Source organism: Taudactylus pleione, unplaced genomic scaffold (genome assembly GCF_031769625.1).
Source record: "Taudactylus pleione unplaced genomic scaffold, aTauple2 ptg000066l, whole genome shotgun sequence".
Classification (NCBI taxonomy): Eukaryota; Metazoa; Chordata; class Amphibia; order Anura; family Myobatrachidae; genus Taudactylus; species Taudactylus pleione.
The window spans coordinates 22,819,265-22,891,353 of record NW_028284468.1 but is presented as its reverse complement, the minus strand read 5'-3'; positions in this window follow the sequence as shown (position 1 = coordinate 22,891,353).

Below are 72,089 nucleotides of genomic sequence, written 5' to 3'. Positions count from 1 at the left end.
TTCCGTCTCCCTCTGGTGAGAATGTGATTCTTGTATGTGTCCAGATCTTTGTTCTCTCTCTTCCTTCTCCTCCTCCGGCCTATGGCTTGGTAACTAACTGAGGTGCCTTGGCCTGGGGGCGGGGTATAGGAGGGGGACCTAGTGCATCCTGGGAGGCTGAAAGCTTAACTCTTTGGTGCCCTGCGACTGACGTCACACCTATACCCCAAGGTATCCTGTGGAACCCTATGGACTTCGTAGAAATAGAGATAACAAGGGTAAGTTCTTACCATATCTCATATTTTCATCTTCAATTCCCTGTTTAGCCACTGCATATACATGAGTATATAGCACCAAAAACCAAACCACTTAACAATATTTGGTTTTTGGATATATATACTGATGTATATGCATTGACAAAATTTGTGAACTAGCTACAAATACAAATCAATGAATGATTCAATGCAGAGCCAAACTGATATATTCAAACAGGGACTTGACTCCTTCTTTCTTTTTTTCATGTTACTTGCGGGATGGGTACGGGATACCGGCGCTCGGGATCCTGGTGGTCAAAATCCAGATACGACAGGGTAAAGGCCCCCTTACACGGGGCCTGATTCACCAAGGATCGCAATTCTGCTTATACGCACTCAATATCAGCAGTGCTATGTAAATGTTTGCTTTCGCATTGCGATTGCAGCCTAACATAAGGACGCCCATTTCCCCTTTTTCAAATCTGTATACTTGGGCAACATAGTGAAACAATTAGTAACATCGGTTAACATCGGACCCATATGCACAGTTAAGGCAGGTCAGACCTCACTTAGGAATTGCTTACTTCAGCACACACTATGAGCCCTGTGTATGGTATTGCAGTGGCTAATTTATGCACGCCCCTGCAACTCTGTCCCAACACACTGACATGCCTGCGTTTGCCTGATCACCCCCCATCACCATCCACAAATGGCACTTCCTGTCAATCACTCTGCATTGGGTCTGCATACACACTATGCTCTCATTCCCGATCGCAGTGGCTAGTTCGTGCACTGCGATGCATACGCATGCGCAGAATGAGAAAAACATCCGACTGTGTGCATCTTAGCACTTGTGATCCTTGCTGAATCAGGGCCACGGTGTGATTTTTTTACACGATTTGGCCGCTTTCGATCAATTGGAACGACCATGCGTGCACCATGAACGATGCAATGGACAATGGTCGATAGTATTGCATACTGCAGTCATTTACGACCCATCTATATAATTTGGTCGTTTGTACAATTGTTCCTTGTGTGGGCACAATATCGTGTGACCAGTGAGAGTTCAGGAATTCAATGGAGATTGCAAACGAGAATGGATCATTTACAAATCGCACCATGTATGGGGGCCTTTAGGATACTGATACCTGTCCATTGGTATCCTAACCCTCTCCCTAAACCAAACCTTAACCCTCTCTCCCTGGTGCCTAAACCTAACCTCCCCCCTAGTACCTAAACCTAACCTCTCTCTCCCTGGTGGGTAAACCTAATTCTCCCTCCTTATTGTCTAACCCTAACCCTCCCCCTAGTGCCTAAACCTAACCCTCCCCTGCTACTTACCTTTAGGATGCCGATGGTCGGGATGCTGGCGCTTGGATTCTGACAAGTTTTGAGATTCCGGTGTCAGTATTCTGATCACCAGCATCCCTTTTGTTGGGACACTGAACGTATCCTGTGCCTAGCGTAGTTGTTATTCTAACAATATAAATGACCTACTAGCATTATACGGATTTTCAGGTGTAATATAAGAATGGGATTCCACTATAAATTGTACATATGCAGGCTGGTGTGGCATTTTTATTTTAATCTTGTCTTCAATTGTTGTTTCAATACCCTTGTCACACCCACCACATATTTTCGCCGGGTTAGGTACAGGAAGCCAGCAGTCAGGATCCCATCGGTCAGAATCCCGATGCCGGCATCCCAACAGGGTTAACATACCAACACTTGTTGGTCGGTATGCTTACATTACCCTCCCTAGTGCCTGAACCTAATCTCCCCCCCCCCCGCACCCTATACTTAACCGTCCCCCCTTAGTGCCTAACCATCCCTGCAACCCTGCTACTTATCTTCGGTATCCTGGTGGTCAGGATGCCAGCACCGGGATTCTGACCGGCATCAGGAGTCCGGCGCCGGGATGCCGAATGTATCCCATTTTCGCCTTTACACTTTGTCTAGTAATTTAATTTTTGTATTTTAATTATCTATGAATATACTGGACTCCTTATCCACAGGCTTAATTTACATTCAGTCCAGATATTTCATTATGCCTATATTTGTTATATATATGTTCATTGAGGTTAGCCCAAACATAAAATTAATTGTTTTTAGCAATACTACGTTTAGGCTCCCATTTATTAATGATTGCAAGTTGCATTGCGATCTGTGCATGTTAGTACCGCCCTTGATTGCATTGCAAAATGTGATTATAGTGCCTGTACGTATCATCCGGCACATGCAGGGACAGGGGCTCTGAAAGAAGCCTGTCCCTGCGATGTGCCTGGACAGCTGCCAGGGATGCTGTGCATGCGCAGTCCCACTGACTGCACATGCATGGCTGCCAGTGCTGGGGAGAGATCCGGAGGAACCCACTGCCGGCTGATTACTACTGTGTAATATACTATGAATGGGGGGCCCTAATGTGTGGCATACTATGAATTGGGGGCCCTACTGTTTGTCTTACTATGAATTGGGGGCCCTGCTTTGTGCCATGTTTTGAATCGGGAGCCCTGCTGTGTAGTAAAGGCCTGTTTGGGGAGGGGGTGGGTAGTGATATCACTGCAGGCTCCGGCATCAGGCCTGCTGTCACTCTGTGAATCCCGGCTCAGTGTCGCACTCTGCAGCCCCCCTCACATGAGTGCAGTCATGTCTACTGGCTGGGTGAGGAGGAGGAGTGTGAGTGCGGCTCCTTCCCACATGTCGCTGAGCAGGTAATACAGCAGTAAATGTGAGATTAATTTTGTATATTATTATTTTCCATCCAAATGTTTGTTTCCTGTGTCCTCCTTGTATATCTTTAGTATGAGAGGTCACACTGGGCACACATTACACTGTGGTTTGGGTGTTTATGATTCATGATTATACTCATTCAACCATCAGTTGTCTCCTTTTATCTTGTATGGGTGATGGAAACGGGGGGTGGGAGTGCCATGAGGCCATGCCCCTCACAGGGAGGCACACCCCTTTTCTGGTGGGCGTGTAGATGTGCCATCCATCTGTGATCACTAATTCCCTTACTAAATCCTAAATTGAACAAAAAGCAAGACAACAAAATGTGTAGTTATGGCTCTGCTTTGGTGCACAGATGTGTCCTCTGCATACAGCACACCTGCCCTAATAAATGCCTACAGTGAACACTATCTAATCCTCTACAAATGCTAAGCTAGGGCTTGGTCAATTGGGTAATGCCTTACCTTATCTTTGTGTATGACCTCCACCAATGAAGTCCCAGCTTTAACTAACAGAACCAACCAAATACCAAATATCTGACTATGGCACATGTTTAATCCGCTGCAGGAATAGCTCTGTAGTGTGCGTATATTATAATACAGAGTATGATGTATAACTTGTATGATGTTCTAATATTAATTATATTTGTAAGAGCATAGATTAGGAAGTGGGAAGAGTCATGAATAGTAAGGGCAGGAGACGATGCCAGGAGCCACATGCTGATGAGAGGTGGGCCTGTGTGCTTTAAATGCCAGGGCCTATATTAAGGCCCAGTCAGGCTCTGAAAAGTAGCAATCTTTTCTTTTATTAAGGACAATTCCTTGCTAGATTGCTTGATGACTAAAAGAATAAGGTGATATAAGCACTTATTTGCAGCATTTGCAGAAATTTGGATTCCTTCTGACAATAGTTGGGCAGTTGTGAACTCTGAATCCTCTGCAATGTTAGGAGCAACTAATAAGACTGACAATTTAATGAGGCAAAGTACATGTGTGATTATTGACTGAATATTTATTGGACAAAATAAATAGTATATCATAAATCAACGATAACAACAGGAAATATGAGCTCTAAATAGGGGCTTTACATTCCTAAACTGGGTTCACGTAGGAGAAACTTTACACAAGTGTCTTAAACAGGTACAAAAGAAGTACTATTGTGTCATAAATAATATATGTGTGTATATATACTAGGTGTGTGCACCGGCAACTTTTTGTGTTTTGGTTTTGGATCTGGATCTTTCTTCGTGTTTTGGATCTGGATTGGTTTTGCCAAAACCACCCTTCCATGTTTTGGGTTCTGGGTTTTGTATTTTGGATCTGTATTTTTTTTTTTAAAAAAGCATAAAAACAGCTAAAATCACAGAATGTGTTGTTTTTTCTGCTCCTATGCTATTATTAACCTCAATAACCTTAATTTCCACTCATTTCCAGTCTATTCTGAACACCTCACAATAGTGTTTTTATGTAAAAAAGGTTGCACCGAGGTAGCTGGAGGACTATGCTAAGTGACACGAGTGGGCGGCACAAACACGTGGCCCATCTAGGAGTGACACTGCAATGGCATTACTTATGACACAGGTGCACGCTTGGCGCTGCTCCATTGTTGATGCACGTGCAGCCACAGTGCACACAATTCACAAACACAGAAAATAATTCCTCCACCATTCTGTCAGTGGTGACAGTATCATATGCAGTGACAGTAGACATGTCAGAAATTGTTGGCACGTTCTTCAGTCCAGACCAGATGTCCAAACCGGCCCTTGACTTATGACACAGGCGCACGCTTGGTGCTGCTGCTGTGTTGCTGCACGTGCGGCTACAGCGCATACATTTCACACACAAACACAGAAAAAAAATTGTTTATTTTTTGTGGAGTGCACTTTGGGGGTTACACCACCCTTTAACAGACTTATGGGACACAGGCGCAAGCCTGGCGCTGCTCCTTTGTTGATGCACGTGCAGCCACAGTGCACACAATTCACAAACACAGAAAATATTTTTTTATTTTGTTTGGAGTGCACTTTGGGGGTTACACCACCCTTTAACAGACGAGCCAGCCGGCCCTTTACTTATGACACAGGTGCACGCTTGGCGCTACTTTGTTGATGCACGTGCGGCCACAGTGCACACAATTCACAAACACAGAAAATATTTTTTTATTTTGTTTGGAGTGCACTTTGGGGGTTACAGCACCCTTTACCGGTCAAGCCAGCCGGCCATTTATGACACAGGCGCACGCTTGGCGCTACTTTGTTGATAACCATGCTGCCACAGTGCACACAATTTACAAATACAGAAAATAATTTTTTATTTTGTTTGGAGTGCACTTTGGGGGTTACAGCACCCTTTAACGGATGAGCCAGCCGGCCCTTTATTTATGACACAGGTGCACGCTTGGCGCTACTTTGTTGATGCATGTGTGTCTACTGCGCACACAATTCACAAACACAGAAAAATATTTTTTTTTTTTGCCCTTGGCGGGAGCACCGCTAATGGACAGAGCACCCCCTGGACAACACTACAGCACCCCTTTAGGGCTTGGACACTGCACAGGACTTTGGAGTGAACACAGCCTCTATGGACAAGTGACTGCATAACACAGCCCAGCCAGCCCCTATGGACTTTGGAGGAGTGGACACAGCCCCTATGGACAACAGCAGCACAGAACAACATAGCCAGCCCCTATGGACTTTGGAGGAGTGGACACAGCCTCTATGGAAAACAGCAGCACAGCACAACACAGCCAGCCCCTATGGACTTTGGAGGAGTGGACACAGCCCCTATGGACAACAGCAGCGCAGCACAACACTACACTGCACTACACTACAAAGTCCAGCCAGCCCTAACTCCCACCCTCCCTGTTCACTGCCCACAGCTGAGTGAGAAAATGGCGCCGACGCGGGTACCTTATATAGTATCCAAAACCCGCAAGACCCGGAAGGCGGGATGATGACGTTTTGCCTCGATTTCAGATCCGAGTCAGGCGGGAAAAGTCAAGCCTGACTCGGCTCGGTCTCGGATCGGGGGGGTTCGGATTTCAGAAATCCGAACCCGCTCACCCCTAATATATACACTACCATTCTAATGTTTTAACGAAAAGCAGTCTTTTTTTTTTCAATGAAGATAACATTAAATTAATCAGAAATATACTTTATACATTGTTAATGTGGTAAATGACTATACTAGCTGCAAACATCTGGTTTTTAAAGGAATATCTAAATAGGTGTATAGAGGCCCATTTCCAGCAACCATCACTCCAGTGTTCTAATGGTACATTGTGTTTGCTAAGCGTAAAATGGATGATTAGATAACCCTAGAAAACCCTTGTGCAATTACGTTATCACAGCTGAAAATGGGTCTGCTCATTAGAGAAGCTATAAAACTGGCCTTCCTTTGAACTAGTTGAGTATCTGGAGCATCACATTTGTGGGATCGATTATACTCTCCAAATGGCCAGAAAAAGAGAACTTTCATGTGAAACTCAACAGTCTATTCTTGTTCTTAGAAATTAAGGCTATTCCATGCGATAAATTGCAAAGAAATTGAACATTTCCTACAAGGGTGTTTACTACTCCCTTTCAGAGAACAGCACAAACAGGCTCTTTCCAGAGTAGAAAGAGAAGTAGGAGGACCCAGTGCACAACTGTGCAAGAAGACAAGTACATTAGAGTCTCTAGTTTGAGAAATAGACACCTCACAAGTCCTCAACTGGCAGCTTCAATATATGGTACCCGCAAAATGCCACTGTCAACGTCTACAGTGAAGAAGCGACTCCGGGATGCTGGCCTTCCAGGCAGATTGGCAAAGAAAAAGCCATATCTGAGACTGCCCAATAAAAGGAAAAGATTAATATGGGCAAAAGAACACAGACATTGGACAGAGGAAGATTTGAAAAAAGTTTTATGGACAAACAAATTGCAGTTTTAGGTGTTTGAATCACACAGAAGAACATTTGTGAGACACAGAGCAAGTGAAAAGATGCTGGAAGAGTGCCTGATGCCATCTGTCAAGCATGGTGGAGGTAATGTGATGGCCTGAGGCTGTTTTGGTGCTGGTGTGAGTTTTGTACAAGGTAAAAGGGATTTTGAATAAGGAAGGCTATCACTCTATTTTGAAATGCCCTGTGGACAGCGCTTGATTGCAGCCAATTTCCTCCTCCAACAGGACAATGACCAAAAGCACACCTCCAAATTATGCAAGAACTCTTTAGGGAAGAAGCAGGCAGCTGGTATTCTGTCTGTAATGTCACCAGATCTCAACCCCATTGAGATGTTGTGGGAGCAGCTTAACCGTATGGTACGCAAGAAAAGCCCATCAAGCCAATCCAACTTGTGGGATGTGCTTCCAGAATCGTGGGGTGAAATTTCTTCAGATTACCTCAACAAATTAACAGCTAGAATGCCAAAGGTCTGCCATTCTGTAATTGCTGCAAAAGTAGCATTCTTTGACAAAATATTTTTTTAAATAAAAATCATTATTTCTAAACTTACCAATGTCTTGACTACATGTTCTATTCATTTTGCAACTCATTTGATAAATAAAAGTCAGTTGTCACGTAAAACACGAAATTGTCTGGGTGACCCGAAACTTTTGAACGGTAGTGTGTATGTATGTATATATATATATATATATATATATATATATATATATATATATATATATAATATATATATATACTGTATATATTTTTATATATATATATATATATATATATATATATATATAAAACAAACGTCCAAACTGGCCCGGCACTCCAACCACCAAAGTGTATTGCTCCGGGGCCCTCCAGGGCAAATGACCCAAAATGTATAAATCCAAAAACGGAGGCACTCAGTGAGACTGAACTCAGCATTGATAAAAATCCTCTGCATTATTCGCTCAGTGGTTTTCTCTACCCCTAGATGACCTGCCATTATACGACCATGGGCCAGATCCAACACTGTTCTTCTGTAGGCTTTGGGAACTATTAGTTGTTCCACAACATCTTCCCCCTTCTTAGTCACCTGATATAACCAATCCTGACACATTGCCATGTGGGGATAGGACAAGGACTATCAGGGTCTATGGGTTTACCATCAACTACTTTTACATTCTCCCTGGCTTTTACCAAAGTAGGGTCATTCAACTGCTCCACGGCAAAGACCTCTCTTCTGACTTCTAAATCAGGCAGATGATCCACTGGCCCAACAACACTTCCCACCTCAATGGGAGGCACATCAGTTGGCGGGCCACCGTCACGCTCCACATTCTCTAGTTCGCCAACCATAGTAGGAAAAGGGAATAACTCTGACTCAGAAGAAACTCCCTCCTCCACTATATCGACAACCTTCTCAAGTGGACCGGGGTTGTTAACTTCTGGAACAAAACGGCTTTCCCACAATTTCCAGAAGTGAGCAAAGTCTCTCCCCAATATTGCATCGTACATCAGACCAGGCACCAAACCCACAGAAACTATAGCAGAGCCACATGGTGTCTCGATGTTCACCTCGGCAGTAACATAATATTGATTATCCCCATGTATGCAGGTCACATCAACAGTTTTCCCCTTATGCCTCAAGGGGTTCACTAGCTCAGCTTTTATAAGTGTCCCCAAGCTACCAGAGTCTAAGAGTGCCTCTACTCGGTTGCCATCTACAGTGAGTACACACATGTGCTTATCAGTCTCAGCCCGCCAGTCAGCCGTACAGGCTGTCTGTGCAAAGAAAGACCCCCTGCGGTAGACATGAGCAGTATCACATTGCATAGGTTCAGTTGTAAGTGAACAATTAGCGGAAATATGGCCGAAGTCACCACACTGGAAACACTGAATCATATTAATGTCTAGTCGTTTACGGGGCAAGAACCTTCCTGGCCTGGCAGGCCTGTCTCCAGGTTCTATACCCTCAGTCTTACCAGTGTCTGTGGGAGTTCGCCGGTGCGCCATCGGGGCTTGGTGGGGCATACTCCTCAGCTCCTCAGCCACCACGTACCTCTCCACTAGCTCGACCAACTGGTCCGCGGTCTTAGGGTCTGCATGGCTCACCCACTTGCGCAGAGTTGCGGGTAATGATCGCAGGTACCGGTCCATCACGACCCTTTCCATGATCTGTGGTCCCGTCAGCGTCTCGGGCTGTAGCCATTTTGAGGACAGATGGACGAGGTCATGCATCTGTGAACGTGGAGGCTTGTCCATATGGAACTCCCAGCAGTGGACCCGTTGGGCACGAACAAAGGTGGTGACTCCCAAACGAGTTAGGATCTCCTGTTTTAGTTTTTTATAGTCCTTGGCATCAGCCAGGCATAAGTCAAAATATGCTTTTTGTGGCTCCCCAGACAAAAAAGGTGCCACCAGACTTGCCCACTGCTCCTGGGGCCAACTCTCCCTTTCGGCAGTTCTTTCAAATGCGGCGAGGTAGGCCTCCACATCATCGCCCGAAGTCATCTTTTGGAGGAAGTGACTGGCTCGTACGGAGTGAGTGGTGGTGGGAGGACCAGTATTAACATCTCTGGGCCGGGCGACCAGGTGCTGTACCACCTCTCTTATGGCCTGGCTGTTTTCCGCTAAGGCCTGGTGGTTTTCCGCTAAGGCCTGGCGGTTTTCCTCGATGGCGACCTGTTGTTGCCTGGCGGATTCCTGCTGAAGTTTGTTAGTCTCCTGCTGAGCCCTGGTAGCTTCCTGCTGAGCTGCTGTCGCTTGGTGCAAGGCCTTAATAATTTCCTCCATTTTGTCCTGGGGTGTAGATTGTAAGCTGAACCTTGCCTCTCTGAGCATTGGCTGAAGCCTCCTCTATGGGACTCCAAGGACACAGTGTTATTTCCACACTCACAAATTGGGTGTCTGTCCCTTTAATTTTTAAATGGAAAGTTTTCCTCTTGCTGCAACTTCAGTGTGTGTGGGTGCCCGCATTCTCCACCATATTGTGACACAGTCAGATTAGGGGTTCCCTCTCCTGGGTAGAAGAACTCCTTTCTTACACACACCCACAGCAGCAGGGAAGCAGCACACCAGTCTGGATGCAAGTACAAGCTGGTCGGCGCCAGTCTTTATTGTACAATGTCAGAAACAACATAATGAAAACATAAACATAAATCCTAGCCCTGTCGGGGCACTAACTTCACAGGTAGTTCCCTCACTACCAGAACCTGGCAGGGCCTAATGCCCTTGCCAGCAACAAAAGCACAGCACAACACTTACAGTTAGGTTTTCAAGTGTCTCTGAGCAAACTCCCTGTCTGCTCTCCCAGGTGAGACAATCAGCCCTCAACACACTAGGCTTATATTGGCCACTCTCAGGTGGAAACCCTAACAACCTGTTACCAGGCTGCGAGAACCAAAACCTGGAGTGGCCGTGGGAGGAGCCCTCCCTCTCCTCTCACCCACAACCCCCAGGTCCCAAACCGGCTTTTCAAAAAGCCGAGACTCAAGCATGCTACACTGCAGACTTTCTCCTGGGGATTTTAAACACATAGGACAGGAATCTGGGATAAATGTCCCTGCCACAGACCACTTTACCAGTGATCCTATCACAATATAGAGAGAGAGAGAGAGAGAGAGAGAGGTATCTGTGGTCCAGCACACACCTTATATCTTGTAATTTGCTGGGGTGTTTCTTTAGAGTTTCCACTGAACTGTGGGTAACACAACGATAAAGGATATCACATCTACTCTACGTAGAGATAAAGGCGGCACTCGCCAGACTTTTGAAGTCAAAACATACTTTAAACTTTATTATCTCTGGTGCTGACAGCATGCACACATACACTCTTTCAGCTCCACAGTCTGTTGTATTCTTATGAAGCCTTAACAAAGGTTCCGGAGTGGAACCGAAACGTTGGAAACTATGGATTATGTGCATGCTAATAAAGCTTAAAGTATGTTTTGACTTCAAAAGTCTGGCGAGTGCCTTTATCTCTACGTATAGTAGATGTGATATCCTTTATATATATATATATATATATATATATATATATATATATATAGATGTCATGCCTTCAGCATAGGGTTTGTTATGTTACACTAATTCACATTAGCAGCCCCACCTAGTGGTCAGGACAGCAGCAGTTTAAATCTGATCTATTTTGTCCCCTTAGCATTCCATAGCAGTCTAGCAATGCATTCTGGGCTAAAGGAGCTGTAAGCCGCCATTTTCCTTTTCACATGGTCCCAGACAGTCATCATTACATATGCTCAACCTCGTACAGCATCCGATATTTTACCATCACTTAACATTACTTATCATCTCTCATCACACACGCGCACACACATGCACACTTGTTTATATGCATCGATCTGTGTACATCTACGCAAGTTCCTCTATCGAATAATAAACTCAGTTCTTCAGATCACATTGGACTGGATTATTGGAAGATAGAGTATTGGTTATGCTGGCTGCGCCAAATTTGTCAGACAGTGCGGGGCAGTACAATAGATATATAATGTATATATTATTGCAATAATACAATGGTATGCAGCTAGATGTCACTACATCTTGCTTCTATAGATAGAACAGTCAGTGACACCTATCTGAATACTACAAAGTTGGTTTTATTTTTAGAAGTATAACCAGTAGATTGATTCTGTTATTCCAATAGTTATTAGATTTTCTTTCTATTAATGTCTCCTACTATCAGGGATGCCAAGAGGTGGGAGTGGGTACAACTGGTCTGGTTGGTGAGTCCCGGGCCTCTGCTCTTCCCGCTACCACTGGCCATGCATGTATAGCAGTGCAGTGAGAGAGAGGAGACAACTGCTGCAGTAGGCTGCTCTAACTGCCCGATGTGCTGTTGTGGCTGCTCCACTATACAAGTAGAGATGTGAAGGCTCAGATTAGTTTGGATTTTCCAGCCAAATACTGTTTTTTTCCCGCAAAGTTTCAGGTCTCAGAAAGAGGCAAAATGTCATCTTTTATGGACAAAGATGATGTTTGTCCATGAAATATTACATTTTGTCTCTTTCTGAGACCTGATATTTGGCAAGAAAAAATAGAATTTGGCGGGGAAACCAAAACTAATCCAAGCCTGCACATCTCTATAGCAGTAGTGGGAAGAGCAGTGGGAGGTTGTTATGTAACTCACTCTCTGTGGCTGATAACCACTATGCAGAACTATATTGTCAGATGTATCACCAATAACAGTAGCTTTTCCTGGAACACACTGTCCACTACTGCCTGGACTTGATCACAGTAGACTATAGTTTATATTGTCTAAATGTGAAGATGAGTTTGGGAGACTTGAAGCTATGGTGTCTCAAGCAGGACAAATAGTGCAGACAGGATAAATGGCAGGACAGTTTCAGAAAGCAGGAGAAGGACACTGAACAGATGAAGGCAAGAGTTCTGGAGTCAACTGGGAACTGAGCCCACACATAGAATAGCACAATCCTCAGCAACAGTAATGATAGGAGCTAATCCAAGTAAAAGTGCATTTACAGTATGTGGGTATCAAATTCTGGGATGAGATCATGTGAACAACCACAAGAACATAATGTTAATTAGAGCAGCTATGAACTGGCAGCCCTGAGATCTGTCAGGTGCTGCTTATTTAATGCTAAGCCAGCTGAGTGGAAAACAGTTGCTTAGCAACCTCAGCACACACAATCTCACTAAAGACAGGCAGATCACAGACAGAAGTGTAACAGATGTGTTACAGTAAAGGTGCATACACACTAGACGATATGCTCCCTGAGCGATATCGTCTAGTGTATCCCCGGCAGGCTGTGCTCAATGTCGTTCATGACATTGAGCACAGCCGCTGAACGATATCATTAGCGATATCATTCAGCGCCGGGCTCTCTCACCCATTCCCTGACATGCAGCAACCTGACGAGGTCGTCAGGTTGGCCTGCATGTCAGCCCGATGAACGAGGATGACGAACGACCCGCGGGAACGCGCGTCGTCGTCATCGGTCATCTTTTTTGTGTTAAAAATGGACGATAAAGTGGACGACTGAACGATAACGATATCGTTATCGTTCAGTCGTCCACTTTAATCGCCCAGTGTGTACGCACCATTAGAGATGAGTGGGTCCGGTTCTCTGAGAACATGACCTACCCAAACATACCTGATCCGAGGGGAATTTGAGTCCAACTCCGGGTTTCTCACCTGACTCGGTTCCCAGAATGAGGCAAAACATCATCAATCCCGGTGTTGGATTCTCATGGGTTTTGGATTGCATATAAATCCCTTAACATGTTCATCGCATCATTTTCTTCACTCCGGCTATGCTGTGTGGCTGAGCTGTGGGCTGTGCTGAGTCCTGTGTTGTCTGTCCAGTGGCTGTGTTGTCTGTCCAGGGGCTGTGCTAATTCCATCCAGGGGATGTGCTGTCCATCCAGGGACTGTGCTGTGTCTGTCCAGGGGCTGTGCTCCATCTAAGCACTTCAGTGGCTGCTCCTGTGCTGTGTCTATCTGCTCCTGTGCTGCCGATGCTCCTGTATTGCCGACGCACCTGTTCAGTGTCCATCCGCTCTAGTGCTGCCAATGCACCTGTCTGTGTCCATCTGCTCCAGTGTTGCCAATGCACCTGTCCAATGTCCATCTGCTACAGTGCTGCCAATGCACCTGTCCAGTGTACATCCGCTCCAGTGATATTGAGGCATCTGTCTGGTGACCATCCATTCCAGTGCTGCCGACGCACCTATCCAGTGTCTACCTGCTCCAGTGCTGCCGATGCACCTGTCCGGTGTCCATCTGCTCTGGTGTTGAAAAAATTAAATTTAAAAATTAAATTTAAAAAGTAAGAAAAAAGTAAAAAAAGTAAAAAAAAACATTTTTAAAATGTCAAGAAAAGTTTAAAAAAGTAAAATAAATAATAAGTGAAAAAAAGAAAAGTTAAAAAAAACTATTGTTTTTTTCTGCTGTACCCCAGTGTATCCCTAACATAAGTACTGTGAAGCTGCAGGCCATACCCCAATGTATTCATACAAGTACTATGATGCTGCAGGCCATACCCCAGTGTATCCATACAAGTACAGTGACTCTGCAGGCCATACCACAGTGTATCCATACAAGTACTGTGACTCTGCAGGCCATACCCCAGTGTATCCATACAAGTACCATGACGGATGCTGCAGGTTGTACACCAGTGTATCCATACAAGTACTGTGATGCTGCAGGCCATACCCCAGTGTGTATCCCTAACACACAAGAACTGTGACACTGCAGGCTGTACCCCAGTGTGTATACATAACACAAGTACTGTGATGCCTCAGGCCATATTCTTAGTGTGTATCCATAACACAAGTACTTTGAGGCCTCAGGCCCCTTAGTGTGTATCCATAACACAAGTACTGTGATGCCTCAGGCCATACCATTAGGTTGCATCCATAACACAGGTACTGTGACACCTCAGGCTAGGGGTATATTTACTAAAGTGAGTGTTTTTAGAAATGGAGATGTTGCCCACAGCATCCAATCAGATTCTACTAACTAGCACCTTCTAGAAGATAATAGCTAGAATCTGATTGGTTGCTATAGGCAACATCTCCAATTCTAAAAACTCTTAGTTTAGTAAATATACCCTTTAGTGTGTATCCATAACACAAGTACTGTGACACCTCAGGCTACACCCCAGTTTGTTTCCATTACACAAGTACTGTGACACCTCAGGCTACACCCCAGTTTGTTTCCATTACACAAGTACTGCGACACCACAGGCCATACCCCAGTGTGTATCCTAAAGCTGGCCACACACTAGACCAACTTTAATCCAACCAGCCAACTTGTTTATTGGATGGAATGAAAATATGGTAAGGAATGAAAGCAAATGATAATCAGCAATTTGCTCCCAAACGCCGGAAAATGAACAAAAACTGTTGTTTGAACAAATTGTTTAGATCAAACATTTAACAAACTTGTCTGACGACCATTTTCATCTCTTTTCTGGCATTTAGGAGCAAATTGCTGATCATCATGTACTCCCATTCCTTACCAGATTTTAATTCCAACCAATCAACAAGTTGGCTGGTTGGATGTAAGTTGGTCTAGTGTGTGGCCAGCTTAACACAAGTACCGTGACTCCAAAAGCCGTACCCTTAGTGAATTTTAGTAATTTATTAAACTGCCATACTGTCTGCCACTGCAGTGTCTCACTGTTTCCTAGATATGCCAAGTTAGAAGCTGAACTGCCACATGTGTGTGATGCCCACTGCTGTCACTTAGCTTAGTCAGCCAGCTAGCATGGTGAAACCTTTCAGCCTAAACTGGATGAAATCAATATTGTGAGGTGGGCAAAACTGACTGGAAATGAATGGTAATAAGGATAATAATACTGTAGGGACAAAAACATGCCCAAAGTATGTGATTTCATCTGATTTTATGATTTTTTAGAAAAAAATATAGATCCAAAACCAAAACTCGCAAGGTAGGTTTTGGCAAAAACAAATCCAGATCCAAAACACGAAGGAGATACAGATCCAGAACCAAAACACGGGGGTAGGCGCATAGCTCTAGCTAAAAGTGGGGTCAATTACACCGATCTACACCCCCCCCCCCCTTGAGCCACCATCCTGTGCTGAGCATGCAGTACTTTGGTCATAGTATTTTCCTCTTTTTGTTTGGGATGGAGCATAACCACACCTCCTGGAAGGGCTGTGCCCCTTCCAAGTGCCCAGGCCCATGAGCTCTTTCAACAGCACTTGCCAATTATTGTAATATTTTAGGAGAAAATATATATATTAAGTATATATATTTTTTCCATATATATTAAAGTGGTTAGAAATTGGACAAGTAGGTCTGCAAAAAGTATGTTTGCAGATTAATCTATTTCAAAGTATTTCAAACTTCTTAATGTAGTGCAATTTGGTTTGAGCTTCAATAACAAAAAGCAGATTTGTGCTGCAACTAAAAGAGGTAGAAAAAGGGATTAAATCAAGAGAAATGTAAAGAAGAGTGTGATGGCCTTCCATTTGCAAAAATTCTCTGCAAATTGTGGATATTTTGAAATAATTGAGGATTGCAAATCCAAAGATGACTAAAGAATACAGGTGCCATTTTGTAGAAGCAATTATCAGAACATTAAATCTCCCAAATGCCTATAGTTACGCTTGCCATATCATCCCTTTAATTCAAGACACTCATGCGTTACACAGGTTCTATGGCTGGCTGATTTCAAGTCTACATCTCACCTTGCTTTAATCACCCACAGAACCTTTGTAATTCACATGTGACCCGAATTAAAGGGATGGTATGGCAAACCTACTAAAGTGTATAGTGGTTTGTTGAGAGGAATGATATTTTGTCTAAATAAACTTGTTGAAAAAAAAATTATGCCAGTAGCCCCCCAATTATAGCAAAACATATATTGGACTGCAGAATCAAGACTGGAAATATTTTATAGCACCTACTTGGGCAATTCATTTTAACTTTGCTCTTGGAGGTCTGAAAGGAAACACACTGACTGAGGTGCATTGCAGCTTTAGGGAACAGTTGCAAATAAATTGTCCTTCAGTATACTGTCTAAACAGATACAAGGACCATTAACAGGACCATTGCTTTTCATAAAGTGCATACATGAAGTTGAACATGGCCCACATGCTTGTGTTCATTGAGATAAATAATTAGTGGAGACACAAAGATGCTGTATCTCCTGGTTCAGTTCTGCCAATTCATATTTTTTTTCAGAATGTCTCTGACAAAAGGTTACCAACATAACTTTATTTTTCAATTTGGGTTAGGGTGCAAATTTGAGGTAATGGGTCTCAGATGCAGGCAAAGCAGTCTCTAAGAGGCAGCTGAAACCAAAAAATAGCCATAAAAATACATACTATCATACCATTGTTGTGCCCAGTCTGTAATATAGCCTATACTCCCATGCAAGCGCTGCCCAGGATTTGACCAAAGAGGATGCTTCACTTTAACTTACAGATTTACAGTACAGTTTTGACTCTAGGGCTGTAAATTAAGAATTATTTTGGACTTCTAAACATTATTACTGTTCATTGCAGGAATGTTTTATGATCAAAAATCTAGATTTACTAATATTTGACCATTTATATTCTATGGCAATTTCTATAATGTGCAAGATTAGTTGCCCCATCTATCATAGACTCTGCTGTCAATCAAAAAACAAATCCGCCGGCAATCGGCAACAGATTTGGTGCTTAAAGGATTAAATAATGGGTTATTTACAAAAAAAGTTTGTGGGGTCATCCCTCAAAACTATATTCAGCTATGGACCTCTGAGCCAGGTCTGATACTGGAGAGTTGGGGTAAAAACAGACATGCCCCCCCCCTATTTTCCAGTAACCAGCACTGGGCTTAGCCAGGGGGCTTATATAATAGCAGGGAGACACACAGCATGGGGTCCCCCTGCCATAATGTAAAACCAGCCCCAAACTGGTCAGTTCCTCCTCCCAAGAATCAACCAGCCCTTGGCTGAAAGTCCAGGACCCTTTCCTGCACCCCTGGAGGCAGTGAGTGTAGGAGTAATGGTTTATAGATAGATTTAATACTGTTCTTTACAGTGGCAATTAGAGATGTGCGGTTCGGTTCTCCAAAAATCCGAATCCACATGAATTTTGTGAATCTGGTTAAATCAGAGTCGGGGGTTCTAATTGAGGAGATCCGGGTAAATCCGGGTCACGGTTCTGATCTTTTTGTGGTTCGGAATTCGGATTTTAAATCTGAATTTCGGGTTTTGGATTGCATAAATTACATGATTTTAGTTGTTTTTAAAACTTTATATCTATTTTTTATTTTAAAAATCCAGATCCAAAACGAAAACCAAAACACTTGAGGGTGGTTTGCAAAACCAAATCCAGATCTAAAACCTTGAAGGCAATACAGATCCAAAGCCAAAACACAGGTGTCAGCGCACATCCCTAGTGGTAATACATATCAGTATGCCTGCCCTGGCATGCCAGCACTTGGTGATCCACAATTGCCAGCATGCCTGGACATTAAGGTCCTGCTGGCACATATAGTTCCACTCTAAAGAAACATTACAAAAACCAAAAGCCAAATTGTGTAACACTTTATTGCAAAAGCTCACATTTCATACTTACCTTGTCATTGGATGTGCTCTGCCCCTCAGTCTAGTAGAAGTTCAGGGTCTTAGCATAAATAAATAAGGCAAACACCCATGCCCAAGAGACAGACTATGTACAGTGCTACCAGACATCTGACAGTTCCCATGTGACTCACTGCACTAGACCATTTTGAAGTGATGATTGGTAAGAGTTTGACACTCTCAGCCAATAAGCGGACAGTATCTATACCAGCATCCGCTGATTGGCTGAGAGTGTCCAACTCAATTTGGGCTTGAGTAAATCTCCCATTTGAAAAATCACAGAAAAAAAAACAATCTGACCAAAAACTAATCATAGTAAATGTACCACTAAGAGCCCTATGCTGAATGAATGTACTGTACTCCAGTTTGCAGAGAATTATCTTGCATGTATTCACACTGCAAGCTCTGAAGCTGGATGCATGCTAGTATAGATGATGCAGAATTATATGCATTTCAATTGCATCTACATTTACGACAAAAGAGGCTGGGTTGTAGCATTTATTCTTATTTCAATGAAACTTAATATCCTGCACAGGACTTATGGTGCGTACACACAATATGATTAAAATGGACAATAAGAACGATAACGATATTGATCATATTGTTATCATTCATATCGTGCATTTTTCGGTGCCCAAGGACCTGCGATGTGTGTGCACATATGGACGATAACGATATCGTCCATCGCCCATGCATGCAGGCCTACCTGGTCGATATCGACCAGTTTACTATAAGGACCCATGATCATTGATCGTGGATCATTGGCCATCATTGGTGAGTTCGTAATGTGCTGGATGTTCGATATTGTTCATCCAGCACACACGGCAGATCATACAACGATATTGTTATCATTGACGATCATTCCATGTGTATGCATCATAACCTAGATATCAAACTGTAATGTATTAGTCAACAATAATTCAAAATGAATTACCATATAAAATATGATGGGATTTTATTTTTGTTGGCTTCGTTCTCCGGGGTTATTGTCATTTTTTTTTAGTTTTTTCTGTTCATTTGCGACTTTGCAAAATGAACTATCCTAGTAACCATGCAGGTATTCCTATGCAAGCAAAATTCTGAGAGGATGTATGGACCCAACAGCTGGATGTAAGTGTAAATACACCTGTTTCCAGTAATACCTTTCGAACCTAGTATAGTGTAGGTGCAAGTGCTCACTCTTCATGATGACTTGTAGCCAACCAAGTGAACACAGCAAAATATGTTTTATTTGCCTTAAACTCTGTATCATGCCCTAAAAGATTAAGTCAATATATTGCAATAGGGCTATGCTGAAAAAATAAACAATTACAAAAAGGATTGTATTGCCATGGTTGGAGATATGGAGAAAATCTAGAGGTTATGCATTGTTTATTTATAAATATTAGCATTTTCATATTTTTGAGTGAAAACTGAAAGTAGTTCTAAGTTCCAACTCCACTAGCAAGACTGAACACATAACAAACAAGAACATGTAAAAAATTTAATAATGGCAATTTTTAATCATTCCAGCAAGTCAAACTTTGGCAAAATTCCAAAACACCATATACAGTTAAAGTACTACTGGGGAACTCATGATTGACAGCTCTTCATCCTCTATAAAAAAAAAAGAACTTCATCATCATTCTCATCAAAATAGAAATTTTTTATTGTTAATTGATTTTCTCTTTCCCTTGGAGGCTTTCTCTTTCCCTTGATGATAGTTTCCTGAATTTCATTATTACGTTCATTACCATTGACATGAAGTTATTGTGAGTACTCTGACACATTTCTTCTCTGACATATTTCCTTTTTTTACTACATGAATGAATGAGAGAATGTGTAAGCGTTAGTTCCCATTCAAACATGGAAAATGTGTGTCCATTTCTGCTTGCAAAATGTTGACATTACATAAACTAAACAGCTAATGGTGTTAATGACAATGATTGTGTCAGTCAGTATTTTTGTAATAGTATCTATAGTGTGGTGTTTAGGATATTGGAGTGACAAATGTTAAATAAAATAGGGTTAAGATAAATCAAGTAGTCATTTCTGTATTTCTGTAAAAGTGAAGATGGAAAATCACCTGATAGTATTAAAATAATTATATTTGAATACACATATTTGTTTTTTTTTCAAAGATTTATGTAAATAATACACTATCATGCATTTGTACCTTTTTCTCTTTTACCAATCCCTGTGACCTGATTTACCATCTGGTGTACTAAAAGACAGCATTATTACTTTATTAGTTGTTATTTAAGCAGAAGTATTATTGTATTTGTTTTAAACTTCTTAATCTTTGTTTCAAAAAATACTTGAAAAAAATGTACTTATTGTATACACAAATTAAAAAAAACTTGCTGAACACCATTAACACTTCAATAAGCAAATGCACATTACTGTATTAATCAATTTTCTAACTTGTTAGACAGAATTTGCTAGAATTTGTAGAATTTTAGATCATTAAAAATATCAAGCAAATTTTTTCAGACAGTATGGCATTCGGTATGACTTACCACCGGCTGCATGGCATAACCCTAACCCTAACCTAATTCTACCCCCTAACCCTAACCCTCCTTTAGGATGCCTAACCCTAACCTCCCCCCCTGTGCCTAACCCTAATCCCCCTTCTAAGTGCCTAAACCTAACCGCCCTCCCCGCTGCCTAAATCTTAAGTCCCCAGGGGGGTGCCTAACCCTAACCTCCCCCTGGGCATGCCTAAACCTAACCCCCCTTCCCCTAGCCTTACCCTAACCTCCCGGGGGGGTGCCTAACCCTAAGTCCCCCCCAGGAACCCTAAACCAAACCCTCCCTCCCCCGCTTCAATCGAGATGCTGGGTGCCGGTCTCCCAGCATCAGTAAAATGACAGGCATCTAGATTTAGACGCCTGTCATTTAACCCTCGCTGGGATTAAGCAGTCGGGAAGCCGGCAGTCGGCATTGCGTCCACCGGCTTCCTAAACATATACCAGTCTAACATATTTGCCCATTGTAGGCCTGTTTAGCCATATTTGAGCAAGTTCACATTGTCAAATTGATTCACAAATTTGAATGAACATATTTCAGCTAAAATCTTTTTGATATGATTTTATATTGTGAATAGCAAACCTCCAATGCAAATAGCAAACCTCGAATGGTAATCTTTCAGCTTTTGAAGGTCAGTTTTACAAATATTTTGTTAAAAACTTTTTTATTTGAATAAGTGTACAAATAGTATGACAAATTTATGATTAATTATCATAGCTATTATACTTATTAATTATTGGTAAATAACATAAATTGCTAATTTTCTAGTATTTAAGTCATTTTTCATAAGTGCTCTCACAAACAAAAAGAGATGATTCTATGTAATTTTCTTACAATTGCCTCAGACCATGTGACCCCTTAGACAGGAATTATCTGCTGATACACACAATGTACCCAAATGAAAAGCAATTGATAAATACATGACTTTGGTAGCAAATCCACTAATTAAGCCATCATTATGTGTCAATTGTTATAAGGACACAAATATATCAACTTAATCTAACTAAACTACAGGCAACATGGTATTCCCATAGTCTAATTTCAATATAGCATTCCCATATCTCATGTTGCAGTCTCATAATTCAGTTCCATATCTATATTGCAGCCTCCATTTACCTTATCCCTATCACAATATAGCAACAGTCCCATATCTTGGTTCCATATTAATACAGTATTCCCATGTCCCTATTTCAAACTTAAATATCAGCATTCCCATTTGAATTTCTCAGATTTACCCATAACAAATCACATATTCTTATGTGTCTTGTATCTCTATACTGCTCAGTATTCCCATTTATAGCTCAGTTTTCTCATACACAGCTTAGGCAATACGATTCCCACAGTATTAATCCCAGTATTAATTCCAATATATAAATCCCTCTAAGAGTCTGATTCTGAATCAGACGCTTCAGAGGCCTTGTGTGCATTTTTTGCTGGTATTGCAATTCTTCCCAGAGCAATTCACAATATTCCCAAATACAATACTTATCCCTAGTGGTAGAGAAGAGGGGGGAGTGGAAATGGAATAGATACTAGCTCATTACTAGATGTTGTGTTCAGAGACAGTGATGAAGGGTTCAGATGGACTTTATAAAGTCCTGTCAAGAATCTTATCATCCTTTTCATGGATGTGTGTGTGATACCATGATTGCACAGAATAGGATGCTGACAGTATACCTCCAGGTGACAGGATGGACAAATCTGTTACTGTGCATGCTTAAAGAGTGCATAGAGAGCATAGTGGCCTCTTTATACGAGAATCCCTAAAGGAATTTTTTAATAATTTTGTAACTATTTAGCAGGGATGGATAAGAGCGGAGAGACACATTATATTCACAAATGTGTGTTTGTGTTATCTTATTGCTATTAATTATGTTGTTAAAAGTTATTGTTTTTATCCCCTTCACTGCTGGGAGTTTTCTCTGTGCTGAGGCCATTTTTTGGTGTTTTTATTAACTCATCACATTCTAACATCATTAGTCTTCTTGCTCATTATAACAGATTGGGGGCGATTCAATTCAATGTGATGTTGAATAGCCCCGGGGGTGACATTCCTGAAGAAATTAAATTCAACGCAATGTTTGGCCAGACTAAAGGATTTCTTCTCTCACCCCCTGGAATGTGAGGAGAATTCCGACAAAAGTGCCAGCCGGACGGCTGTTTTCCAGCTTAGCGCGGCGAAAGCAGCCGCGTGGTTGGCACTTTAGTTGGAGAATGCCTGTTCTCGTGACTAAACACCCAGGTTAAGTCACGAGAAATACTTTGTGGTTCTCGCTTTGACATTAAGTCACCATATCAAAATTGCACCTAGCAGGATTGAGAATGATAATACATTGCTTTATTATTTTTTTTACATTTGTCACTGTCTCATTTTAAATGCTAATCTTGTTTAGGAATAGTATAACAGTTTAAAAATGTCTACCATTTTTTAAACTAGGTAACGTACTGGATTAAATGAGAATACTCCTTTTCCTCTTCATACAATTTGAGGGAGATCTGACCTTTAGATCCCCCATGTATGATTTATTTTCTGTTTGCTGTTTAAGTCAGCAGACAGTAAGTAATAAGGATGCACAAAGTTTGAAAGAGGAGACTTCCCTCTTTTAAACAAGGGTGCCCCCCCTCATATGCGACCAGTATGGTGGAGATATGACTTAATCTGCCCTCCCATGTATGGAAAACAATGATTTTCTGTAACGCGGTCTGATATAGTGTTGTGATCACAGGTTATTATCGTACAATAGCTGCTAAAGAGACACATCCTGCCTCCTGATTTGGTCTGGCAGCTGCAGGAGTCCCCATTGGTTGTAAGGACTGGTGCGGGGCAGTTAGAAACTTTCTCCTATGAACCCTTCTTGTAGAGTATGTTTCAGACTTTGCAGTTTTAAGGTAAGCCTGACTTATCCTCCGCAGTGAAGGAGTTTATATAAATCAATTATTTTCCTTTTGCACATAAAATCTTCCATATTGAAATATTTATATATATATATATTTTTTTTTTTACTGCACAAATAACATTGTTGTTTAGAGTTGTTTTGTGTTTGCCCTTCAATATCAGGGAGCAGTCACCTTTGAATTAGCTGCTTTTTGTGAAGTATCTGATTTTTTCTCTTGCTGTTGGTGGTGATAGGGATTGAGAAAGGACAGCAAAATGAGAATGATATGACAGTCATAAATGTGGCCATTTCTGCTTACAGGGCATACTTTGAGGTAGATGATTTTGCTAATCCAGCACAAGTTCCACAGCCCTCCCCCTAGCTGACTAGAGGAAGTATGTGTGGATTACAATTGATGAACCTCAGTGCACCTTGTAATGAGCTCTTCTTTATTCCTTCAAATTATTCATCATTTCTCATTAATTACAATCACTGTATAACATTCAGAACATCCTTTCTGATAATTTAGCTTCAAGGCTTCTTCTATGATTGGAAGAACAAAGGTTTCACATGTCAATGGGATTTGCTGTACAGTTTGACTTGCCCAGAATTCGAGATATATTTTTGGGATATATGTTTAACCTTGTGGTGTAAAATCCTTGTAGTAGCTTAGTTTTGTTTTTTAAGACTGCTTATGGTGCTGATGTATTAGGTGGTGCAGCGCACTTTAATTTTGTGTATTCTTATGAGCTATATTCTATTTATAGCCAGTGACTTTATTATTTACAGTATTGATCATGTTTTAATCTTTTACAGCATTTTTGATAGTGGTTGGTATATTAGCTTAATATAATATATTTAAAATCCTGTGCCTTCGTCTGTCTTAACTAGAGATCAGCGGGTTCGGTTCTCTGAGAACCAAACCCACCCGAACTTACAGATCCGAGTCTGGCTTGGGTTTTCCCGCCTGACTCGGATCTCAAATTGAGGATAAACCATCATCCTGCTGTTGGATTCTCGTGGGTTTTGGATTGTATAAAGGTTCCCACGCTCGCCGACATTTTCATTCTGGCTGTGGAGAGTGAAGAGGATGAAGGGGCTATGCTGTGCTGTTGTTGTCCATAGCGGCTGTGCTGTTGTTGTCCATAGCAGCTGTGCTGTTGCTGTGCATAGGGGCTGGCTGCTGTTGTTGTCCATAGGGGCTGGCTGCTGTTGTCCATAGGGGCTGGCTGGGCTGTACTTTGCTGTTGTCCATAAGGGCTGTGTTCTCTATAGGAGCTGTGCTGCAAACAGAAGAGGGGGCTTCAGTGGCTCCTGTGTCACTGCAGTCCATAAAGGGGTGCTGCTGTGTTGTCCAGGGAGTGCTCTGTCCATCAGGGGTACTCTTCACCCCCAGTGTGAAAAAATATAAAAGTTTTTTTTTTTCTGTGTGTGCACTTTAGCCACACTTATAAACAACATAGCTGTGCCAAGCGTGCTACCTGTGTCATTTATCAAGGGGCTGCTGCCTCATTCAGGGGTGTAAAAAAAATGTATAAAAGTTTTTTTTTTTGTGTGTGTGTGTGTGTTCACATTAGCCACACTTATCAGCAATGTAGCTGTGCAGAGGTGCTGCTTGTGTCATTTATCAAGGGGCTGCTGCCTCGTTCAGGAGTGCTCTCCCCACAAGTGCAAAAAAATATATATTAAGTGGTTTTTTTTCTGTTTGTGTGTTAGCCACATTTATCAGCAATGTAGCTGCACAGGGGTGCTGCCTGTGTCATTTATCAAGGGGCTGCTACCTCATTCAAGGATGCTTTCCCCCCCAAGTGCAAAAAAATATATATTAAGTGTTTTTTTACTGTGTGTGTGTGCATTAGTCACACTTATCAGCAATGTAGCTGCACAGGGGTGCTGACTATGTCATATATCATATCATATATCATATATCATGCTGCTTCATTCAGGGATGTTCTTCCCCAGTTTTAAAAATTGTTTTTTTTATGGGTGGTTGTGTGAGTTACCCACAAGTTAGCTGCACTATAATTGCTTGGTGATACTGCTGCAAGAATGCAGTGAGTATGGAGGACATGACAGGAGAGCAGAAACCACATACCAGTCTTGTAGCTGCTGGCAGCAGTCATGATGATGATGCAAGGCCATCAATGTCATCTGTGGAGGCTGATGCTCCAGGGCTTAAGTCAGGCCATGCAAAATCAACTTTTACCCTGTTAAAGAAAAAAAATGTAAAGCTAAGTCAGCTTTAGAGAAACAAAAAATTTGCAATATGCTATTCACTACATGAAGTGGCAAGGAAAGGATAAGGCCTTGGCTTTTATTTATGACTGGTGGTTCTAGTTGTGATGATTTAAGCCCTTCTGCTTGTTGTAGATGTATAAAAAATGAAAATTGTTAAGACGAGTAAGACACCGGAACCAACTGTGTGCTCCAAAAAGTCACAGATCCCCAAGGAAAGTCCAAGTGTGTCTGCGGTTGCCATGTGTGACCCTGACCTTTCTAATACTGTACTTGAAGAGGATCCTCCTTTCCCCATTTGTGTGCCTTCTGCAAATGTGGGGATGAGCAGCACAAGTCAACATGCTGATGAAGAATCGAGGATGCTTCTGTGAAAATGCACCAGGAGGATGAAGAGGATATTTATGTAGTTGGAAATAACAACAAGGATGATGAGGATGTTGATGATGATGAGGATGTTGATGCCGAGGATGTTTGTGTAAAAACTGTAAATTATTGAACAGTTCTTGCCCATGGTGGTAACAATCCCATTGTTGTCATTCCTGGGCAAAGGACCAAAAAATCCTCTTCTCATATGTGGAAAGGACTAAAAAATCCATTTCTCATGTGTGGAATTATTTCCAACCAAATCCAGACAACCTTTGCCAAGCCATTTATAACCATTGCCAAGTAACAGTGAGTAGAGGTAAGGAACTTAACCGTCTAGGAACCTCCTCCCTCTTACGTCATTTGCAACGCATTCATCAAATTGAAAAGGGTTTTTCAAATTCAGAAACTTTGGCTAAAAAAAGCATAACAACAATCAGTCCAGTGTCACCTAGTTACTCCCTTTAATCTGGATTCAAGCACCTGCAATCTCCACCACCAACACCTGCATCATCATCATCAATATCCTCAATCGTGATTGGAATTAGTTCTGCATCCAATTTCATAAGAATGACTGACTCCTCTCCTAACCGTGGTTCCTCAGAAGGATCCTTGAGTGCTATGCCTGTTGCTGCTGCTGTGAGTGGGCCTTCATCACAGAAGGGGACCAGGAAGAAGACTACTTTTAGTTTATCCAAACAATTGAATGTCAAATAATCCTTTGCAATGGTGAACAAGTATGACAGTAGACACCCAGTTGCACAGCGGATTACTGATGCCATAACAACTATGCTGGTATTAGATGTGCTTTCAGTATCTGCCATTAATGCAGTGGGTTTTACACAGTTAACAGAGGTTCTGTGTCCATGCTACCATGTCCCTTCTAGATTCCACTTCTCTAGAATAGCAATTCCCAATCTGTACAAGGACATTAAACAAAACCTTATTGATGTCCTCTGAAATGCTGTTGTGCCCACTGTCCACTTAACCACAGATATGTACACAAGTGGGAAAGGGCAAACTAAAGTTTACATAACTGTGACAGCCCACTGGGTAGGTATTTTGCCTCCAATAGTACAAACAGCAGCATTATCTAACAAATGAGGCAGCCTACTCTGTATATCACCGGTTTCACTAAGAGGCATACCGCTGAGAACCTCTTAGAAAAACTCAGGTAAATCATTGCAAAATGGCTTACCCCACTTTGACTCTCCTTGGGATTTGTGATTTCTGACAAAGCCAACAATATTGTGCGACCATTACATGTGGGCAAAGTTGAACACATCCCATGTTTTGCTCACACAATTAATTTAGTGGTGCAACATTTTTTTTTAAAATTACATGGGCATGAAGGAGATGCTCTTGGTGGCCCAAAAGATTTCTGGACATTTTCGACATTCAGCAACTACATGTCGAAGATTGCAGAACCAGCAAGAACTGTTGAATTTGCCCTGCCATCAGCTGAAGCAAGATTTAGTAACTAGGTGGAATTCTACCCTCTATATGCTTCAGCAGATGGAAGAGCCTCAAAAGGCCATCCAAGACTACACTATGGCCTATGTCATAGGAAGAGGAGCAGGAATGCACCTTAGTGAAGTCCAGTGGAGAATAATTTCCATGTTGTGCAAGGTTCTCAAACCCTTTGAACTTGCCACATGTGAACTTAGTTCAGACACTGCCAGCTTGAGTCAGGTCATTCCACTAGTCAGACTTTTGCAAATGCAGCTGGAGAAACTAAAGGAGGAGCTGAAATTGAGTGATTTCACTTAGTATGTCAGACTTGTAGATCAAGCCCTTCATTTGCTTCCCCAGGATCCAAGGGTCATCAATCTCTTGAAATCAGATCACTATATATTGGTGACCATACTTGATCCTAGGTTTAAGTCATACCTTGTGTCTTTCTTTCTGACAGACATAAATCTGAAAACATGCAAAGAGCTGTTGGTAAAAAAAATTGTCAGCTCAAGTGGCACATGACAAGGCAGCATCATCTCCTCCTTCAGTTTCTGCAACTGCCAGGAAAAATCTAAATTTTCCTTAGAGACCCACTGCTGGTGGTGATGCAGATCAGTCAGCAAAAACTAATGACATCTGGTTGGGTCTAAAATAACTGCCTACGTTGATTGACATATCTACCATGACTTTGTCTGATACGGTCCCCATTCAGAGAATGGTGGATGATTATTTGAGAGATAGCATCCAAATAGGCATGTCACACAGTCCATTTCACTACTGGCAGGAAAAAGAGGGAATTTGGAGTCCCTTACACAAACTGGCTGTCACAAGCGTGGAATTTAGGAGCTGTGTTCCCGGACTGGGCCTTGGATCTGTATTACTTGGCGCAGACGCTCGCTGGAGGAGACTTGGCTTAATGAAGTTTCTCCGCATGAGAGGGTGCAGCGAACTGACAGGAGTTTGAGGAATGCGGCAGTAACGAGGTAGCTAGGAAGCTACGTGGAGTGGCTGGATAGCCGAGGGTAGACGTTGGTAGCTGAGTGGCTACGTGGAGTGGCTGGATAGCCGTGGGTAGACGTTGGTAGCTGAATGGCTACGTGGAGCGGCTGGATAGCCGTGGGTAGACGTTGGTAGCTGAGGGGCTACGTGGAGCGGCTGGATAGCCATGGGTAGATGTTGGTAGCTGAGTGGCTACGTGGAGCGGCTGGATAGCCGTGGGTAGAGGTTGGTAGCTGAGTGGCTACATGGAGCGGCTGGATAGCCGTGGGTAGACGTTGGTAGCTGAGTGGCTACGTGGAGCGGCTGGATAGCCGTGGGTAGACGTTGGTAGCTGAGTGGCTACGTGGAGCGGCTGGTTAGCCGTGGGTAGACGTTGGTAGCTGAGCGGCTACGTGGAGCGGCTGGTTAGCCGTGGGTAGACGTTGGTAGCTGAGTGGCTACGTGGAGCGGCTGGATAGCCGTGGGTAGTCGTTGGTAGCTGAGTGGCTACGTGGAGCGGCTGGATAGCCGTGGGTAGACGTTGGTAGCTGAGTGGCTACATGGAGCGGCTGGATAGCCGTGGGTAGACGTTGGTAGCTGAGCGGCTACGTGGAGCGGCTGGAGCGCAGTGGGAAGGCTTGCTTAGCTAAACTAAGAAACTAGTTGCACTGGCAACTTGTGTGAGCATTGGGGATCCTTTTATAGTGGACACTGGGAGCTGACAGGCTGAGAGAGAAGGAGAGGGCTCCTCATTGGTGGTAGTGGGGTCACATGGGCAATCCAAGATGGCCGTGCCCATGGACCGGAGGACAGCGCTTCCTGGAGGTAGTCAGCGGGGACCAGCGGTCAGCAGGAGCCGGCGTGGGAGCAGCACAGCAGCGGGACCCTCCAGAGGACAACAGCGGAGACTGTCTTGGGAGAAGAGGAAGGAGCGTACAGCGCGGGAGCCGGAAGACAGCGCGGGTCAGCGCCCGCACAGGTAAGCGACGGGGTCTGATTCTGGGGTCTCCAGGCCTGTGTGTGACAGTACCCCCTTCTTCAAGAGTAGTCACCGGACACTTCCTTGGTTTATGAGGAAATTTCACATGGAACGCTTTGACCAGACGGGGTGCATGGACATCGGAGGCATTTATCCAGATTCGTTCCTCCGGACCATAATTCTTCCAGTCAATGAGGTATTGAAGACGGTTGTATCGACAATGGGAATCTAAGATTCTGTCAACTTCGAACTCCTCTCCCTGCTGTGTTTGAACACTAGAAGGTTTAGGCAGGACCTTCTGAAATCAGTTTAAGACTAGTGGTTTTAAAAGAGAAATATGGAAAGAACTTGGAATGCGAAGAAATGGAGGAAGCTTTAACTTGTAAGCCACAGGATTCAAGACTTTGATGATTGGGAATGGACCAATGAATCACGGAGCAAATTTCATCGAGGGTACTCGGAGTCTTAGGTTTCGGGTAGAGAGCCAGACCATATCCACAGGTCGGAAATTTGGAACCGCTCATCTTTGGCGGTCAGCAAATCTCTTGTACCGGGCTGACGTTTTAGTCAGAGAGGAACGAACCTTTTCCCAGATGTTGGAGAACCGTTGAAGGGACATTTTGGCCGCAGGCACATCTAATGTGGGAAGAAGAGGGAAATCTGGCACTCGAGGATGTTGACCAAAAACTGTAAAAAAAGGAGTTGAGCTGGTGGACGTGTGATAATGATTATTGTGGGCAAATTCGGCCCAAGGAAGAAGTTCTATCCAGTCATCTTGGGAGGAGGAGACAAAAGTGCGCAGGAACTGTTCCAGGTCTTGATTGACCCTTTCGGTCTGACCGTTGGTCTGGGGATGATAAGCGGTAGAAAATTTGAGTTTTACCTGAAGGGCTGAGCAGAGTGACCTCCAGAACTTCGCTACGAACTGTACTCCCCTGTTGGAGATGATCTCTTGAGGAAGGCCGTGGAGCTTGAAGATCTCTTTTATAAAGCTCTGGGCGAGTAGAGGTGCAGACGGAAGCCCAGTAAGTGGTACGAAATGAACCATTTTAGAAAAACAATCCACGATAACCCAAATTGTGTTGTGGCCCCGAGATGGAGGAAGATCAGAGATGAAATCCATAGATAGGTGAGTCCATGGCTTAGATGGAATTGCAAGAGGTTGGAGTTGACCGTGTGGAACCCGCCGAGGTATCTTGTGTTGGGCACATTTGATGCATGAAGACACATAAGACCTGACGTCCTTTTTCATTGAAGACCACCAATAGGAACGCTGGATAAATTCTAGGGTTTTATCCATACCCAGGTGACCAGAGAACCGGGAAGCATGAGCCCAATGCAGTAACCTCTTGCGGAGTTCCGGAGCGACGAAAGTCTTCCCAACCGGGGGTATAGAAGATAATTGGGTAGAGGTGAAGAAAGCTGAATTCAAGATTGGTTGGGGCTGTTCCATGGGTAGATCAGGGTTGCTCGTCATGGAACGGGAGAGTGCGTCGGCTTTGAGGTTTTGTGAACCGGGGCGATAGGAGACTTTGAAGTTAAATCTGGAGAAAAACATTGCCCACCGGGCTTGACGAGGGTTCAAGCAATTTGCAGATTTAAGATAAAGGAGGTTCTTATGGTCAGTAAAAATGGTAATGGGGTAATGAGCTCCTTCTAGAAGATATCGCCATTCTTCAAGGGCTAGTTTCATGGCGAGTAACTCTTGATCTCCAATGGTGTAGTTCTTCTCTGCAGGCAAAAACTTCCGGGAAAAGAAACCACAGGGATGAAGTTTTTCATCTTTAAATCGCTGGGAGAGCACTGCACCGACACCTTCAGAGGATGCGTCCACCTCCAGGATAAAGGGCCGGGTGGAGTCTGGTTGCTTTAAGATGGGAGCGGAGATGAAGGCTTGCTTAAGAAGTTGAAATGCAGAGGTAGCTTCGACGGGCCATATAGTTGGATCTGCTCCTTTGCGGGTGAGGGCTGTAATCGGAGCTAAGCAGAGTCGAGAAACCTTTTACAAACTTGCGATAGTAGTTGGCAAATCCTAGGAATCTTTGTATGGATTTTAAGGAAGAAGGAAGAGACCAATCAAGAATGGCTTGTAGTTTTGACGAATCCATTTCAAGGCCTGTTCCAGAGATAATGTATCCCAGGAATGGTACACTTGAGACCTCAAACAGACACTTCTCTAATTTGCAAAACAGTTGATTGGACCGCAACCTCAGAAGGACTTGTTTGACCTGGTCTCGATGAGTTTGGAGGTCTTGAGAAAAAAATCAAAATGTCGTCTAAGTAAACGACCACACACTTGTACAAGAGGTCCCGGAAGATTTCATTGACGAAAAACTGGAAGACGGCCGGAGCATTACAGAGGCCGAAGGGCATAACGAGATACTCGTAATGCCCATCCCTGGTGTTGAAGGCCGTTTTCCATTCATCGCCTGGACGGATACAAATTAAATTATAGGCTCTCTTAGGTCGAGTTTGGAAAAAACTGTGGCTCCCTTGACTCTATCAAATAACTCTGTAATGAGAGGAAGAGGGTAGCGATTCTTAATAGTTATTTCATTAAGACCCCGGTAGTCAATACACGGGCGCAAGCGACCATCTTTCTTTTTAACGAAGAAAAATCCAGCCCCTGCTGGAGACGTGGAAGGTCGAATGAAGCCTTTATTTAAATTTTCCGCAATGTACTCTGACATGGCCTGAGTCTCAGGGAGAGATAGAGGGTAGGTTCGGCCTCTAGGTGGATTCTTCCCGGGAATCAGATCTATGGGACAGTCCCAATCACGATGGGCAGGTAACAGGTCTGCGCTCTGTTTGCTAAAGATGTCCTGAAACCCATTGTAGGCTTTGGGCAGGTCTGTAGAATCCCGTACAACGGAAGATCTGATAGGTATTACCCGCTGAAGGCAGCCTTTGAAGCAATTGGAACCCCAGGAGATTATTTGCATGGTGGTCCAATCGATTTGAGGTGAATGTCTCTGTAGCCAGGGTAATCCGAGGACTAAAGAATGAGAGGCTTTGGGAATCACTAGGAAGGATAGTTGTTCGGAATGGAGCACCCCAATGGTAAGTTTAAGTGGTGTTGTACGATGGGTGATGGTTCCACTAGAAATGCGACTACCGGTTAAAGTGATGACTCGAGGCAACGCTTCCAAGGGGATTTGATGCTTCTGGACAAATTCAGTAGTGACAAAGTTCTCTGCCGCTCCGGAATCCAGGAGAGCTAATACAGCTTTGGAACCTCGAGGACACTTTAAATGAGCCTGGATGGTGGAATCAGACTTCCTTTGTGATTCAATGGCAACTCCTAACTTAACCTCTATTTCATAAGTTAGGAGGAGGCGTTTCCCGGACGAATGGGACAAGTTTTAACTAAATGTTGAGGAGATCCGCAGTACATACAGCGGTTCTGCCTCTGCCTTTTTTGCCGCTCCTCAGCCGATAAATGAGAGCGGTTGACCTGCATGGGTTCTTCGCCCAGAGGAGGAGAGGGTAAGCGGGAAACTGGACGTGGCCTTCCACGATCAAATCGGCCTCTTTCATAGGCACGCTCCCTGTGACGGAGATCCACCTTGTTGCAGAGAGAGATTAACCCATCCAAACTGGTTGGAAGGTCACGGGAAGCTAGGTCGTCTTTGAGCCTTTCAGAAAGGCCACTCCAGAAGGCAGCGATGAGGGCATCCTCATTCCAATTGAGTTATGAAGCCAGAGTCTGGAACTGGACTACGTATTGGCCGACGGTCCTGCTGCCCTGACGGAGGCGTAGAATATCAGCTGATGCGGAAGTGGTTCTTCCGGGTTCATCAAAGATTTTGAGAAATGTAGCAACAAATTCGGGGTAGTTGGAGAGCAGGGGATCCGACTTCTCCCAAAGGGGCGAGACCCAATCGAGTGCTTGGCCAGAGAGTAGAGAGATGATATATGCCACCCTGGTTCTGGCCATCGGAAAGTTGGCGGATAGTAGCTCGAATTGGATTTCGCATTGGTTTAAAAAACCCCTGCATAATTTGGAGTTGCCATCGAACTTGCTCGGAGGGGAAAGCTGAAGACGAGCAGGAGGTAGAACCGGAGGAGCAGGTGACACCACAGGAGGAGAGGCGGCTTGGGAGCCAGCGGGAGCGGGATGAGCCAGTAAGGACTGAATGTTGTCCAGGCGTGATGACATATCTTGGATAAATTGGATCAGCTGAGCCTGAGAGGTCTCCTGTCTTTCCAGACGGGATAGTACATCCTGCGAGGCTTCTATCCCAGATCCTTGACCACTTGCCGAGTCCATCTGGCCAGTGCAAACTGTCACAAGCGTGGAATTTAGGAGCTGTGTTCCCGGACTGGGCCTTGGATCTGTATTACTTGGCGCAGACGCTCGCTGGAGGAGACTTGGCTTAATGAAGTTTCTCCGCATGAGAGGGTGCAGCGAACTGACAGGAGTTTGAGGAATGCGGCAGTAACGAGGTAGCAAGGAAGCTACGTGGAGCGGCTGGATAGCCGAGGGTAGACGTTGGTAGCTGAGTGGCTACGTGGAGCGGCTGGATAGCCGTGGGTAGACGTTGGTAGCTGAGTGGCTACGTGGAGCGGCTGGATAGCCGTGGGTATACGTTGGAAGCTGAGTGGCTACGTGGAGCGGCTGGATAGCCGTGGGTAGACGTTGGTAGCTGAGCGGCTACGTGGAGCGGCTGGATAGCCGTGGGTAGATGTTGGTAGCTGAGTGGCTACGTGGAGCGGCTGGATAGCGGTGGGTAGACATTGGTAGCTGAGTGGCTACGTGGAGCGGCTGGATAGCCGTGGGTAGACGTTGGTAGCTGAGTGGCTACGTGGAGCAGCTGGTAAGCCGTGGGTAGACGTTGGTAGCTGAGCGGCTACGTGGAGCGGCTGGTTAGCCGTGGGTAGACGTTGGTAGCTGAGTGGCTACGTGGAGCGGCTGGATAGCTGTGGGTAGTCGTTGGTAGCTGAGTGGCTACGTGGAGTGGCTGGATAGCCGTGGGTAGACATTGGTAGCTGAGTGGCTACGTGGAGCGGCTGGATAGCCGTGGGTAGACGTTGGTAGCTGAGTGGCTACGTGGAGCGGCTGGATAGCCGTGGGTAGACGTTGGTAGCTGAGCGGCTACGTGGAGTGGCTGGAGCGCAGTGGGAAGGCTTGCTTAGCTAAACTAAGAAACTAGTTGCACTGGCAACTTGTGTGAGCATTGGGGATCCTTTTATAGTGGACACTGGGAGCTGACAGGCTGAGAGAGAAGGAGAGGGCTCCTCATTGGTGGTAGTGGGGTCACATGGGCAATCCAAGATGGCCGCGCCCATGGACCGGAGGACAGCGCTTCCTGGAGGTAGTCAGCGGGGACCAGCGGTCAGCAGGAGCCGGCGTGGGAGCAGCACAGCAGCGGGACCCTCGAGAGGACAACAGCGGAGACTGTCTTGGGAGAAGAGGAAGGAGCATACAGCGCGGGAGCCGGAAGACAGCGCGGGTCAGCGCCCGCACAGGTAAGCGACGGGGTCTGATTCTGGGGTCTCCAGGCCGGCGTGTGACACTGGCTTTGCTTTACTTAAGTTGCCCACCCTCCAGTGTGTACTCTAAAAGAGTTTTCAGCGCTGCCGGGAACCTTGTCAGTGATCGGCGTAGGAGTTTAATTCCACAAAATGTGGTAAATTTGATGATGTTCATCAAAATTAATTAGAAATTACAGGAAGAAGACATTTACCAGCAATCAAGTAAAAAAAAATACAGAAGCGTCTGTAATGGTGGATTCCAGTGGGGACAAATTGATATTGTGTGAAGAAGAGGATGTACAGACTGATGGGTGGATGATGATGATGACATCTGATCTTACCTATGTTGTAAAGCCAGTTTGTGTATGGGATCATTGCCACCAATGTTCACTGCACATTGGCAGCTTGTTTTGTGGGGGGCCCAAATAAATTAATTATTTCAGCCACAAGTGGCAGTCCCTGTCGCTGAAGTGATTGGTTTGTTAAACTGTGAATGTCCTGTTTCATATATACAACATAATGGTAGGTAGGAGGGCCCAAGGACAATTCCATCTTGCACCTCTTTTCTTTGCATTATGTGCTGTTTGGGGGATTGATGCCTGACATTTTTAATTTTATGGTTTATGAATGTTCAGAATTGTAAATGGCCACAGACAGCAGCTCCTGCATGCCCCTTTCAATATTTTAATGAAAATTCTAAATCACAAAATTGATGGGGTGGGCGGAGAACTACAGGCTGCTTTCTTCTGATATAAACAGCAAATCTTGGTCCCCTTATCCCTAACAACCTCCCTGAGCACAAACTAGCATGTTCTAGCAGCACCTCCACAAGCAAGGCCACCTCATTTTTTTATTAGATCATGATGTATAAAATATTAAATAACCTCCCCCAGATCAAATATGTCTTTTAGGTACTGAAGAACTTGATCCTAGATTGATCTTCCCTCATAAATTTTCTTAATCAAAATATTATAAAATAAATTTAAAACTAATCAATCCTTATGTCCTTTCCCTGTCTTCAGTCCATAAACATTCAAACTCCGTGAGGCCTCTGACCTAGTTAAGGAAAACATTCTTGGTTTTTAAAATTCCAAGGGGTCATATAGTTTATTAAACTGCCATCCTGTCTACCACTGCAATGCCACTCTGTGCCATGTTCAAGGCTGAACTGCCACATGTTAGTGCTGCCCACTGCTGTTGCTTAGCTTAGTCAGCCAGCTAACTGGATGCAAACTTTTGGTCCTTAACTAGATGAAAAAAATCAGTATTGTGAGCTGTGAGGTGGACAAAATTGACTAGAAACGAGTGGAAATAAATGTTATTGAATATAATAATATTGTAGGAACAAAAACAGACCCATTTTATGTGATTTTAGCTGCTTTTATGGTTTTTTAGAAAAAATACAGATCCAAAACCAAAACAAAACATGGAAGGGCGGTTTTGGCAAAGCCAATACAGATCCAAAACCAAAACACGTGGGTCAGAGCACATCTCTAGTCTTGACACTCACAAATGACTGAGTTGATGAGAGATTACAATTAACATTTTGTTATACGGTATATAGCATATAGTATTACTCACTTTAAAGATAGTATTTAATCACTCACAGTTTCTGCCTAAGTGGAGTTTATAGACTGAATTCTCTAACACAAACACACATTAGGGTCAAACAGCCAATTAGACAATTAACATTACCATATATTTCTTGGACTATTTGTACAGCTTACTGAGCCACATCATTTAGCTCTGCTCCCCAGTCTCACACTGGACCTGATTCAGATGTGGACACAGTTGCATTTGCGATTTCAGACATATTGGACTTGCAAAAGTCACCACCGGCATCAAAGATCTCATGCTTATGTACAGAATATGCAACATCGGGAACATCAGTTGCACATTTGTCGCACCATCAAACTTCTAAGCAATCACATGGTGTCTTAGTATGTCCATCTCTACTAAGGTGTTGGGCCAGTCCAACTGCAAAAGAATGTGTAGTGACTGACTAGGACATGCCCAGAAAATGGTGGTGACAAGCCTGGATTTTTGCAGCCACCTCCCATTACCTCCCCCGATTGGGCACTATCTGTCATTTATTTTGCTGTCACTAATAAATCCAACATTGACATTGCATCCACCTCTCAATCAGGCCCACTACACCTGCTGCCAGCCCTAATATCCATTAATGTGTGTAAAACAGTAATAATAAACCAATATCCTATTGGATGGATACTTTCGTTATGGTGCTTTTCTAGTGTTTATAATTATTTAAGAAAAACATGACAATTTGTAACAAAGCTATTGTAGAAGCCACATTATATACATATTGCAATATTAGTTAGTAAGTGTGTGTGTAAATGGCGCACGAAAGAAAGATATGCATTATATGAAACAAATATACATTTTCTATAAAGTTGGAATAATAGTTTGCAATTTATTGATAAAAAATATATAATATATAATGATAATAGTGTTAATTAAAAGAGACATCTGGTTTTTACTCAAGGACTAAAAGAGCAGTTCTGATAATGGATAATGGGCCTGATTCAGACCCACTCGCGAGCGGCTGTCCGATGTCGATGGTCTGCACTGAGCATGCGCACGACGGAGGGAGCTCCGTTGTGCGCATGCGCCAGACACGACGAGCGAAGGACTTTCCTTCGCTCGTTGTGTCCGATCAAAGGGGGCGTGCTGTCAATGTTGATTGACAGCACGCCCCCTTTGGTGGGCGTGCCGGGGGCGTGCCTCCCTGACGGGGGCGTTCCCACGGGAACGCCTCCCGTCAGAAGCCGGCCCACTGACATCACTAGTGATGTCAGTGGGAGTGATTTTGGCTCTGATAGAGCCAAAATCACTCCGGAGCTTGCGGTTGAAAACCTCAACCGCAGGCTCCGGCTCGCAATTTCGATGGTCGCGATGGTCACGACCATCGCGGCCATCAAAATGCACGCTCGTATAGCCTGTGGGTGGTGACCCACAGCTATACGAGCGTCCAGGAGGACACTCCATGAAAATGGAGCCCGGCCCTCATGCAGAGCGTGCGCTCTGCTCAGAGCGTACGGCTCTGAATGAGGGCCAATGTCTTTAATCCCATGTGGTGAACTGATTTTTACAATTCCATCTTTTTGTATTTTTATTTTTTAGTTCTTTATTTTATTTTTATATTTATTTTTATTTTAAAAGACATAGGCCCTCATTCAGAGCCGTACGCTCTGAGCAGAGCGCACACTCTGCATGAGGGCCGGGCTCCATTTTCATGGAGCGTCCTCCTGGACGCTCGTATAGCTGTGGGTCACCACCCACAGGCTATACGAGCGTGCATTTTGATGGCCGCGATGGTCGTGACCATCGCGACCATCGAAATTGCGAGCCGGAGCCTGCGGTTGAGGTTTTGAACCGCAAGCTCCGGAGTGATTTTGGCTCTATCAGAGCCAAAATCACTCCCACTGACATCACTAGTGATGTCAGTGGGCCGGCTTCTGACGGGAGGCGTTCCCGTGGGAACGCCCCCGTCAGGGAGGCACGCCCCCGGCACGCCCACCAAAGGGGGCATGCTGTCAATCAACATTGACAGCACGCCCCCTTTGATCGGACACAACGAGCGAAGGAAAGTCCTTCGCTCGTCGTGTCTGGCGCATGCGCACGACGGAGCTCCCTCCGTCGTGCGCATGCTCAGTGCAGACCATCGACCCACTTGCGAGCGGACAGCCGCTCGCGAGTGGGTCTGAATCAGGCCCATTATCCATTATCAGAACTGCTCTTTTAGTCCTTGAGTAAAAACCAGCTGTCTCTTTTAATGAACACTATTATCATTATATATTATATATTTTTTATCAATAAATTGCAAACTATTTTTCCAACTTTTTAGAAAATGTATATTTTTTTCATATAATGCATATCTTTCCTTTGTGCGCCATTTACACACAAGTATTATCTGGATGGTAAAGGAAAGGCCATCAGTGTTCAAGGCAGCACAAGGATTTAGATAAATTAAACAGACATAAAACACACCCCCACACACCCCAAATCACGACACCATACACAAAAAGGATAGAGATAAGGAGCGCGAGACTCGACACCAATATTCTATATTGCAATATTCCTCACAGATACTCTTTGTATGAGACCATACATTCACCTTTTATCCAATATAAATATAGATCTGTCCTGCAATTTGTAAAGAATATATAGGTGATAGCAATTCTATATTTTCAGACACAGTCCAGTTATTGGCATATGTATAAATACTCAATTAATTTCCAGGAGTTATATAACACATGTGTTTCAGTGGTTTAATAGTGATGGCAACTCTATGCATATAGTAACATGATGTTGGACAAAATATATGTGTCTGTAGTATGCAGAATAAAACCTTGTGTTTGTTTCCAAAGTACATTGGGGTATAATGCTGCCTATCTCCACTCAAGGTACAGTATATTCAATACTCCTTTTGGGATAATGTATATAGTTCCTGTTGGCTACACAATAAATTGTATAGTAGGATCTGTGAGTGGTGTCCCGCTGTCAGGCTGATCTTACCATTAAAATTGTTGTGAATTATCTCTGCTCTCCTGTTGGCAATCCTATGCTGCTCCTCCACCAGTGGTAGTTACCCAGCCTTCCACTGGTCCAGATCTTTTATGAGGAGATTCTTTTGTTATAGAGCAATTCCACAGCTTGCAAGTTGATTTAATGATTTGGTCTGTTTCACTTCAATGTGTTTCACCCAAGGGCTTCCTTAGGAATGGGGGACATTTGTCAAATGATTCATTTAAATGCCTCTTTCAATTTGCCGCCCAAGGCTGCTATTGACTCAATGAAAATTTGCCTGAGGCTGCAATTTGCACTTAAAGTCTCATTGGTTGTATGCAAATCCCTTAAGGGTTAGCATTTAAATGTATTGAAGTCTACTGGACAGAGCTGCAATTGACATTCTTTCTTTCTCTGCTAGGACAGGAAATGCATCAAAATGTAATTACCCATCCAATATGATATTGGTTTATCATTACTATTTCAAGCAAATAAACTAATTTTTAAGCTCTTCAGCACTTATTCTCCCATTCTGTTTTTCTAATATTTTATTATTTAAGGGGCAGGGCCTCTTAAGCAGAGTATGTTGCAGATTAGCATTTAGAGCAGTGGTCGGGGAACAGGGTTAAATTACCGCATTTGGGGAAATGGACAGACAGCCAGGCATGCATATGAATCATTGCATGCCCGGCTGTCCATCCATTACCTCCAGGAATGGAGGTCACTGATGCCGGGTGCAGCGGCGCACCCGCTGCACCCGGCGTCAGTGACCTCCAGCCTGGCACCGCATGGAGGCTCTAAGCCAGACGCCCGCTGAGATGTTACTACCAGCAGGTGCCCGACTCCTTCCCTGCAGCACCACGTTAGCCAGTGGCTGGAGTTCTCTTCTGAACTACAGCTTCTGGCTCTCTCCATGCGCACTATGGGAGAGACGTCATGACGTCTCTCCCATAGTTCCGAGGAGCAGCCGGGTGGATAGGACGGTGGCGGATGCAGGAGCAGGGATTAAGGTAAGTTTTTTTTTTTTACAAGTGGCACTACAGGGGCATAACTATGGGGGCAATGCAACAGGAGCATAACCATGGGGGCACTGCTACAGGGGCGTAACTATGAGGGCACTGCTACAGGGGCATAACTGGGAGCACTGCTACAGGGGCATAGCTATGAGGGCACTGCTACAGGGGCATAACTATGGGGGCACAGCTACAGGGGCATAACTATAAGGGCACTGCTACAGGGGCATAACTATGGGGGCACTGCTACAGGGACATAACTATGAGGGCACTACTACAGGGGCATAACTATGGGGGCACTACTACAGGGGCATAATTATGGGGGCACTGCTACAGGGGCATGACTATGAGGCACTGCTACAGGGACATAACTATGAGGGCACTGCTACAGGAGCATAACTATGAGGGCATTACTACAGGGGCATAACTATGGGAGCACTGCTACAGGGGCACAACTATGAGGGCACTACTACAGGGGTATAACTATGAGGGCACTGCTTTAGGGGCATAGCTATGAGGGCACTACTACAGGGGCATAACTATGGGGGCACTGCTACAGGGGCATAACTACGGGGGCTCTGCTACAGGGGCATAACTATGGGGCAGTGCTACTGGGGCATAACTATGAGGGCACTACTAAAGTGGCATAACTATGAGGGCACTACTAAAGTGGCATAACTATGAGGGCACTACTACAGGGGCATAACTATGGGGGCACTGCTACGGGGCATAACTAGGGGGGCACTGCTACAGGGGCATAACTAGGGGGGCACTGCTACAGGGGCATAACTACGGGGGCATAACTATGGGGGCAGAGCTACCTGGGCATAACTATGAGGGCACTACTAAAGTGGCATAACTATGAGGGCACTACTACAGGAGCATAACTATGGGGGCACTGCTACAGGGGCATTTTATGGGGGCACTACTAAAGGATTTCCTTTCTTTCAAATCAAGGGGGTAACCTCGGCGTATCTAAATATATCTTGGGGTAAAAGGTAAAAAAAGTTCCCTGACCCCTGATTTAGAGGACAGAAAAGCCAGCAAACCACCAACACATTGAAGGTAATATTTGGCTTTACTTGTGACAGAATTGTGGTGGGGATAGCCATAGAAGGGAGCTTACTGGATAGCCCTTCATCACTACAGATTCCATGTCAATCCAAACTCTGCAACCTGTTGAGGAATACCATTGCATGCTTTGTGCTACAAGCCAGGTAATAATATTTATGGAAATTAGAGATGCCCAGGCCATTTACTGCAGAGGATCTAAGAAGGAAACAAGCTTGGATATGCAGTCTTTTTTAAACCAAGTGACCAAGTACTTTAGAATCATAGAAAGAAAAAGGGGAGGGACTTTGATGGGAATAGTCTGAAGTCAGAAGGGATCTCACATCATCACAAAGGGGATATTTCCATACAAACCTTAAAAAGGGATCAACGGGGCTCATCTGTTTTGATCTCTGGAACATAGGTATGGATACTGATTTCCCTTATATGCTTTCTGTAGTCTAGAATGGTTTCGTTGTTTGGTGTAAAATGCAGATTTAATGTCCAGGCACATAGAGTTGATGAGGTGTTGCATAGCAGGGGAACCCTTTCTGCAGCAAAAGGCTCAGGATTAGTGTAATGGCTAATATTGTAATAAGGTGTTAGGGCTGGAGCTGACTTTGATTATTTACTCCATATCTAAAAATGTTGAGGCAGGACCATTGCCTTTGAAAGACATAGCAGGAATTTCCTTGGGACAGAAGAACTTTTTGAAGAGTTGATTTTCCAGCAAATAGAGGATTACTGCATGTGTACCAACACTAAAAAAAATAGCTAATCCAGAGACAATTTAAGAGGCAGCCAAAAATCCTTGTGAGTTATTCTGAAAGTGGAGGAAAAGGCTGTGGACCAAAGTGCAGTGAGAGGTAGAAACAGTCATAGAACTGAAGTGGCCATTGAGACATAGGCACTCAGATCACTGGAGCTCCTGTGATGTGTGATCAGTCCACTGAGTAATTAGGTCACACACCCCATTCTGCACAATTTTCATTGAGCCAGGTTTTGTAGTATCATCTGACTCCAGTTTTCTGCAAATCCAGCAGGAGTCGATGACTGTGGGTTAGTAAATGGACCCTTTCCTCTGAACTTCAATAGAATAATAAAGTTCCAGTCACTGTGTTTTGACAAGGTTTTGTGAATATGAACAAATATTAACTGGCTGCTCATGTACAGTATGTTGTGTTGCTTTAATGTTTAAGGTAGGAAATTGCATCACTGCTCTCCCTGTATTGACTTGCACACAGACCACTTTACAAGATGATCATTCTTATGCTGGGCATACACGGCAAGATAAAATGTCTGTCAGACCGACAGACATTTTATCTGGCCGGCTTCCAGCCGCAGATGTCCGCGGCATACACTGTGAGATAAATCTCACAGTATATAGCCCGACATCTGCGCTCCGCCCCCGGGGGAGGAGACATTTCCCTGTTCCTTCCGTAGGAAGGAACACAGGAAATGTCTGTCTGTCGGCCGCACTGGGCATACACTGCCCGATGCGGCCGACAGTTACCGGGTAAATATTGAATCGGACGGGCATGCTGGACAATCCAGCATGCCCGACCAAGCAATATTTAACCCTCGGTCGCCCCCCCCACGCTACAATTATCGCGGCGATCCGCCGGTATCGGGCGGATCGTCCCGATAATTGCAGCGTATATGGCCAGCATAAGTAATATAGTTAATTTTTGTTTATAAGAGAGATTTCAAAATAAAGAGAGAATAAACCATGCCAAGTCTAGATTGTCTAGTAGGATTCATCCACCAGTCTAAAACATGCAAACAGTGAAACAGATGCAAGTAAGACATATTGTGTAGCCTAAGACCATTTGCACTGGGAAATGCCAAATCCTAAGTGGTTCAAGAGAGACCAATTTAGGAGTTACTGCTCACTTTCCTAGCCAGATCAAATACTCTGACTGTTCTATTTCTGCTTTTCTTCATAGAGCGCTCTTCAAGTACAATCATAGGGCCTGATTCATTACGGATCACTATTGCGATCATAACTACGATTACGCACACAGGTCTGCTGTGAAATGGACAATTGTGGAATTGGTTTCCAAAAATGAAGATCATTTTAAGGTTAAGTTCAATTGGTTATCTCAAATGGTCCACCTCAAAAATAGTTTCAGGTATTCGTTGATTCTCCCAGATTGTCCATTGTTTTCTTTATAGTATGAGAATAAAAGTAAATTTAATTCACAGAAGTATACAAAGTTTACTTTCAAGAATATGGAATTTAATGAATAACCTTGATTATATGGTAAATTTCTAATTGTTTAGGAGAAGATAATCTGGAAAAAGGAAATCTAAGGAATCTGTTTACAGTGACCCAAGTAAACCCTTTACTCATAGGCTAAGTGTGACTGTGTATATGGGGGTTGATTCAGCACTGGATAACATTGCAAAAAGCAGCTTTTCAGTTCTGTCCTTGCTATTATGCATGGAATTGCACACATTAATGTTCTGAGTGCATCGGATTATCTGTGTTAACCATGGCCAGCTGAGTGACCATAGGGCAGTGGCGTAACTAGGGCATTTGGAGCCCAGGGCAAATTTGAAAATGGAGTCCCACCCCCCATGTGCGCGCGTGATGAAAAATGGGTGTGGTCACAATGGGCATGGCCACTGAAAATGGGGCATGTCAACATGACACACACCCCTTTCTTGTCACTGGGAACATTTCTTTCTATGTGCACCTTAATGCAGTGCCCATTATACAGTCCCCCCTATGCAGTGCCCCTAGTAGTGGTCCCCTTTATGCAGGCCCCAAGTAGTACCCCTTATATAGTACCCCAGTATACAATGCCCCCAGTAGTGGTCCCTCTTATGCAGGCCCCCAGTAGTGCCCCTTATACAGTACCCCCAGTAGTGGTCCCCCTTATGTAGCCCCCAATTAGTTCCCCTTATACAGGCCCCCAGTAGTGATCCCCTATATGCAGTGCCCCTTAGACAGTTCCCCCTGTAGTAGTCCCCCTTATGCAGCCCGCCATTAGTTCCCATTATACAGTGCCCCAGTAGTGATCTCTCATATGCAGCCCCCCAGTAGTGATCTACCATATCCAGTGCCCTTCATACAGTGCCCCCAGGAGTGATCCCCCTTATGGTGGCCCCCAGTAGTTATCCCTCCTATGCAGTGTCCCCTGTAGTGGTTCTCCCTTTTCAGTGCCCCCTGTAGTGGTCCCCCCTGTGCAGTGCCCCCAGTAGTAAGCCCCTTATATATACCCCAGTAGGAGTCCCCCTTGATGCAGTCCCCCCAGTAGTAGTCCCCCCTATACAGTGCCCTTTATTTAGTGGCCCCAGTAGGAGTCCTCCTTGATGCAGTGCCCCCTGTAGTAGACCCCAGTATTGGTCCCCCCAAATGGAGTGCCCTCAGTAGTATCCCCCCCAGAAGCAGTGCCCCCAGTAGTAGCCCCCTCCTTAGTAATAGTGTCCCTCCAGTAGTGCCCCCCCCCGAAGCAGTGCCCCCAGTAGTAGTTGTCCACCCCCGATAAATACACACTGACATTAAACAAATAAAAGTAGAATACTTACCTGAAACCATGCACGTCAATCCTCCACACACCAATTCTCCCGGGCTGGCGCACTCTGCATTATGGGAGAGACATCATGACATCTCTCCAATTACCCACTGCAGGAGCTGGAAGGGAGCTGGCTCTTTCAGTGGGCGCTGCAGCTGCAGCAGTCAATGAGAGTCTATCTGACTCTCATTGGCTGCTGTTTAACACACACATCACTACCAGCAGCTGGCGGTGATGCGTGTGCAGCAGCAGCAGCCAATGATAGTCTGTCTGACCTCATTGGCTGCTGATTCACACACACATCGCTGCCGCTCGGCGGTGAAGTGTGTGCAGTAGCAGCAGCAGCCAATGACAGTCGTCTGACTCTCATTGGCTGCTGGTTAACACACACATCGCCGCCAGCGCTGGCGGCGATGTGTGTGTTAGCACAGCCTGAGCCTGCCCACCTGCCACCCTCCTCCTGGCACTATTCGGAACGCGCTCAGGGGGAGGGATGGGGCTCAGCTGTACAGCACAGGACCGGCACTGGAAAGCCCATGGCACATGCCCCGCTCACCGTGCCCTAGTTACTCCACTGCCATACGGTCATGCAGGCCGGCCATCGCAGATGTCCAAAGAAGGCCAGAAAATCTCTCTGCCGAGAGAGATCCTGGCCTCTTTCCTCCCCCTAATGGTGGCAACATGCTTCTGTTTTGGAAAACAGGCCATCACCACCCCCTTCTCGTCACCAAATGGCAGCAGACTATCAATCACTGACAGTCTGCTGCTGCTCTGCATCCGATCACACAGGACCCATTCTGCGCATGCACAGAATGGGTCCTGTGCATGCGCAGAATTGTGCATTACCGTGCACTGCTGAATAAGGACCATAGTTTTTTGGAAATGCACAAGAGTTGTAAAAGGACAGCCAGAGAAGAATACTTATAGTGTACACCTCACAGGCATCGATTTTTTAAAGTAAGTCAGCAGGGTGTTCTAGAAAGCAAACAATGGGCCTTAGAGTTGGATAGAAATTGGCCATATGTTGCTCCTGAACAGTGCGCAAGGAAAAAATGCATATATTTGCCCGTATGCAGAGTTGTGCATACAGTACTATACCTTGTGATGCACCGATACCTATGTGTTTTATTTATTTGATACATGTTGTCATCATCAGTGGATACTTGCAGTTCCATATACAGTAGAAAAGCTCAAAAGATACACCTGGAAACAAGGATATTTATGCTTACATCCAACAATGCATAGTCCACAGTGGCATTGGAATGCTCTCACTCAACTTTTCCTTATTACAACCAAGTTATGCATCTTTAGCCACAAGTGTAGATGCATTTGTGATGTACTCGTGTACAGTTTGAATGTACAAATTTGAATCATTGTGCAGTTCAAAAATGCAGAAAACACAGTATAAAAAAAGACATTTATTTAACTCTGCATTAGCCCTAAAATGCTTAAAATAGGCTTGAATATGCAAGCAATTTTAGGTCATAGACATATCCTTAGGACAGACAAATAAAGACTGGCAAAAACAAGGTTTATCATTCATCTGAGCTTTCAGGATTTGGAATTAGGGCTACAACTATCAATATCTTTAAGCCTGCCAGACACTATAATTTGCCCACTTTACTTGCATGGAGAAGAAAAATTTAACCAGGTTTAATGAAACCATAAAAGTCACCCCTGGGAGCATGGTTCTACTTTGGCACAAAATGATTGCTCCCTACATTCTTACATTGACTATAGGGGACTTAATAAAATAACAATCTCTGAATACTGTAGTATAAAATAAAGTCCCTGGTAGACGTCTGTCTACAAGGAACTTTATTTTATTGGGCTAGTCTCAAAAAACCGATGGATGGATTTTGATGCAATTTTCACAATTGTATAGAGCATTTGCCAAGGAAGGTTTAGGTGTATGAAAGTCAAGGAAAAAAACAAACATCCAAGTGCTGTCTTGGCTTATGCTGCCTAAACTGTTAAAAATATATAACAACGATGGACTATTTTATACCATATAGAGATTAATGTGTATTACCTGGTTTCTCCAGAAAAAATTATGTAAGCACTGTTTTCTCATACTTAATTTCAGTTTTACCTTTTTTTGCTGTTCCCATTTCATTTATCTGAAAAACGATTCTTAGATTTCAAATGATTCCAATTCTCAGTAAGAGTCTATCTTGGCATGACAACAAATAAAGCAGTGAGACACACACTTATTGTGACTAGAGTTGATCTAAGTGGAGCTTTGTTTGCTCATGGACAACTTTATGTGGTCCGTTTGCATGTCATGTCAAACCTAAATCTTTTCGTGTTGAAATCCGGAGGGAAAATTACTGATGTCATGTACTGTACAAGGCAATTTAATAAGGCTGTCGCCGTAAATTCAAAATTGCAACCATGTAAAGCCAGAGTGGGTCGCTAGTTAACAATAATTTTGCCTTACCACTTATATCGGATCTTATCAATCAACTTTAGTGACTTTTGTGGAGATATTAATTTAATTCAGATATAATGTGGAGATGAAGAGAATACTGCTTTTAATATTAATTCTGGACATTGTAAATACTTTGCCATACCTTTTGGCTTTTGCCACACTGCTGTAGTCTTCCAGGATATGATTAATAACATCCTTTGTGAATTTTTTGCCAAGTTCATATTGGTACACTTAGACAATATTTTAATTTATTCCTGCTCCTTGAAACAATATCATATCCATATTAAAATGGTTTTGTCTACACTACGTAAATAATATCTCCAGAAAGGTTCTCCATGCATCTCAGTAAGGTCCAAGTAATTCTTAATTGGGTACAACCCACCAGCCTTAAGGCCAACCAAGGATTTTCCCAATTTTTTTATAGGAGATTCATCTGTTCTTTTTATATTTTAGCAGCTCCAAATACTGCATTGACCAAGTAAGGACCTGAAGTAATCAGTCACAGCCCTCAAGCCATTGCAGCTTTTGACTGTCTAAAACAATCAATCATCTGTGCCTCAGCATCCTATCAAATAGTTTCCATTTTTTCTATTGAGGTTAATGCCTCTGATAGCAGGGCGGAGACTGCTCTATCTCATAACAAATTTGTATGATAAAAAGCTTAATCCTTGTGTTCAGTTTTTTCAAAAGTTCTTTGATGCAAAATCAAATTATGCTGTGGTAAATCATGAATGTATTGCTATGAAATGGGACTTGAAGAAGGAAGGCATTGGTTGGAGGGAACTAGCCATGTTATTACACTATTCACTGATCCCAAAAATCTGCAATATACTGTATTTAATTTGTTAAAAGATTACACTCCAGGCAGGCTCAATTGGCATGTTTGTTTCTATATTTCATGTTATTGTCATTTACCTGGTGTAAAACATTAAAGCCTTCGCTCTCTCCAAAAGTTTTCTCCTGATTCATTAGGAATCTTCTAGGAAAACTCTTAGGGGTATATTTACTAAATGGCGGATTTTAAGAAGTGGAGATGCTGCCCATAGCTATTATCTTCTAGAATGTGCTAGATAACTGTTAACTAGAATCTGATTGGTTGCTGTGGGCAACATTTCCACTTCTAAAAAAACCACACTTTAGTAAACATACCCCTTATAGTTCCTGTCCCATTGATTCTGACTGGTCATACTGAGGATCTGTCTGTTCATTAATTACACTTCCCAGATCCTGCAGATTACCCTACTATTTTGTGTTTTTGTACCTGAAAAGTTTGGTAAGGAATTCTGTCTAATTTTTATCGTAGTCTCATGACATCCTGTTAGTTATAAAAGCATTAAGCTCCTTTACTACCCTCTTTGGTGAACTTCATTCAAGAAGGATGTCAGATAATTTGTTTTTTACTTGAGAAAATTCTTCTAGGAATAAAATTCCTAGCAATATACCAACTAAAAATCTTTTTACTTTATCTATTAAGTAAACATTGCTGTCATGCTCCTGTACTATTCCACTATCACTCTGGATATTACTGATACAGACCATGGCTTCATTTTTTATTAGTCATGCTCATTACCAACCCTGTCCTATTGTCCTTTATTAATCAGGCTCTCCTTATTTGTTGCCATCCATGATTTTTGTGCCATTTGTTGTACTTTCTTGCCTCCTGGTATGCTGCCCACCCCGATTGTTGGCTATCATGGCAAATATACTTCTTATTATATTTTCAAAATTTTCTTTTTCCTTCTGCATTACTCTACATATGCCTATGCTATCTGGTGCTTGATAAATCCGCATTATACTGAAATGAAAAAAGGGTCCATTTACTGGGAAGCCATGCTTGTTTCGAATGACTGACTGAAAACCAAATAGTCCTGGCTTTGATAGACTCTGGAAATTATTTTTTTGTATTTGTGGAGCTACCGAGGAGTATGTAAGAACTCTCCTGCTGGTCACCATCAAGTAGCAGACGGCAATCATAGTGGTGGCCATCAATCCCATATGCCAGTATAGTTAATTCTTGGCAGTGATTTTCCTCTATTTAAATAGGTCCTCCAAAAGCATGTCAAGATGGAAAGTTGACAATTGAAAAACAGGCTGAAAGTTCTATCTCGAAAGACCTTCTTGAGAACCTTGGGGAAGTGGACACTGAGAGTTACATTTTTTGAATTTGGTCCAGGTGTCCACCACAATGTTTTCACAGAAGCTTTGGCATACTAAATTTCAAAATCAACAGCTCCATTAAATGAACTGAAAGCATATTTCGCAGGTGAAGTCATGTATTTTTCAGCCCTGGTGAGGACTCTGACTGGTGAGTACTACCACTAGATTCTTCATTAAAAAACTTTGGGCATGATCAACAATGTGGTGGAGGTTACTTTTTACATAATCAAAAACAACATTTTGTAGAGTAAGTTAAAACTGTTGAACAATTGTTTGTGCCACACGGTCATGTAATATTGCTCTTAAAGTCTGCACATACACATCTTTGTGGGGGACACTTAGGGAAAGATAAGACTCATGAGTGGATACTGCTGATGTGTAATTGGCTTAAGATATTCATGGAAGTAAAGAAGTATTGTTGATCCTGAACTGTGTGCCAGAAGTCCTGTCCTAAACCCAACTATAGGGCACCCTTGGTCCCCATTGCAGTAGTCCTAGCTCCCTTTGAATGTATAGGCATGGATTTAGTCAGCCCCATGGAAAAGTTAGCTAAGGATACCAATGCTATATAAATAACTGGTAATAATAATAATGTACTTTAATACATTTGCTAAGGAACTTCTCCTTGTGTACACCCAGCTGGTAATATCAAACGGACCAGGGTAGCCCCTTTATGTCCCATCAAATGAAGGTCCTCTTAAAGTTGATAATGGTGAAGACATGGCATACAGTACATACGTTTACCATCCACAGGCTAATTGTATGATGGAATGCTTGAAGTGTTTTCAATAAAACACTAAAGCATAAAGTAATGAAGGCTGTGAGAAAAGAGAATTGGACACACTCTTGCTGTATTTAATGTTCACCAGAAGGGTAGCAATTAAGGCTTCCATAGGCTCTATCTCCTTTAAATTATTGTATGGTAGAAAATCAAGGTGTACTGTATCCTGAATATCCTTAATGTGGACTGGGAACAGCAGAATTCTAAAGAACCTAACATGGGGCCTGATTCACTACATATCGCTATTGCAGTTGCAGCTGTGATTATGCACACAGGTCTACTGCAAAAATATGCTAATGAATGCAGTCGTGTAGCTATTAAAGAGATGCCCAAAGCCAGCATAGAGACGCCCACAACCGCTATCTCATATCCATAATACCTTGCAATCCTGCATATATAAATCAGGAACATTGAGTAACATCAGCCCCTCACGCACAATTACAACATGTCTAACCTTACTCAGAAATTGCTAAGCTCATCGCACACAGTGAGTACTCAAGCTTAGTATACCATCACAGTTGCTAATTTATGCATGCCCCTGTAATGACGTTCAGACTGGCATGCCTACGTTTCTCTGACCAGTTCTCCCATCGCCACCCCCAAACACTGATGTCCCATCCCGTCGAGTGCATTTAACTGCAATTTAATGGTGTTATGCATTTATGGTAGTGTAGGAAATTGCAGAGATTGGGGTCCGTTGACGATGAGCTGCAAGTCTAAATGTTTTGATAAAAAAAATTAACAAAATCCCCATACTTTCATTTGCTAGATACACCCAGACTTGCAGTACACTATTGTTCTCAACAACATCAATGTTTTGCACAGTGGTTCTGTTATATTTCTGTCTTGAAGGCTATTTTCACTTTGCAACATGCATTCCATATTTATCTTTAATATCTTTTATCTTGCTGGCTCATTGTTCAAGCCTGTTTGCATTTTGTGTTATGACGTTCATGTTTACATGATATATTTGTTCATTTGATTGTTTCTTGCTACATTTACTTATTGTTTATTTAATGTACTTTCGTCTTATCAACATGCTACAATAAAAATGTTTAAAAAAAAATTAAACTTTGTTTTTTAATTCATATACAGTATGGAATTAATATTGCCATGCAGCTGGTACCATATATAATATGGTTAGGACCAAGTACAGGCATATTTATTTTCTGAATACGAGATATTAAAAAAAGTTTTAATTTTGCCCCAGCAAGCAATTTTGCAGTATAAATTTAAAGGGGGGAAGGCAGTAAAAGAGTTAAATATGAGAAAGCATCAAACGATCAGCTAGAAGTGGTCAAATGTTTTCAACTAATGCCCTCTTTTGCCCTTTCAACTATCTGCCAGGTTGATCAATTTCAAATATAGAGATTGAATGTTAGTGTTAGGTAAGGTTTTCAACTCTTTTTGAAAAAATATTCTTACCATATGTTTTAAAGAATAATTATTAAAATTAAAACATTGTATGTACATTTTAAAAAACAATTACTTTCAAACTAATACTTCTATTAATTCAGGTCAATGTTATCTAGATTTATAATTCTGTTAATTGACATGCTACATTTTTCATTTACACTTTACATAAAGAACAAGCTGTCCAGAGAAATAGATAAGACATGACTATGTGCTTATCTTTAGTTCAGCAGCCATAATTTCATAGTATTTGAAACATGCACTTAAAAAGTTATTCATTGCAGACTTGCAATTATCATGTTTTCTTTGATACCCAATTAAACTGTTTTACAAAATGTGCTGCTCTAACAAATACTCATGTACAACTTAGTGACATTTGAAATCATTAATTTCCAATTAACTATACAGAAAAACTCTAACTATTCTTATTAACTATTCTGAATTAAAATCAAAGCTACATAATTTGTTAAGGTTTATTACTAGGTAACAAAGCTTAACATTATGTATATGGCCAAAAGTGAAAACTCAAACATTGAACACATACAGTATATGCTTGTTGAACATCCTTATAAAAATCATCGCATTAATATGCAGTTGGTCTAGAATAGCATCCATCCTTCTGGAAAGGCTTTAAGCTAGATTTTGGAACATGGCTGGGGTTTTCAGTTAATCATTCACAAGAGCATTTATGATATCAGGCACTGATCAGTAAGGCCTGACTCACAATCACTATTCCAGTTCAACCCAAAGGTATTTGATGGGGTTGAGTTAAAGGTATTGTGCAGGCCAATCTCAACAAATAATTTTTTGATGGACCTCAATTTGTGCTCAAAATTCCTGATTCAGAGTCAGACGCAATCCACATACAATCCTGATGTTCACATAGCTGAGCAATTTTTTACAACTGCGCATGCATGGAAATTTCTAAAAGAAACTGTATGGCACATGCGTTACATAGAGTGCACACACAAAGAGAATGTAGTGATTGGGACAGACAGTATCAAAAATGTCAGAAAAGTGATGGGCATTTCTGAGCAGTGACTGGGAGCTGACTAGTAATGTACGTAAACATGGTCCTTCAGTGGGCGTGTTATGTATGTGTCGCAGGGTGTCAATGCAAGCAGCTTTGTTCCAAGGCACGCAGACACTGGCATAGGGGGCCATGGTCAGATGGGAAAACTGCACCAGCCATAGGACTGGTGCAAGTTTAAATTGTGCAATTGATTATGGCATCTAAGGATGCACCAATCAGTATTATAGCATCCACGGACACTAAAAGTGGGCATCTCAGTTCTTGCATATTAAACCAGACAGATGTACACAAGAGAAGGTATTTATAGTGGCATTTGCATAAACCCGCAGCTGGACAACTGCCAATAGATGCTGCTGTGTGCGCTTTTATGTGCTACTCAGAATCAGAGCCAAAGTGAGCAAATGTTGAAGCAGGAGAGGGCATTCCCTAAATTTTTGGAAGCAAACAATTCCCTAAAATCTGATAGTATGCTGCAGTGTTAATAATTCCCATCACTGGAAATATGTGTTCAGGGTCAAAACATGAATAAGGCCTCCAGACCATTATTACTCCCACACCAAACATTACAGGTGTCAGTAACCATTTATTTATGTAAGTAAGCATTTATTTATGCTTGGCTAAATAAATCCAGTCCATGAAGCTCCAGTTCTTGTGTTACAGTGGCAGTTTGGAATGTGAGTGCTGAAAATGAAGACAGTTTATTTGTGTGCTACACACTTCAGTTCTTGGCAGTCTTTCTCTGAACTTGAGTGGCCTATTACCGTACTTCATGGCTGGACTTTTTTTTGCTCCCAGAGGATTCAATTTCATAAAACACTTACAGTTGTCCAGGGTATCTCTAACAAAGCAGAAATTTGATGAACTGAATTGCTGACAAGATGGCATCCTATGACAGTGCCATATTGGAAGTCCCTGAGCTCTTCAGTATGACCCTTTCTACTGATGACTTTTTACTATGGGGATTACTTGGTTTCATGCTTGATTTTATGTACAGTACCTGTTATGTATATATGTATTTAGAACCACACGGTGCTGACTACACAAATGGTCCTCATAATAAAATTACATACTTATTTCTGTTCTTTTTCTGCATATATATATTTGCTAAACAGCACAATAAAGAATAAATAAAATGTTATACAATGTACAAGGAAAGTCTCTGGACACTCATCCATAACATGCTTATACTGCAAAATGTAGATATATGCCTGCTGGTCAGATGCATTTACTTTCAATCATCTAAATCAGCACTGCTTTATAAAAATGAATAAGGTCAAAGTTTCAAATTTGACATGAAAATTACCTTTAAAATGTTATTTATTGCAGTGGCAATTCCTATATGTCACCTCTAGTTGGCATTTTGATTAAGCGAAACACAATTTTGCATGCTTTGTTGATTTCAACCACTTGATGTTTAAATCCTCATTATTGATTTTTCAGGTATACTGTATCATTAAAAATACATCTTTACTTTAGAAATTAATTGTACTTATGGCACATCATGGTCTATGTTTGTAATTAAAATGCACTCTGTTTAATTTTTAGGCTTTATAGAATATTCTGCATCCTAGATCCAGACTCTTGTCAGGTTTTAATTAAACCACAGAAAAAAAGGGTGTTCCCTCCAGCACACTGCAACAATATCAGCAAAAAATAATTGAACCGTACATAATAATAGAAATTCAGAGGTATATATATGATTAAGCGCCGGACTAGCATCAAGGCTCCTGTATACCAGTGTCCCTAACATTATTCATGTAATTTTAACTCTTTCTTACTACATTAACACTTATTATCTTTTCAAATCTATATTTTACACTTCACTATCACCTTTTTTCGTATGATGCCCTGAAGATGGTCCTTGGCTGGATTCTTTTGGGGTGCCCTGCACCTCAGACCTGAATCCCTGAATGGTAGGGATGCCTGTATAGAGGAGCTGTCACAACTCTCGGATGTATTGTGTATGTGGCCCATATTAGGGAGTTGGCTAGACCTATGCCTGAGGCGAGGAGTCTAATGTATCGGCTGTAATCACCAGGGACCCTCACAAGAAGGTATGGACTTGGCTGCATCTGACACACAGGTCACGGCCCTCAGGTTAGTTTCCCTTATATTGGTGCTGGTGAACACTGGATGAAGTGCAGAAGAATAAACGTAGTTGACAGGCCGGGTCAATACCAACAGTCGAGACAGTACAAATGGAGCAGACATAAGCGGGTCACCGGGAGTAGCCAAAGTCAGAACCAGATATCAGATGCAGTACAGAAAAGTCAGACGATAACGGGGTTACAAACAAGCCAAGGTCAAGTTCAGGATAACAGTATGGCAGGAACGCTGGAGTATGGTATGGAGCCTATACTCTGGCACTAGTGTGCTGCCAGAGACTCCATCTTATAGGGAGGACTAAAAATCCAGCGCCAAACATGATTAGCATTTAGTGCACCTGTCCCTTTAATTCTTAGAACAGGATTGCGCACGCACTCCTAGGAGAGCCACAGTGGCCTGTCACAGCCGCTGGGGGGAGCCGGAAGCAGCGGCAGCGGGTGCCCTGGACTCCTCGCCCGCTGCCTGACAGACTAGTGTCGCCGGATCCGGTAAGTGCACCACAGAGTTTGGCCCTCTGTGACATTACCCCCTCCTCTAGGGGTGGGCACCGAACAACCCACAAATGGTTTATAAGGAAATTTCTGATGGAATTTCTGAAGTAATTGAGGTACATTAATGTCTGAAACCTTGACCCAACAATGTTCATCAGGCCCATACCCCTTCCAATCAACCAAGAACAGGACAGATCCCTTTACAGTCTGTAGTCTAAGATCTGTTTTACCTCATACTTCTCCTAATGGTCCACTGAAATTGCTGATGGGGGACTGCAAGGTACTGAGAATTGAATAAGCACCAGGGGTTTTAGAAGGGATACTTGAAATACATTAAGTATCCTAAGTGTACCAGGTAATTTTAAATGAACTGCCACTGGATTAATCACCTGAATAATCTGGAAAGGACCGATGTACCTGGGAGCAAACCTCATAGTGGGAACTTTTAAACTCACATGCTTGGTTGAGAGTCAAACTTTATCACCAGGATTTAACAATGGACCCCGCCTCTTTTTCCGGTCTGCAAAAAGTTTATACCTTGAAGAGGCTTTGCACAAATTCTTTTTTACATTCTTCCAGATATTACAAAACCAATTCACTGTGCCACACACAGCTGTAAGTGGTACTGACTGCAGGCCTGGTAACTTGGGTAATAATGGATGCAGACCATACTGAGTAAAAAATGGGGATGTCCTGATGCTTCATGATACAAACTGTTGTGGGCAAACTCAGTCCAAGGCAGCAGAGAAACCCAGTCATCTTGATTGGCAGAAAGATACATTCGAATAAACTTCTCTAATTCTTGGTTTATTCGTTCCATCTGGCCATTGTTCTGTGGATGGTAGGCCAAAGAGAAGTTTAACTTGATGCCAAAGCACCTGCATAGAGTTCTGAAGAATCTAGAGGTAAATTGTACCCCTCGGTCAGAAACAATGTCTTTAGGAAACCCGTGCAATCTAAAGGTTTCCCCAATAAATACTTCCACTAACTTAGGTGCTGAGTGTAGCCCTTTTAATGGCACAAAGTGAGCAGCTTTGGAGAATCTGTCTACCACCACCAGGATAGTATTAAACCTTTGGCATGAAGGTAGGTCCGTCATGAAGTCCATGGAAATGTGAGTCCAAGGACAATCAGGCACTGGTAGTGTTAACAGAGGACCAGGTGGAAAGTGCGGAGGAATCTTGTGCTGAGCACAAACTTGACAGGCTGCCACAAAATCCTTAACATCTTGATGAACTGTTGACCACCAATACACCCTGAGGATTAATTCCAGAGTTCTATTGACTCCTGCATGCCCACTAAAATGTGAAGGATGTGCCCATTGCAGCAACTTGGATTGGGATTCAGGAGCTACAAATGTCTTCCCTGGTGGAATGTTGACCTTGTTGGTAATAGCCACGAAGCAAGCAGGATTTAGAATGGCCTTGTCTTCCTTTAACTCCTCCATCTCATCAGAACTGGACGCTCGAGATAGTGCATCGGCCTTCACATTCTTATTACCTAGCCAATAAGTAATCACAAGATTAAACCGATCAAAAAATAACGACCACCTAGACTGGTGGTAATTTAAACAATGAGCCGTCTTGAGATTCATCAAGTTCTTATGATCGGTATATGCTGTCACCGGAAATTTAGCTCCCTCCAACAGGTATCGCCATTCCTGAAGAGGCAACTTGATGGCCAGTAGTTCCTTATCTCCAACCGCGTAGTTACTTTCTGGTGCAGAGAACTTTTGTGAGAAGAACCCACACGAGTACCACTTGTTTTCCCTATCCTTCTGCGACAGCACTGCCCCCACTCCAACCATGGAAGCGTCCACCTCCAAAAAAAGGGTAAATTACAATTAGGTTGTCTTAGAATAGATGCTAAAACGAAACACTGCTTCAATTGGGCGAATGCTGCCTCAGATAACCATACACGAGTGTCTTGACCATTTTTGGTAAGAGCAGTGATGGGGCTGTGATGGATGAATAGTACCTGATGAACTGGCAGTAGAAATTGCAAAACCCCATAAGCGTTGTATAGCTTTCAATCCGACTGGATGAGGCCAGTTTACAATGGTGTTAAGCTTTTCTGGATCCATTCTAAAACAGGAACCCAAAATGATGTATCCCAAAAATGTTAGTTCCTTTTGCTTGAAGGAGCATTTCTCAAGCTTGCAAAAAAGCTGATGAGCCCGGAGTCATGACAGCACTTCACACACGTGTTGACGATGACTTGCAATATCCACTGAAAATATCAAGATATCATACAGATTATACCAACATGTACTTGTATAACAAATACCGGAGATATAGTTCATGTACTTTTGGAAAACAGCTGGAGCATTGCTTAATCCAAAAGGCATAACTAAGTACTCGTAGTGGTCATCATGTGTATTAAACGCCACCTTCCATTCGTCCCCAGACCGGATTCTGATTAAGTTGTAGGCCCCATGGAGATCCAGTTTGGTAAAAATCTTTGCCCCTTTTATTCGATTAAAAAGTTCAGAAATCAGTGGTAGGAGATACTGGTCCTTATTGGTGATTGCATTCAGGCCCCGGTAGTCGATGCATGGCCTCAAACCTCCATCTTTCTTCTTAATAAAGAACAACCCAGCTCCAGTGGGTGATTTTGACTCTGTGATAAACCCTCGCTCCAGATTTTCCTCAACATATTCAGTCACCAACTGGGACTCGGGAAGCGAAAGGGGAAAAATTCTTCCACAGGGTGGTACCTTCCCTGGCTGTAAGTCTATAGCACAATTCCACTCTCTGTGAGAAGGTAGCGTCTCTGCTACTTTTTTACTGAACACGTCTCTAAAGTATAGATAAGGAACTGGAAGTTGGTCTTCTGGAGAGACGACTGAGCTTTGAATGGCATGGTGAGGAGGCTTAACTGATGATAAGCAAAACCCACGGCATTGAGAACCCCATGACAGGATTTGAGGTTCATTCCAATCTAGGATGGGAGCATGCTTGCAGAGCCAGGGGAGACCTAGAATGACTAAACTCTCGGCTGATGGAAGAATGTAGAATGTTATCAACTCTCGATGAAGAGCCCCTATTTGCATGGTGACTTCCGTCATCTGTGAGTGAATGGTTGCCGTAGGAAGTTTATTCCCATTCACTCCGAAGATGCAAAGGGGTTTTTCCAGAGGCATACTAGCAATACCCAACTCTTGGACCTTTCTAGCCATAATGAAATTGCCATTGGCGCCCGAATCTAAGAAGGCCTTGACTACTTCAGAGGAGTTTCCCACATCCAGGGTTATGTCAATGGAAAACTGGGAAGTAACTTTGTTTTTTTGGGTGTATATCAACGCACCTAAACTGACCACCCCTCGATCATTTAGGCCTTCTCATTTCCCAGACGCTTTGGACAGCCGGAAAGAAGATGGTCTGATTCACCACAGTACAGACAAAGCTTGTTTTTGAAACTCCTTTCTCTTTCTGCGGTAGGGAGGTGAGATTTCCCAATCTGCATGGGTTCTTCTGGAGACTCAGGAGGTGCTGTGAATCATGGAGCCAGCTTAAAGGTGAAGTGACAAGACTGTTCCCTTTCTCATGCTCTCTCTCTGTAGGGTAGTTCTACTCGGATACACAAGGAGATCAAGTCATCCAAGGAAGATGAAAGGACATCTTTAATTTGATCTGACAGTCCCTGCATAAATGTGGCAACCAAGGCTTTATTGTTCCACCCCAACTCTGAAGCAATAGTTCGAAACTGTACGGCATACTGTCCCACAGATTGGTTTCCCTGCTTCAGCTGCAAGATGGCCAACCCTACGTAGGCTACTTGCCCAAGTTCATCGAAGACCTTCCAAAAGGCTCTCAGGAACTCGGCACTCTTGTTGACAAGCAGATCATTCCTTTCCCGCAATGGAGAGGCCCAAGCCAATGCTTGACCTGACAACAGCGAGATCATATCAGCCACTTTAGTTCTTTCTGAAGGGAAGTTTGCTGCCTGGATTTCAAACTGAATCAAGCATTGGTTCAGGAATCCATGACAGCCTGTACGGTCCCCATCATACTTTGTTGGATTCGGAATCCATTTGGTGCAGAAGCCCCTGCAGCTGGTGTTTGCAAACACAGCATAATCTGAGCCTGATCTTGTTCTTGCTTCTCGACTCTAGCAAGTAAGTTCTCGAGCAGGTCTCGTGCTGATGCATTACCAGCATCATCCATGTTTTGGGCCAGAGTATTCTGTCACAACTTTCGGAAGGATTGTGGATGCGGACCATATTAGGGAGTTGGCTAGATCTATGCCTGAGGCACAGAGTTTAATGTGCCAGCGGTATTCACCAGGGACCCTCGCAAGAAGGTATGGACGTGGCTGCATCCGACACACAGGTTGTGGCCCTCAGGTTAGATTCCTTTATATTGGTGCTGGTGAACACTGGATGAAGTGCAGGAGAATAACCATAGTCGACAGGCCGGGTCAATACCAACAGATGAGACAGTACAAATGGAGCAGATGTACGCGGGTCACAGGGAGTAGCCAAGGTCCATAACCAAATATCAGATGCAGTACAGAAGGGTCAGATGATAACGGGGTCACAAACAAGCCAAGGTCAAGTTCAGGAAAACAGTATGGCAGGAATGCTAGAGTATGGTATGGAACCTATACTCTGGCACTAGTGTGCTGCCAGAGACTCCCTCTTATAGGAAGGACTACAAATCCAGCTCCAAATGCAATTAGTGTTTAGTGCGCCTGCCCCTTTAATCTTTAGAACATGATGGCGTGGTCGCTTCTAGGAGAGCCGCAGCTGCCTGTCACAGCTGCTGGGGGGAGACGTAAGCAGCGGCAGCGGGCACCCTGTACTCCTCGCCCGCTGCCTGCCAGACCAGTATCGCCAGACCCGGTAAGTGCACCCCGGAGTCTGGCGCACTGTGACAGGAGCCTTGATGAATTTCTATTATTATGTAGGGTTCAAGTATTTTTTGCTGATATTGTTGCAGTGTGCAGGAGGGAACACCCCTTTTTTCTGTGGTTCAGAGTAAACCCCCCCTTTACAAGCACCTATGCAATACCATTAAGCTGATGTTAGTGACCACTATATTTTTTATTGCAGGTTCTACATTAACAAAGCACAGTAATGTGCTGTTACAGCCACAATACTCCCCAAACTACCTACTCCTTGTTTTATTGTATAAACTACCTATTGTTCTCTGGCTGTTGCATGACTGCAAGTTACAGGAAGCTGTATTTTGTATTTGGAAAAACAGAGACTGCCTAATACAATGCAGCAGTGTTAGGGAACCTACAGTATGGTTCTACTGTGAAACTGTTGTGGACCTAGAAATCTCAAAATCTGGAAGTTTCACAGGATGCTTTTCATACAACTGAGGCAACCCTACATTATAGTGAAAATCAACCTGAGGTGGTATGGGAAGAGGAAATATATTGTCTATATATTGTCTTACACATACTATAACTGGCACTAGCCATCCTAACTGATTATGCCTGTAACAAGGGAATCAACAGCATGGGATCACCTGCTATTATGATAACCAGCTTCCAAACTGGACATCACATGGCTAGTGTTAATATTACATGCTACTAAGCATGGTCTGTAAAAGTTTTTACACTATTAAATATTCCTTGTAATGTAATGACTGAGAGAGATGCCCAGAATAGCAACTTTTTCATTCCTGTGGTCTTTTCATAATGCACTAAGGACCCACAAAATGTCTCTGGGCCTGACTCAGCTGCAGACGGATTTGCTATCGCAGCTGCTAACATGATAGCAGCTGTGATAGCACTAATATGGCAATGCAGCAGGAGGTGTAATGCCTCCTGCTTGTATTACTGATCAAGCTGCATCCAAGGACGCAGCAATGGATCACATGCAATCCCTTATGCTTCCCAAGTGACCATGGCGTCATGCAAGTTGGCCACCGCAGAAGCACAAAAGAGGCCAGGAAATCTCCATCAGTCGAAGGAGATCCTGAACTCTTCACTTCCCTCCTAACGGTGGTGACACGCCTCTGTTTTGGGAAATGGAGACTGTTGCCACCCACTCCCCACACAGAAATGGCAGCAGACTGTCAATCACTTACAGTCTGCTCTTGGACTGCATGCAGGATCCCGAATGGTTCTGCACATGCACAGATTCTCAATCAGGAATCACGTCCTTTGTCCAATATACACAAAAAATATTTATAAAGGATGACACTCATACTACCTAGATAATTCCAATATTAAATAAATAAACTATACTAGTTAACATTCCAGAACTAAATAAATACAAACAGTGATTCACTGTGCATACTATGAATATATGCTTAGAAGAGCCACTCTGATTACCAATGCTCCTCCACCCCCACACAAACACACACACAGAAAAAACACGCACACACAACACCATAAAATGTAGCTATGGGCCCAGGTGATTGAGTTATACTCCTGGTTCATATGCTTTAAATTAAAAGAAATTAAAGATTTATAGTAATGACAGAAGACATTTACTGCACATTTTACAACCTAATAGAAAGTTACAGCATTCAAATAACTACTTGATCTTGTTTATTCACCTGTACCTAAAGATATGGCAAATGTTAGCACTTTAGTGTAGTAGAAGTATAACTCTTGTCTCTAGCTTCCTTGTTTGCCTGTGAATGATGGTACATCTGTCGTAGAGGACCTTTTTGAGAAGATTTTACTCAGTAATACCAAATAGAGACGTTTCAGCATACATGTTGCTAACCATTGTAAAATCTACAGTAGCCAACTTCAGAATGAATAGTGTCACTTTTTTAACAACATATGTAATTTCTGTCAGCTTGAAGGTAAAGGAGCCCATACTTAAGCAATCATAAAATAATGATTTACAGAATCTGTTATTTTTTTTTCCAATCTAATGATTCCCCAATCCACCAATCTGTGCTCATATTGTACATTACGGATAGTGGGCCTGATTCAGAGCCACTGGTAAGCGGCCGCTCGTTCGCTCTGAGCGATGTTCGCACAACTGCGCATGCGTATGGGTTGTAATGCGCATGCGCGAACCAATCATTGCGGTTGGAAATTGTGTGCTCGCAAAATAGCGAATGCCTGCTAATTTGAGTGACAGGATGAGGCATTTGTGGGTGGTAACAGGGGAAGGTGCTTGAAAACGGGGAGTGGAGATCCGAATGCAGGCGTGCCAAACGGTCAAAACGGGTGTTTTAAGGGTGTGCATAATTAGTAAAGGAGCATCATCGACCACGTCACTTGGTTGTCTTTTAGCCTGAACTGCTCGCATGATTGCGGTAGGAAAATGCTACCACAAGCACTGCGAGCAGTTCATACGCCTTTCGATGTACTCGATTAATCTAATAAATAGCGGAGATGACGTATGATGCGACGGGCCAGGGGTTTTTTTTAAAAAAATAGCGAGCGCATGTTTTGTACGCTCGTTCAGACATAGAGGCGTCAACAGACCGCAAAGAGCGAGCGCTCTATTTAAATATCTGGCCCCTTTTTCAGAACGAGCGAGCGCAAATAGCGTCCGGCTCTGAATCAGGCCCAGTGTTCAGTGATTTGCAGATCTGTTTCAAGAAAGACAGATCTGACAATCTTGAAAAGCTCATAATTTTTACTAGTAATGGTGGGCAAATTGGTTGATCATTATCAAACACTAGCAATCTACAGCCCCAATTGGTCAATGAAATCTAATATGTTGAACAACCTGATTTGGCAACTGCGATCACTTTTTCATCGCAATCATCAATCAGAGAAGCGCATACATTGTTATTTAATGGGAAAATCATCACCAAATGTACAAATTGCCCCAATCCATTGCAGATGTATGGGGGCCTTTACTGGAAGACTTTTTAGACTTTTAGGAAGTTCGCTAGCTGCCCAGTGGAGGCCGATCCATGCAAGAATACATGATTTATGTTGTAATGAAGGAATACTCTTTACAAAGGGGGTCATGAATCAGAAAATAGTAGATATATAATTTGAAATTGAGAGACACAGAAGAGACAATTTTTTAATATCTCCTCTAATACTGTTCATGAGCTCCTCCTTCCTCACAAGAGCATACCTTTCTCTGCTGTTTCTACAAATGTATTATTCCACTTTACTCCTTTAGCTCAGCATTCTCTCATTGGGCTTCCTGCTCTTCTAGAACATCTACTTATGCTTCTCATTCTCCTGTTTCAACTACTGGTATTCTTCTATATTGGGGTTTCTTGCTCTCTTAACCTTGTATGGGGTTAGGCTCCACCTGCAGGTCCCTTTCCTTATTTTCCTAGCTACTGGTTCTTAGAGCTTTGCTGCAGAGTGGTCTGTCCCATTCTAAGGTTATATTCTCCCTATCCACTTTTGCCCCTGCCTCCAGTAGTGATTACATCTCCTTTTTCTTCCCCTTCTTGCTCTGCAATAGTGGTGTATGCTTCTCTGTCAGGGTTTTTGTCATCTCATGCTCTCTTTTTTTCACCTATTCCACCAGCAGTTCCACTACAGAATCACATTGCCATGTTGGCTGATGCCTCTGTCTACTGAACCACATGTTTGTTCACTTGCTCGGTAACAAACTTAAGGGGAATAGTAAGAAGGATAGGGCATCTGCTACATTTACATCTACAATGTTGAAGCATGATCCTTGTGATATGGTGTATTGCACTTATACTGTGTTGTTTTGTGGTGTATGGAGTTGGATGCGGGAGCATTTGACTTAAAAAATGTGTCATGTTTGGACTATGGAGATCCTCTACTGAGGGATTGGAAGTCAGGGTCCAAGGTTGGGAAAGGAACCAGAAGTGAGGGGTCTGAATATATGCCTTCCTCATCCTCAGGCACAGAGTCTAACTTACTGGGAAGTGTTCACCACTGACCCCTCTAATTGGGATTTGGGTTTAAGCTGCACCCAGCAAGCAGGTCACGGCCCTTTAGTCAGGTATATGGCACAAGTGGGAAATGGAAGAACACAATCGCAGGGTTCTGGGAGACCGTACTTGGATGATGTATTGATTACACTCACTGTTGATCCAGATGCAGAACTGACACAGGAGAATGACACTAGGAGATGGTACATGGATGATGTACTGGGTACACACACTGTGGATCCAGATGCAGAACTGGCACAGGAGAATGACACTTAGGAGATGGTACTCAGATGATGTATTGAGTAAACATACTGTTGATCCAGATGTAGAACTGGCACAGGATGATGATACTAGGAGATTGTACTCGGAGGACGTACCGAGTACGCATACTGTGGTACCAGATGCAGAGCTGGTACAGGAGTATTACACTAGGAGATTGTAAACAGAAGATGTACTGAGTACATACCGTGGATAACACTAGGAATATAGGAATGTTAAGTTGATCCAGCACTTGTCTGATCCTATGTTTGTTTCTTATAATTAAGCAAACCCTTAATCAGGTTTGATATAAGCCTTTTGATGAGGTTTTAGCTTTGTTTCTGAGTTTTGGCAAAGTAGCTCTACAGAAGTTTCTGCTTACCAATGGTGTGTGATTTTCTTGATTGGTTTGGTACTTTGAACTGTTAAGCTCTTTGAACAACTACTTAATATACAATTTTCTAACATGTGTACTTGTAGTTGGGACCTTTGAAGTTCCTCAAGAACTTTGGTACTACTTACACAATAAGAACTCCAAACCTTTTTTTCCACAGTTTAACTTTTTTTTCACAATTAGGGGAAAATTTACTAAGATAGGAGTTCTATTCAAGAAGTGATGTTGCCCATAGCAACCAATCACATTCTACTTGTCATTTATCTAGCACCTTATAGAAGATACCTGGAATGTAATTGGTCACTTCTTAATAGAACTTCCATCTTAGTAAATGTACCCCTTATTGTCTGTTAGGAGTTTCTGAATGTCTGGAAAAACAAAAATGTCATCATTTAATGTGGTATCTGACAGTCCTGAAATTTTTTTACAAAAATACTGACTCTCCTTCTTTAGGCAAAGCTTTGAAAAACTGCTTCTTAAATCTCAGTTTAATGTAAAGAGGGATAGGATGGCTTTATTAGGATCAAGATTTCATGGATAACATTTTGTATCCAGCTTTCAAATCATCCCTGCTTGATCATTGTTTTTTGATCCAATGTTTGCCCTTGCTCAACTGTGTCATTCACACAAAAAGCAATAATACTTTGCTGGATACTCCGTTCAGTTCAAGGAGCATGGACAGTAATTTAAGATTATCACATGTCCTTATTCTGTTCTCCCTGTAATTGGGCTTCATGAGATCTAAGGCTAAAATTTCTTTCAAGTGTATGGAATGACCAACTGGGACTGAAGCATATTTGCTGCTATTGTGTAACAACACAACGCCATCCATTTGGTAACAAAACTTATCCTTATACAGCAGATTTGCAAATGAAACTAAATTCTATAAACAAAAGGGGTAAAAGTAAAATAGTAATAAAGGTTTATATGTAAGAATAGACAAATTAATTGATAATAAAATGCATTTTTAATTTTGTGGAGAAATGGTACTGTACTGTATGTAATGAATTTTTCAGTATTTTTACTGAAATAAGCACGCAAAAATATATGGAAAAGTGTGATTTTTAAAAAAAAACATATTTCCATTGCAGACTTTTGTAATGAGTTAAATTGGGTCTATAACTTATTATTATTATTATTATTATTATTATTATTTATCTTTCTGGTTCAAGAAAGATATTATACTGTACACCACATGGGGACTCTCTACACATTTTTTATCAGGTCAAACCACTCTACATATAAGCAGCATGTCTTTTGTTTCTGCAGCATTTGAACGATAAATTAAATGTCCAACATGTAACACAACACCTGTGAGAGCCTATAGTGAGATTAAGTAGATGTCTCCATGAGAGAAGATAAGAGAATGTAGGAAAGCCCAGGGAGCAAGCTGTATCACACCACTTGTGCTTTCTCTTGTCTTCGGTCATTGAACAAGGGTTGAGAGAGTGGTGCATGCAAACCCTAGAGAAACAATGGATAGATACTTCTGCTGTCTTAGCTCACAGTCTGACCTCTGTTATCTCTGTTACCAGCCGGCATTGCTGAGGTGAGCGCCGGCTTCCGCTGAGATTAGAGAGCATGTTAAGAGGGATAGAAAAGATACCTCCGGTCACATAGGTTTCGTGGTTAGTCTGTGAGTGGTGTGGCAGCTGTATCACTTGTGACGGGCAGACCCATCGGGTGGACATACGTTTCGCCTCGGTGGCTAGATCACCTACTTTCCCTGGAGACCTTTATGCTTCTGTACATCTATTTCACCTGACAGTAACCGCTAACTGGTCTGAACAGATTGATGGTAGCAGGGCCGAAACTAGGATTTTAGTCACCAGGGGCAAGGCAGTAATTTGGTGCCCCCTCTCCATGTTTTGATATTACTGATTGTTTTACTGCACCCCCCAAACACCCTCTCTTTACAATAATTTTACTTACCCATAAAAGCACAGAAAAACCCTCTCACCTCACAGCCCTCCTCATCACAGCCTCACACTGCAAAGCCCTCATCACAGCCCCTCACTGCAAAGCCCTCTTCACAGCCCTCCTTATCAAGGGTCCCTCACACCACAGCCCCTCACTTAACAGCACTGCCTCACTACACAAAGGCCCTCACTAAACACAGCCCCTCACTATACACAGCCCTCCCTGCAAAGCCCTCATCACAGCCCTCCTTATCAAGGGTCCCTCACACCACAGCCCCTCACTACACAGTGCTGCCTCACTACACACAGCCCCTCACTACACACAGCCCCTCACTACACAGTGCTGCTTCACTACACACAGCCCTCCCTCACTGCACAGACCTCCCTCACTGAACAGCCCCCCTTACTGAAAAGCCCCTCTCATCTCCCCACCAGCAACAGCATACTTACCTGCTGGCTCTTGCATAGCAGCGGACTGGAGGCGGCGGCAGCGCTGTGTGGAGTTGAGGCGCTTTAATTGTGATGGACGGACCTAATGCCGCGGCCATCCTCAGCGCAGGGCACTGTGAGTATGGACTGGGAGAGATGTCATCACATCTCTCCCAGTCCCAAGAGACACTGCAGGAGACAGGGGAGGGGGTCTGCCTGCTGCCATAGCTGTGCGCACAGCAGAGGAAGAGCCGGGCCCAGCGCTACTGATACTTGTGGCACCAGAGTGGACATCAGTGAGGCGCCCGGTGCACATGACCCCTCAGCCCCCCCCTAGTTGCGGCCCTGATGGTAGTGACTATCCCGATCCATAGGGTACTTTACAGTTGAATTATTTAAGTGCACCTTTATTAAGGAACTGGACCAGTGAGCCTACCTTTCATTATAGGAGAACTTCTGGGAATTCTTCTGGCTCCACCTTTCTATATATCTGGTACTATACCATAATAGGTGTTCACCTGATTATCAATTTATTCCCTGCCATTATTGTTTGTGAGGAGGTGAGCATACTTATAGACACTGCGAATATATGTGGTCTGTACTCCAATTGACTAATTATATACTGAATGTGCATGTCCTTTTTTCATTTTTGTTTGGTATATCAGGATTAAGTATATTGGTTGTGTGTATGATTATTAATTGTGCAATTTTATGTCTATAATCTTCTTTTATTACGTGTAATAAATAATTATCTATTTATTAAATGGTTATGTGTTTACTGGATATGACTATAATGCACACCCATTGTGTTGATTATGCTGCACTGACCCTCTTTCAGTATGAAAGTTATTTGCAAAAGTCACAGTCTGACAATTAAAGAGTTATTTGGCACTATCTGCCTCAGCGTTTCTATTTCAAATGACCTTTGCCTTTCTGTGACGGTGATACTCTGCAGCATTTTGAACAGAGTCAAGTTAGCAAAGCCTGCTACAAAGTTAGTGATGAATTCTGTAGAGCCACACATGCTCTTCCTCTTTATCAGACCTCTTTCCCTAAGAAATTTATATTCTCCCAGTAACTCAGATGCCTCTTGGACCCAGGTTTTATTCATAGATGATCCCTATGGGTCAATATAGTATAATGTTGTAAACTTATATGATGTCAAAAAGGTAAGTTAAGTTGAACTCCGGTGCACACAGTATCTGCCCAATCCCACTCACCAAAATCCTGCCCAATCAGGTAATATAGTAATATAGAATAAAAATAGGAAAGGGAGATCAAAGGCGATACATACAAATAATTCCAAATAGATGAATGCTCACAATCCAAAATTCAAAGGAAATGTCCAAATGATCAGTGTAGATGGTACCTTTGTCTCTTCTCAAAATTACTCCATAACAGGAGAGATGAATACGCGGGGAGAAAAGAAAAGAAAAAGGCACACAATGTGAAGTACTGATAAATCGATTAGTATATCCCCTTTTTTGTGTTGATCGTGGAAATGGTGTTTGTATAGTTCCCCAAAGAGAAAGTGAAAGGGACTCGCCACCAATATCTTCCAAAAATTTTTAGCGTACCAATGACTCACACAAATGGTATGGCAACAGAACACATCAAGGTTTCTTTGGAAGGAAATCACCTTTAAATGATCACACAAAATAAATCATATGAGGCGTACCCCAAACTCACATCTCCAGTGATTGGGATCCACACATCAAGGTTTCTTTATACTTATGGAGAGTCTTATCACGCACGTGGATTTAAAAAAACAACAACATTTATTGCACAAAAATTAAAATATAAGTTCAAAACGTCTTTAGGACAAAACTTTTGACACAGGTCGAGTAACAGGATCCAAAGCATTAGGTGATATACAAGTGATACCTTATAGGAGGTAAGGTCCGGACTTAAATCCAAATAAGAAAAAAACTTCATATATCACCTTGATAAAGATCCATATAGGATCGAAACGGCGTTGGTGCTGTGACTACTGGGCCTATTTAAAGTTTAACTACAAGGACCCTGAAATAGCTTTGGAGATATATGAAGTTTTTTTCTTATTTGGATTTAAGTCCGGATAAGTCCGGACGTGCGTGATAAGACTCTCCATAAGTATAAAGAAACCTTGATGTGTGGATCCCAATCACTGGAGATGTGAGTTTGGGGTACGCCTCATATGATTTATTTTGTGTGATCATTTAAAGGTGATTTCCTTCCAAAGAAACCTTGATGTGTTCTGTTGCTGTACCATTTGTGTGAGTCATTGGTACGCTAAAAATTTTTGGAAGATATTGGTGGCGAGTCCCTTTCACTTTCTCTTTGGGGAACTATACAAACACCATTTCCACGATCAACACAAAAAAGGGGATATACTAATCGATTTATCAGTACTTCACATTGTGTGCCTTTTTCTTTTCTTTTCTCCCCGCGTATTCATCTCTCCTGTTATGGAGTAATTTTGAGAAGAGACAAAGGTACCATCTACACTGATCATTTGGACATTTCCTTTGAATTTTATATGATGTCAAACAAGCCAGAAGAAAGACTATAGTCAATTCCTGAATATAATACAAATACAATATCTAAAACTTCCATTAAGCAATTATATTGGACCACTAATTATTAATAATAAATGAGCTCAGCATGTCTGATTGGCATGATGATGTACTTTACAGAATGATACAAGTTTCCAAATATAAAATTGATTGAAGACCAAGTAATGGAAGAGGAATGTTATATAAAAAAAAACAGGTAAACAGTGTACTCTTTTTACAAACTCATGCTTCTGTGACATGAAAAAACATTACTTGCATTGCATTATTAATTTGTTATTATTGTCATCTATATTTATTTAAAACTTTTAGATGAGTAAAAGAGTTCACATATTGTTGAAAATGTCAACTAGTTTTCTGAAGTTGTGTGTATTTACATTATTATTAACATTTACACTACATTTTTAAACAATAATATGATATACTTATAGAAATACAGAGGGATTATTATTATTTTGGGGCAAAAGGCATAATCTGAAAGTGGGGTGCCATGAAGCATGACAAACAGTGTTCATCTAAACCAATTGTTCACCATCTATAGGTATACTTTTACTGTATTTCATATTGCTGGCAAATAATGAGTTTATTCTAACAGCAAAAAGTTCAAGTTATGGGGGCTGTGTGAAAAGAAGTAGACAAGTCAGTGTTAAAAACAAACAATACAGGTGCTTATAATAATAATAACATTGTGTGCCAGCAGCCAAAAGTTCCAATAATGGTCGACAGCTGGAATAGAATGTCAAATTTAATAATGAAGTCACTAAAAATGGCAATTAAAAATATGGGAGGTATAACAAAAACAGAAGAATGAGCCAAAGCTGAGGACACTTCGAGCAAAGAAACCCACACTAATTTGTCTAGAACACATAAGTCTATTATACTGTAACCTAATTATGTATTATCTTTAAGGCAATGTGACAGCTTACAGTACCTACATTGGTGTCCCAAAAAAAGACATCTAAATCATTATAAGACTTATTCAAAAAACAAATGTTGAAAAAGTGTATGTGTAGTTATATAATTTAATTAATATATGTTAAAAAAATTATAGCAACCAGTTCCAGCTTGCATACATACAAACAGTTTTCAGCATATTTGTTTTTAACAAGCCACCTAGAAATGTACAGTAGGTGTTCCTCATTAGGCACACCAAAGCTGTTTACACTGATCCCTGTGTGCAGTGATGCTGCAATCTGAATGTGATCACCTTTTGTCACTTTTTCATGTAATCTTGCAGATTCCTGCCAGATAATTATGCATTATATGGATTGGCTTCCAGGAAGAGCTGCTACTTTCATTGAAAACAAGTTTGATAGCTCACATGAGCACATTATACAAACGGAACCTTGGAGAATTTAGAGATGGATGACATTAATGTTTTAACATAGAGCATCTAAGTGATTAGTGTAGTTTTCACAGTGTATCCCATTATCAACTTCTAAGATTGGAACTCTTAGTCCTACCTTTATTCCTTTGCTTGTTGCATTCCAATAACCTAGCTATACATGATTCTTTCACATTACTGAACATGGATGTACATTAATGACATCATTATCCAAGGGTCAAATGACAAAAATTATCCTCACAAAATGTTCAGGAAACTCACAAATTTAGCAAAATGCCCTAACAGGAGAGTAAGAGAGACTTCCAGATGCCTCCCATTTCCCCAGTGAAGTAAATGATCTGGGGGCTTGATGATGTGTTTCACAGTCAATTATGTCATCATGGCCCTGTCCTCTGCTGCCTGATGTCTCTCATGATGATGCTCCCCAGTGATGCCCCTGCCCAAAACTCCCATCAAGTATCTCCTATTGGGCATCATTTAAAAGTATGCAACTTAGGGCTGGATTCAATTACAGGCAAAATCAGATGATTTTGCCGTTGTTGGCAAAATCGGCCATCAAATTGGGCTATTTTGCAGGCGATATTGGCCAATTTTGCAGCTGATATCGGCCAACATTGGCCAATTTGACAGCTGATTTCACCAACAATGGCAAAAAAACTGCCAATTTTCGACTAAGAACTGGAGAAAACTTTTCTCCAGCCTAGGGCAGGAGAAAAAAATTACAAAATCATTATTTTTGGCTAAAAAGTGGGGATTTTCACCAGCCACATGCGATGTTTAAAACACTCGTTGCATCCTTACGGCCCCTGGAAATACCAGACCCAATACGTTCAATTATTTCGCACAATTTTTTTTTTTTTTCTACCAAAATTTCAGCAGCCTTTTTTCACCTAAGTACGCAACTTACAAATTATTTTTGCCATAAAGTATCAATAGGGGGGCTGTGCAAAGGGTTCTGAAAGAAATAATCTTCTTGTTAGCCATGCTACACAGGGATGTAGTTGGCATATAAGATCATGTACCCAACCCATTATCCAATGTAAAGGTTTTAA